Source organism: Dromiciops gliroides, chromosome 4, assembly GCF_019393635.1.
Source record: "Dromiciops gliroides isolate mDroGli1 chromosome 4, mDroGli1.pri, whole genome shotgun sequence".
Classification (NCBI taxonomy): domain Eukaryota; kingdom Metazoa; phylum Chordata; class Mammalia; order Microbiotheria; family Microbiotheriidae; genus Dromiciops; species Dromiciops gliroides.
The window spans coordinates 58,448,089-58,518,764 of record NC_057864.1 but is presented as its reverse complement, the minus strand read 5'-3'; the positions used below and the strand labels follow the sequence as shown (position 1 = coordinate 58,518,764).

Sequence of the window (70,676 nt, the reverse complement as noted above, 5' to 3'; positions counted from 1 at the left end):
TGGCACAGTAGATAGAGCACCAGCCCTGGATTCAAGAGTACCTGAGTTCAAATCCAGCCTCAGACACTTAACACTTACTAGCTGTGTGACCCTGGGCAAGTCACTTAACCTCAATTGCCTCACCAAAAAAAAGAAGAGAGAGAGAGAGGCAGGAGTCCCATTCAGTACTCTTGACAATGGCTAGGATGACTGTGAGTTGGTGCTAAAAGAGGCATTTTGATGATGATTACCAGTGACAGTGGGGCATATCTCTACATGCATAGGAACAATTTTGAGATTTACATTTTAAAAAAAGAAATAAACTTTGTTAAACCTCTTGCTTTTTACAAAATTCTTTAAGAAACAATAAAGTTGATATTCTATTCTATGTGAGTTTTGTTTATTTTTTTTTAATTGACAATGTTCCCTGAATGATAAATAGGTCTTTTCAAAGTGGTAATCTTGGGGTCTTGGAATATTCTCCCTTCTCATTTTCAGCGTCTGGATTTTATCCTCTAAGTAGGAGTTTATTTGTGCAAAGTTGTTTGCATGCGATCTCCTTCACTATACTGTGAACTCCTTAAGAGCAGACTGTCTTTTGCATTTTTTAATTTCTTGGTCCTTAGCACAAAGCCTGGCACATAGTAGGTATTTGACAATTAAAAAAGGTTTGAGAGACATCTTTCATTTTATTAATAAGGCCAGCAGGGGTGGTCATTTGGCTTTCCCTCTCAAACAAAAAACAATGACTGAGGTGGGCTCACAGTTTATATACCTTAGGTGTTCAATGTGGTATAAAGAGTGACATCATATGAAAAATATATCTATATTTAGACCACTTTTAGCCTTGTGCTATAAGGACAAAAGGATCTGTCTCCACCCGAGCTTGAGTAGAACACTATGGGTTTCCCCACCTTAGATTAAATTTCTTGTAAGGTTTGTGGGGTCTGACTAAGATCTAGTAGAGCCAATGCAATCTCATTATTAGTAATGTCCTTCAGACAACTTATAAAGGATTTTAGAAGAAGGGGAGAGCTCTGAATCTCCCCCCAAATTATTGGTTATTAATAATCACTTCTTACAGCACTTAATAAATATTTATTAACTGGCTCACTTGAGAAGAAATCCATTCTTAGGTCAAGGTCACATTGAACTTTGTTAAAACTGAATAAACATTTGGCTAATATTTCTCAACTATTAGACATCAGATCCAAAGGTTCTTTTATGTAGGAGGCGGGGATGGAGAATAAGCATTTACTAAGCACCTACTATGTGCCAAGCACCTTACAAGTATTCATTAGGACATTCAGGTTGAAGATATCACAAAGCTAGTGTACTCTTATCAAAGTATTAGGGTTTCAGCAAAGTATCTTCTAAACATGGAAACAACACCAAAAATTGGTTACAATATGCAGGGAGACATAAAACAAGAATTCTGAAATCCCTTGTTATAACTGAGAAAGCACTTAAGACATAGGATTCTGTTGTGAGAAGCAGCATGGAAGAGTGGGAAGCTTGCCGACCCAAGAGTCAAAATGCCTGATTTCTAATCCATGCTTGGCCACTAGCTGGCTGGAGGATCATGGGTAAGAGACACTACTACGCTCATCCCACTTTTCTAACCACTCATTCCTGCTTTGTTTTACATCCTCATTTGGACTCCTTACTCTGCGTGTTTCACTAGTGTATGTCCTTCCATCTCTTCTTGTTTCTCCCTAGACTCTCTCCCTAGGCGAAGATCATTCACCTCAATGATTTGGATGAGCACCTCTTTGCAAACCTCTCTATCCAATCTTGACCTCTTGTCTAAGCTCCAGACCAGGTCTTTAGCTGTCTACCAGGCATATTCCCTTGGGTGGCCCAACTGACACCTCAAATTTAAACGTTCTCAAAGTGGACTCATTATTTCTTCATCTTAAACATTTCTCCCTTTTGATTTCACTATTTCTCTGTGGTTTGACCACCCATCCAGCCTCCCACGTTTGTTACCTTGGAGTAAAAAAAAAAAAAAAAAGGGGTATTTTTAAACCTCTTTTTCATCCATTATATCCAATCAACAGGTTCATAACATCTGCCCCTCTCTCTCTATTCACTGTCACCCTCTTTATTGAGACCCTAAACACCACCTGCCTACACTGCTATAGCAGCCTCCTCACAGCCATTCTCTTCCCTCTCCACTGTGTTCTTCATCCTTCATGTCATTGTGAGAATTATTTTTACACAGAGCTCTAGTCATCATTCCCCTACTCAAAGCTCCCTACTGCCTCCCAAACCAAGTTTATACTCTTGTTGACAGTTACTTTCCCGGGATGGCTCCCAGAGACTGAACTTTACTCATAACGCTCCCTGTTAGCTCTGTGCTCCAGCCCAACCCCACAATCCTCTGTTCCCCTAAACAGGTGGCTGTGTCCTCTTGCATCTTTACTTTTGCTCACACTGCTCCCAGAACGCCCTCCTTTCTTACCTCTGACTGTTGAACCCCTACCCGTCCTTTAAAAACCAACTCAAGTAATACTTTCCCATAGCCTTCCCTCATCCCAACAACTTTCCCACTTGGACTTTGTACAGTACTTTATTTTGTAAGACTTTAATGTAACATGCAACGCTGGATATTATAGCAATCTATGCAAGTGTTTTCTTTTCCCTCAAAAATGGCAGACTCCTTCAGGTAGAGACTGGATCTTAGCTAGACTTTGAATCTTTCCTAGAGCCTGCCAGAACGCTCTGGCCCCTGTGAAGGAACTTAATAAGTTTCATTTGAGTTATTGATCAGGCCCCCCCCCATTATTGTCATTATCACTCTTATTTAATAGTGACTTAAGATTTCCAAAGTCTTTTTTCTCCTGTCAGACCTGTGAGGTAAATAGAGAATAAGCATGATTACCACTATCTTATAGCTGAGGAAACTGGGTTTCAGAGAGACTGTCACTTGCTTATGGTGACAAAAATTATCCAAGGCAGGATTCGAACCCAGTTCCCCTGACTCCAGGCTCAGGACTCTCCCGTATACCTCTTTGCCTTTCAGTTGTTCCCTTTATGTCTTTGAAAGTTTTTTTAAATAGCTGAATGTGTATGTCAATCATGCCAGTGCTTCAATTAATGAGCACTAAGTACTATGTATCAGGTACTGTGCTAAGTGCTAGAGTATCCAGCTACACCGCCAGGCTGTAAGTACATATTCCTTTATTTATTACAGACCAGAAAATAGATGAAATGCCGACTTGCAGGCTCTCTCACAGCCAAAGCAACCTAGCAATCCCATTCCCTTTGGTTAACAGGCAGGCAGACCCTATTTGAGTAGTTATTTCTGGATGGCAGTTTTCAGCTTTGGGATTTGAAGTTTTAAGCACTTATCTTAAAAATGAGGCAAGGATGGAAATGTGCGGAAGGATTGCGTGTGAAAATTGTTGTTTTTTTAAGTTAATTTTTCATGAGAGTTTTGCTTCTGGTGATTTACTGCCATTTATCAATAATAAAACTTCTTTGATAGTCTTGCTCAGCAAATCCCAGAGTCCTCTAAATGGAACAGATCATGAGATACTGCTCAGTCACTGGGAGAGCTGGACCTCACTCTAAGGTGTACATTACCCACCAGATGTATTCACTGGACTGGACTCTGCCATGATTGTGTTCCCAGGAAATCTCTTTAACCAGAAAACATCCTCAGCTTTGGTGCTCACACTTTTTCAGCACCCGGATCTACTCTACCCCCTCTGATTGGAGGACTGTAGGGTAGAGCAAAGCACTTCCCAATCTTTCATTTAAATGAGGGCTCACAGACCAGTTGACTCATCATTTCCCACCAAGCTGCATTTCTTGGACTAGACTCTAGCAAACCTTCCATGTGTTCCCCAGGGTACCTTCCCCCTCCTTTTTTTCAGCTTTGTGTATTGTCTTCCCCTATTATATTGTAAGCTCCTTGAAGACAGGGACTATCTTTGTCTTATTTCTATTCTCAGTCCTTAGCACAGTGTGCTATGTAGGCGCTGCCTGACTGCATGACAAAGCACTTTCCTAGAAACAAATCTGTGAGGTGGGTAGCATGAGTGTGATTATCCCCATTCTGTGGATAAGAAACTGAGGTGCAGATAGATTAAGTTATCAAATGTCATATCAGGCTTTCCCATCTTCTCCCTCCACTGGTCTTGACCCTCTGGCATTCATCACGCTGTTCTGGGCCAGCATGGGTTTTGTTTGCCAGCTTTTGAATAGACTTGGTTTGAAGGATAAGGATTTTCCCAAACTCCCTGGGAGATGGTGTGTCCTTCCCCCTGAACCAGCTAGCCCTAGGATACCATTTTTGTCAGGCAAAAATCTTCCACTAAAGGCATCCTTCATGCTTAGATGATTCCTGGTGGCATGGAGGTGACCTTGGGTGTCTTGTGTTGGGGGACTTGGTCCGCAGACTCATCAAACTGGAAAAGCTCCAGCCTCTGAGGTGGCCAAAGCACCGGACTCAGAATCAAGACTGGGTTTGAATCCAGCTACACACACTAATTAGCTTCCTAATCCTGGGCAAGTCATCCCTTTCCATTTCAATTAACTCATCTGTAAAATGGGGTTAAAAATACTACCTACCTCACAGGGTTGTGGAGGATCAAACAAGAAACCTTAAAGCACCATGTGAATGATGGTTGTTAGGCTATCAGCTTCACTAAGTGTATTGAGGGGACTTCATCAGGAAGGATGCAAGGAGATGACATCTTTCTCCTGCTATATCGGAGAAGAGCAGAAATCTGCATCAGTGGCTGATACAGATAATTTCCCACTGATGAAATCACAAGCCATTGTTTTACCACATTAAGCACACCCTTTCCTTTTTAAGCTGCATCCCCATGAATCAAATTAGAGGACTCTCCCCTAGAGATGCAGGCATCCTGCTGTAACCACGCCAGTACCCATGCTGGTCTCTTGCCTCTGCCGCTTGTTAGAAGTGGGGCTGGAAGCATGCCAATTAACTTGTGTGTGCCCATGAAATGGAAATGACAATGATTCTTGTACTTCCCTCAGAGGGCTGTAATTCTTAGAGCACTATGTATAGATGGGGGTTATTCATGGGTATGCTGGAGCCAGCTCATACAGGCTCAAGAGACAACTGTTCAATTTTTGTTATCAGAATTGATACCTCCAGGGGCAGCTAAGTGGCGCAGCGGATAGAGCACTGGCCCTGGAGTCAGGAGTACCTGAGTTCAAATCTGGCCTCAGACACTTAACACTTACTAGCTGTGTGACCCTGGGCAAGTCACTTGACCCCAATTGCCTCACTAAAAATAAAGTGAAATAAGATTATAATAGGTCCTATTTCCCAGAGTTGTAAAAAATAAAAATAATATATTACAAAAAAAGAATTGATACCTCCAAAGTCAGAAAATGCTACAAAACAGGGCTTGATTTTGTTGTTCTTAATTGTTTAGACTTAAGAAAGCAATGGAGAAAATGTTGAGAATACAGAATTTAAAATGTGTGCACCCTCTACCTCCCCAGGTGATTGTTAAACATTTACTAGCATTGTGAGTGCTTACCTGCTCAAATTTTACACACACACACACACACACACACACACACACACACACACACACACACACACAGAGTTTGTTTTATTTTGAATTTAACAAACACCAAATAAAATAAACTTTTCCATGTGTATGGTGGAACAGGAGAGGATTATACATGAAACAGTGAATCTTTATTAGGTAGCACATGCTTTTCTTCTAATGAATACAGTAACTTTAGCACATAATTTTCAAAGCTGTCCTACTTGTCTGTGATTCCTTCTATACTTTTCTTCTCATTTTCATTTTATTTTATTTTTTAGTGGAACCCTTTTCCCCTTCCACTTCTTCCTCTAACTGAAGAAAAACCAAAACCAAAACCCTTCTGACAAATATGCCCAGTCAAGCGAAACAAATTCTGGCATTGGCCATCTCCAAAAATTTGTGTCTTATTCTGTAACTTGAATCCATCACCTCTCTGCCAAGAGGTGGATTACATGTTTCATCATTGGTCTGCTGGAATTGAGACTAGTACTTGAATCGATCAGTTCTTAAGTGTTTCAAAGTTGCTATTGTATAAATGATTATCTTAATTCTGTTCACTTCACTCTGTATCAGTTCAGACAAGTCTTCTTAGGTTTTCTCATAACTGCCTGTTCAGCAATTTGTGAGAGCACAACAGTATTCCATTGTATTCACATAACATGATTTGTTTAGTCATTGCCCAATACCTCTGTAGTCTCCAATTCCTTCACGGCACAAAAAAAAAAGCTGCTATAAGCATTTTTGTAATATAGGTCATTTCCCACTTTCTTTGATCTCTTCAAGAGTATTACAAGGTCAAAGGGTATTCACAGTTCAATAACATTTTGGGCAGAGTACCAAGTTGCTTTCCAGAATGGTTGAACCAATTTATAGCTGCAATAGTACATTAATATGTCTATTTTCCCACAACCCTTCCAATATTTATTTTCCCTTTTTGTCATCTTTGCCAATCTGATGAATATGAGATATAAACTCAGAGCTACTTTGACATTTCTTTAGTTATTAGTGATTTAAAGCATATGGTTTTTAAGAATTTAGGTTTTTTCTTTGAAAATGACCTTTTCATATCTTTTGACTATTTATCAACTGGGGAATGACTCCTGTTTTTATAAATCTGAATCAGTCCCTTATATGTTTTGCAAATAAGACTTTTAACAGAGAAACTTGGGGCAAAAAATGAACCGCTTCCTTTATAATTTTGGCTGCATTGGTTTTGTTTGTGTAACAATTTTTGAAATTTTTATATAATTAAAATTACTTTCTATAATCCTCTCTGTTTCTTGTTTGGTTACAGCCTCTTTTTTTTTTGAGGCATTTGGGGTTAAGTGACTTGCCCAAGGTCACACAGCTCGTTAAGTGTCAAGTGTCTGAGGCTGGATTTGAACTCAGGTCCTCGTGAATCCAGGGCTGGTGCTTTATCCACTACACCACCTAGTTGCCCCAAGGTCACAGCCTCTTTCACTACACATAGTTCTGACAGATTATTCTTTCCTTATTCCTCTAATTTTGTTTATGGTGCTACATTTGATCTCTACATCATGTGTCTATTTGGAGCTTAACCTGGTATGTGGCATGAAACATTGGTCAATACCTACTTTCTGCCAGACTATTTTTGTGTTTTCCCAGCTGTTTTTGTTGAATAGTGAATTATTACCCCAGTGGCTGTGCTCCTAGGCTTATGTGGTTCTGTATGCTTAATCCATTATTATTATTATTATTTCCACTCTTATTTTTTTAATTAGTAAATAGTTTTGAACATTACTGTTCTGTACTATTTAATTTAAGATCTAGTAGTGCCCCCCCTTCCTTTCCACTTTTATTATTTCCCTTGAGATTCTTTACTTTTTGTTCCTCAAGATAAATTTATTGTTTTTCTAGTTCTAAAAAGTAATTCTTTGGTAGTTTACTTGGCATGATACAGAATAAATTAATTAATTTAAGTAGTATTGTTAATTTTATTATATTGCCTTGGCCTATCCATGAGCAATGAGCATTTCTCCAGTGATTTACATCTATCTTTGTTTTATGTAAATGCTGAACTGGTTACATGTTGTATTCCCTCACCCCCACCCACCCATCACCCCACGGAGTATAAGCTTCTTGAGGGAAGGGACTTCATTTTGTCATTTCATCCTTAATGGGTAGCACAGGGCCTTGCATATAATAGGATCTTTTAAAATATTCCTTGGCTTTGAATAAATATCCTTTGATATATTTTGCCTTGTGGGTTGCTCTCTTTCTTTCTCTGTTTCTTTCTTACTCCTCTCTCTCTCTCTCTCTCTCTCTCTCTCTCTTTTGGTGAGGCAATTGGGGTTAAGTGACTTGCCCAGGGTCACACAGCTAGTAAGTGTCAAGGGTCTGAGGTCAGATTTGAACTCAGGTCCTCCTGAATCCAGGGCCGGTGCTCTATCCACTGTGCCACCTAGCTGCCCCCCGCTCTTTTTTGATGGATGATGCCATCATCGGTGTTATGTGGCCTTAATTATTATTTTTTTTTTTAGTGAGGCAATTGGGGTTAAGTGACTTGCCCAGGGTCACATAGCTAGTAAGTGTTAAGTGTCTGAGGCCGGATTTGAACTCAAGTACTCCTGACTCCAAGGCCAGTGCTCTATCCACTGCCCCCGCCTTAATTATTTTGGGAGAGCAAATACTCCCTTTGTTCTCAGGTAAGAACAAAGCATTGGAGAAAAAATCCCAGAGTTAATCCAGAGGAAAGCACTTACCTTCCCCTCTCTCCCATCACCCCCTTGAACAAAGAAGACAATTCTACTGAGAAAGTACTTCAGGCATCTCTTTGCTATCTGTTTGCTTAGGACCTACTCTTAACATCTTCCTGGTATAAAGAAATCATCTGGCTAAGGTAGCTAAGGCAGCTTCCCAAGGGAAGCTAGACCTGCAAAGATAAACTCCCAGAAAACAGGGGTGGGAGGAAGAGGAAAGGAGAGGTAGAAGAAGATAATATTGGGTTAGTCTAATTAGCATTCAAGGCAAATGGCACAGGTTTCAGTGCCAGCTTGGCGCATCTAAATGTTGGTCCATGTGACAGCCTGGAAGTATTCCTAATGCAAAGGATCTCAGTGCACAGATACAGTCTTTTCTGGTGAGGGGGTCTCTGCTATAGTGGAAATATCAACTTCAGTTTTGGTTCAGCTTGTCCACAGGAAGGTTTGTATGTAGGGGAGAGAGGGAGTGTTCAGATCCTAATCATTTTTTCTTATGGATTTATAAACAGATAACTAGTCTTCGGCATGGATAAGTCCCACCAAAATGCTACCAAAAACACAAAAACAAACTCAGGAAAAATGAACCAATGAGAACACACAACAAACACTAGCTGCAGAGGATGAGGGAAGAATGGAATCTGTGCTTATAATAGTAAAATAAGATAACATATATAAGACAACTCTGCAAACTTTAAGGCTCTCTATAAATGTCAGTAATTACAATAATAATGTCGGGAATTATAATCATTATTATCAGTCCCGAGAAACTTTGAACCCCCTGATTGCAACATTCCTTAATCTTGGGACTTTTTCCTCCCCTGCAGCTCACGTTGGAAGGTTGGAACAGCGAAGGTGGGTGGGAAGGAGGGGAGGACAAGCTGATCAATCCATTCAACATCTGGCCTGGATGATTACAGAAGCCTTCTCACTTCCTCATCTCCAGACGCTTGCTCTTCTAATCCCAGCATAAAGCTGAACTCACCTGCTTCCAACAATTATTTCATCCTATTACTTCAATTTTTCAAAAGAGCTGTGACTTCACCAGTGGGGATACTCCTTCCATCAGCACAAACCACCAACTCCCTCCAGCCGTAGTTGACTGTGTTCCTAAGTCACCAGAGCCAGAAATATTCAACCTTTGAGGGATGCACCTTTCCTGAATTGAGCTCCATGGGTTACTCAAGGCCTTTCTGGCTTGCCCTCTGGTGGCATAACCTTTAAGGACCTGCAGTCACTTCTGTGGCTCAGTGGGTCTTTGGAGGAACAATGTGGTGGAAGTCTCCTCTGGCTGACTGTATCTCTTTATTTATCTGGTGCCTCGTACTCAGGGAGCACTTAGCTTGCTGAAAGGGATAAATGCATGTCACTTCCCTACTCAAGAACCTTCACTGGTTCCCCAGCACCAAGAGAATAAAGGCCCAAATCTTTAGCCTAACATTTCAGCATCCTTCCACAACCTGGTCTTTAGCTACCTCCCTAAACAAACTTCCCACTACTTTCCTGCATAAATAGCTCCTGAGAGATGCCTCTATTTTATATATACTTTTAAAAATCATATATTTAGGGGCAGCTAGGTGGTGCAGTGGATAGAGCACCGGCCCTGGAGTCAGGAGTACGGGGTTCAAATTCGGCCTCAGACACTTAACACTTACTAGCTGTGTGACCCTGGGCAAGTCACTTAACCCCAATTGCCTCACCAAAAAAAAAACAAAAATCATATATTTAGGGGGCAGCTAGGTGGCATGGTGGATAAAGTACCGGCTCTGGATTTAGGAGGACCTGAATTCAAATCTAGTTTCAGACACTTGACACTTACTAGCTGAATGACCCTGAGCAAGTCACTTAACCCTCATTCCCGCAGCCCCTCCCCTCCCCCACAAATCATATATTTAGAGCTGGAAGAGACCTTAGGCATCATCTAATCCAGCCTTGTCATTTTACATATGGGGAAACTGAGGTTTAGTGACTTGCCTTTAGTGGCCAAACCAGGCTTTGAACTCAGATCCTGTAAAATCAAAGCTCAGCTCTCGATGTTGCCTCCCTAATCCCTGTTCGCTCCGAATTCGTGGGAATTCTCAACTCTGTCCATAACTCTAGGCTCCCTCCATTTGTATAGGTCCTACCCTTCTTTAAGACCCAGCTCTCACACCTCCTCTGTGAAACCTTTCCAGCCACTCCTGATCTCATTGATCATACATCACCCTTCCATACTCCCTCCTCCGAAGTCTTGAGTTTATTAGCAGTACCAGCGATGTCACAATTCACTCATGCCACTTTATAAATGCATGTACATAAATGTATAAGATATTAATATATGTACATGAATATATTTCTGTATATTTATGCATAATATTTCTACATATCAATACATACATGCACCTATATATTTATATACAAATACTAATGTATATACATACATATATTTATATACATAATTATACTTAGGTAAACCCCTCAAGGAAAGAGACCAAGGATCGGGTGTACCTTGTCACAACGTGAACAGAGCATCCATTGGTGTTCTGCATTTGTTTACAGTTCTGTATGGCTGGAAACCATTTCAATCAGGAGAATTATAGCAGTCCCAGGGCAGGCTGCCACTATGCCTGTCTCTCAGTTTCCTTGCAGTCACTCTGTAATGGGAGGTTGGCCCTTTAAATTAACTTGCCCCTCCTCTAATTCACAGGCTGTCCTAGAGCCCATCTGGAGATGGCAGCCAGTGGGACTCAATTGCCCTTTTTCTTTTTTTTTTTAATTGTGTTTTTTGCAGGACAATGAGGGTTAAGTGACTTGCCCAGGGTCACACAGCTAGTAAGTGTCAAGTGTCTGAGTCCAGATTTGAACTCAGATCCTCCTGAATCCAGGGCCTGTGCTTTATCCACTGTGCCACCTAGCTGCCCCTCAATTGCCCTTTTTCATGCACACCCAATCCTTCTGTCCTGCCCATTTCCCTAGACAGGGCACTGAACCCCCATCTCTCACTTCTGCTGGAGGAAATCCAGCATCCCCTCTGACCTGCAGGCCACTCCGGACCACTTCCCAATGGCCACAGGCTGCTCCTATGGGGACCCTACCTCATGTATCCTCATGAATCTTCAATTTCCCACTTGTCTTACAGCTGAACTCTCCTACATGAGTTCAGTTCCTGAGTGTAAGCTCTTTGAGAACAGGGGCTGCTTTCATCTTCTGTTTGTACCCCAGAACTTCACACGGTGCTTGGCCCATAGTAAGCATTTAACAAATGATTTCCATTCATTTCTTTTCATTCAAATGTCAATCAATTAAGCCCTAGCCTGGCTATCTTGAAAATAAGTTCTCTTCCATGTACCATAGCTACAAAAATGAATAAAGTACACCAGTGCCTGAGAAACAGAACAAACGCTTCCCTCCCCATGCCCGGCCTCCACCCTTTCCCACTGGTCAAAAAACAGTCTGAGATGCCAGACAGCTCTGGGGCCACGGACCTGTGACTCTGTGTCTCTCTTCTAGGTCAAAGGAGGCTGAGTTTGAATGCAGCCCCCAGAGGGATGGAGCTGAGAAGGGTGGGGAAGGGTTAGTGGCCACAGCAGGAATTCCGGCCCCAGGCACCGTAAACACAGTTATTCTGGGCCCTCTGACAGTCTGTCATTATTTTATTGTTCAAGGCATTTCCTTTGGCTCCTTGGAATAAAGCAATCAAGATGAGAATTGGGGAAGGAAAAAAAGACAGGCCCCCAGAATGTCTGTGTTCCCAGACCTCCAAGGCCTCCCTTCTCAACCTACCGTGGTTTTTCTCACCTCTGGTTCCGAATCACAGTCCTGCCTCCCTGCCATCTTTTCTGCACTTAGGAGAACCCTCGAGATCTCTCAGGGCTTCCCCTGCTCCTTTAAACCTCCCTCCAGGCACAGGTTGTTTGCTGGGGTGAGAAAAGATGCAAAGCAAAACGAGAAACAAGAAGAAGAAGAAGAAGAAGAAGAAGAAGAAGAAGAAGAAGAAGAAGAAGAAGAAGAAGAAGAAGAAGAAGAAGAAGAAGAAGAAGAAGAAGAAGAAGAAGAAGAAGAAGAAGAAGAAGAAGAAGAAGAAGAAGAAGAAGAAGAAGAAGAAGAAGAAGAAGAAGAAGAAGAAGAAGAAGAAGAAGAAGAAGAAGAAGAAGAAGAAGAAGAAGAAGAAGAAGAAGAAGAAGAAGAAGAAGAAGAAGAAGAAGAAGAAGAAGAAGAAGAAGAAGAAGAAGAAGAAGAAGAAGAAGAAGAAGAAGAAGAAGAAGAAGAAGAAGAAGAAGAAGAAGAAGAAGAAAGTGTTCAGTTGGTCCAACCCTTTGTGACCCTGTGGACCATATTGTCCATGATGTTTTCTTGGCAAAGACACTGGAGTGGTTTCCCATTTCCCCTTCCAGTGGATTAAGGCAAAAAGAGGTTAAGTGACTTTCCCAGGGTCACACAGCTAGCAAGTGTCTGAGAACAGATTTGAACTCAGGTCTTCTTGACCATCCATTGTACCACCTAGCTGCCCTAGAGAAGAAAGTGAGATGAGATCAATGGTATTTGAAACTTGTCACCTTCACCTCCCCATGACAACTTTCATCCAGAAGATGGCGAATCATATTCACAGGAGAATGAGGTGAGAAGGGAACAACCACTGATTAAGCACCTACTGTATACCAGGCACTGAGCTAAGCACTTTACAAATACTACCTCATTCACTCCTTCAATGGCAGCCATTTTAAGACCACTTTCCCAACAGCTATCCCTGCCCCCTCTTACCCACAGACAATTGCACAGACTTGACCATCAACCTCTCTGGCTATAAAACTCTCTTCAGGGAGTCTCTGTTGATCTTCTAACTGCCTTCCCCAGTCTGCAGAGAGATGACTTTAGTTAAGCTCTGTCCACAAAGAAGACCAGGACTCATAGAACTGGTAACCACAGATGCACCTCTGCTTTTTAGCAAAGCCCCTTCCGGGTCAGGGATAAGTCCACCGGGAAAAAAGCTTGAGCCCAGTGCGTTCCTGCTCATTTGACAGACGCAGCTGGAAGAATCCAAGGCATTAAAAAAAATCTTGACTATGCACTGAACTAACTCAAAGCCAGCCCGAGCCCAGCATTCTGCAGGCGGGCTCCACCGAGGTGATGTAAACATCTCCCTGCTCGCTTCCACCACCAGCCTAGGGCTGCACAGGGAGACACCTGGACCGCATTATTTAGGCTACTTTCGCTTCCTCCCTCGCATGGCAATCAAGACCGGAGATGCTTTTTAGATTTCTTTTGTGTTCCCCAAAGATGAGATAGGCACGCACTGTGCCAATGGGTGGTTATTTCATATTGCTTTAGAAATCATGATGGCTGCAGCTGTTTGGGAGAGGGAGCTCTGTGAGGTAGATTCAGAAGCTGTCTCATCTCCCCCTGGCTTCAGGAAGTTAGCCCACAGCTGCTGCTGAAATGCGTCTCTGGTTACTGTCCCCCCCCAAAAACCCCAAAGCTTTTGTGAGTCCCCACTAAAATCCTTTTGGCAGGCACTGACAACCCGCACCCCTAGGTACACATCTCTCACATACCTGCTGCTCACAGTATGGAATCATTTCCCTTTAATCTAGATTTTAACCACATGTTCAGAATAGCATCATTTTGAAGGTGTCTCTATCTCCCCCCAACTCCCCATGCCCTCTGCTGTAGACTATTTAGGGACAATCCATCCAGTTTATCATCCCAGCACAAGCCTTCCTTCTCCCTGGGCATGTTGCTTCTTTCTTCCCACCCCATTCTTCTCTTAACCCGGCCTTCATTGTGTCCATGGCAAAAATTAAAAATACTACTCGGTGCTTAGCCAAACATCCTGCAATCGCTTTGAACTCTTTCCATGGCCCAGCAGGATCCTGCTGCTCAAACACATAGGCATTTGGCCAGGGACTAGTCGCATCAGAAGGCACAAATTGTACCACCACCCATTTCCTCCCCCGGCACTCCCAGGTCAAGTGTATCCCTCCCCCACCCCTCCCAAGCCTGTTCTAATCAAGTAAAGTGTCTGTGTGTTGAGGGGGAAGGAAGAAGACAAGGGGTGCATATGTGCCTTGATGTTGATCCTTTGAGAAATATATAATTCAGTGGAAATGTTTAACACGATCAAAACATACAACCTATATCAGATTGCTTGCTGGATTCGGGGGTGGGGAGGGAGGAAAATTTCGAACTCAAAAATCTTACAAAAATGAATGTTGAAAACTACCTTGACTTGTAATTGGGAAAAAAAATATAATAAAATACTATGAAAAGTCAAATAAAACTAAATAAAAGGAGAAAAATATATCATTTAGAAACTAAGTCATTCCAAGCTGTGAGGTTGATTTATCTGTTGTCTAGTCAGGGTCATTACAGTAAAAATAATCTGACATTTCTATGGTGCTACAATTCTGTAAAAATACAAGCTTTATTTGATCTTTGCCTTGACACAGAGTTCATAAATTTCCATCTTTATGAATTCTGAAATTCCTCTATCTAATCACAATCTCTCATTACCCTGCCTAACAACCCCAAACCCTGTTGTTTGTCCTCACCATGAACTCCGAGCCTTTGGCCCCCTCAGTTCCTTCCCATTACTCCTACACTATGTTCTCTTCCCTTCTCTATCGTGACCCTTTAGTGAACCGGTTCAACTCTACACTGTCCTAGCCTTTTGAATCCCCATCCCTTATCTTATCCCAATCCTGCCCTGCCAAACATCAGCCCTGATTACTCCCACCATCAGCTCCCCTGTTTTATATGCTGCCAAATACTAGAGAAAAATCACAGAACTGTGCTGACTGGATCCACTGGGCCCTCAAAACAGCAAGGCAATTCTTTCCCTAATTAATTAGCTACATCTCTCACCACAGAGGCTTTTCCAAAATTTTCCTCCTCAAACCTCCACCATCTTCTACCCATCTTCTCAGCTGGGAACTTTCCCTTGTATTTCACTGAAAAGAACTGAGGCCATTCACAGAGATTTCTTTCTTCTCCCCTCCTCAACTCACATCTCTCGGATACCTTCTGCCACTATCTCTACCATGACCCTTGCCTCATACAATGAGCTGGTCTTTCTCCCTGAGTCATCCCATCCTCTCAAGCCCCCTCTATTATCCCGACACTTTCAATTTTCAGTCTCTTCTCTATTGCCTACAATCATACCAAGGTCTCCCCTTTCCTCAAAAAGTCCTCACTCAATCTATCCATCCTTCCCTGATAGCCATTTGTCTCCTATCTTTCCTCCCTTTTGTCACTAAATTCCCTGAGACCATCTATGAAAGATGCCCTACCTTCTCTCACTCTCTCCTTAACTCTCTAATATATGGCCTTCCAACCTTATCATTCAACTCTAACTGCTCTTCCCAAAGTTACCAATGATCTCTTAATTGCCAAATTTAATGATCTTTTTCCAATCTTCTTTCTTCTTGACCTCCCCATAGTCTTTGGCCATGTCGATCACACTCTTTGTTCTAGGTTTTCATGAGGCTACTCTCCCCAGGTTTTCCCATTTATCTGACGACGCCTCAGTCTTCATTTGCTGTATTTCATGCAGGATATACTAGTGAATCATGGGTAAAGGGCTCTTTCCTGGGCCTTCTTCTCCCTCTATGCTACTTCACTTGGTGATCTCATTGGCTCCTGTGGATTTAATTACTATCTCTATGCTGATGATTCTCACATCGACTTATCCAGCCTTAACTGAGACTCTGTTGAACTCTAATCCTGTTTCTCCAGCTGCCTTATAGACATCTCAGACTAGATAGCATGTAGATTTCTTAAAACTCAGCATGTCCAAAATGAACTCACTATCTTCCCCCCACCCCCACCCCAATCCTCCCTTCTTCCTAATATCCCTATTACTGTTGAAGGCACCACCATCTTCCCAGTCCCCCAAGCTTGCAACCTAGGTGTCATCCTTGACTCCTCACTCTCTCAACCCTCCCCCTCCATCCATCCCACCTGATGCTAATGCATGTTAAGTTTACCTTTGCAACTTCTCTCAAATATGCTCATTTCTGGCCTATTGTTTGTCTCCCTGCCTCAGGTATCTCATCATCCCAGTCCATGTCAATCTTTCATCCAGTGCCAAAGGGATCTTTGTGAAAAGCAGACCTGACCATATTACTTTCCCAACTTCCCCCTGCTCCAGTGGCTTCTTTATAACTTTCAAGATCAAATATAAACTCCTCTGTCATTCAAAGCCACTATACCTTGGTCCATGTCAGGCACTTTATCAATGTGTATTGACTGGCACTGAGGCAGGTGGTATATATATATTATCCCAATTTTACCAGTGAGGAACACCTCCGGCACAGGGGAAATTAAGTGACTTGTCCATGGCCACCTAGCCAGTGACAGATGCCCGATTCAGAGCCAGGCCTTCCTGACTCCAAGTCTAGCATTTTATTCTCTAATCAACAAAACTGATTTGATGTCATGGCAAAAAAAAACATAAATAAGAAACGTTCTTCAATTCCTTATCTAGGAAAGAAGCATGCTCAAAGTTCTAAACAATCACAAAGAGTTTATAAAGTGCCTACTCCCCTGTCTGGGAAAGTCTGTCATTTATACAGATTGGCAAATGCTAACTAGTAGGGTGGATGCTTTTAAGCCAATCTTCCAGTCATGATGGTTTTATACTGGCCTGCCTGCCCTAGTCACTGATTCTGTGGTTAACAGTGAGCAGAAGCCAACCAGAAGCTGATTCAGGTCCCCTTCAGTACCTCCCCTTTTCACAGCACACTGTCCTCTTGGCTGGGTAAAAAAGTCCCATGTGATACAACATGCTCAGGTCTGGCCTCTCCATCTTTCTGAGACCCCTCCCAACTTATCCTGTTTATCTACATTGTGTTTTCTATAGCTGTTCTTCCATGCTGTCCTGCCCATTAGACTGTGAACTCCTTGAGAACAGGGACTGTCTTTTGCCTTTCTGTGGATCGCCAGTGCCTAGCATAGTACCTGGCACAGAGAAGGTACCTAATAAATGCTAGTAGATTGACTGACTAACCAAAGTCAAGGAATAGGAAACCGGGCGATACAAGGATCTTTTGAAGGAACTAGGGATGTGTATTCTGGAGATGACCTGGGAAAGAGGATTTCATATAGCTTCATCTATCTAAAGATTTGGTTCAACAATTTCCTGACAATTAGTGTCCCTAAATAAAGGGAACACGACTTTTCTGTCCTTAGAAGTATTCAGAAAGTGGATAACCCCCATTGGGAGAAGATTATTGGAGAAATTCCTATGTCAGGAAAGGGTTTTTACCATATCCCTCAGGCCCCTAACTTGTCACAAAATTTAGATTGTGGAAGCTTGGAATTACAATAAATTTGAACAACAAAGTTACTTTATGTCTGGAAATCCCCAAATGACAATTTAAAAAAATATTTTTGCCCATGTATTCACTGTCTGCTAAAACAGGCCCTGCTCTATGGGTTGAAGATATTTCCCTTCTGACCTTCCTGTAATTTATTCAGCTTTATCAAGTTCTTCCCAATTAGATCAAGCAATCAATAAAAATTTATTAAGCACCTGCTTTGTCCCAGGGCACTGTACTAACTGCTAGGGATAAAAAAAAAAAGGCAAAAGATAGTCCAGGCCCTCAAGACGCTCACAATCTAATGGGGAAGACAACATGGAAAGAAATGTATACAAAGCCACCTATACACAGGACAAATTGGAAACATTTAACATAAGGAAAGTACTGGAATTAAGAAGGGTTGGGAGAGGTTTCCTGTAAAAGGTGGAATTTTAGTGGGTCCTTTAAGGAAGTCGGGGAAGTTAGTAGTCAGAGTGGAGAGAGAGTTCTGGGCATGGGGGATGGCCAGACACAATGCCCCAAGCCAAAAGCTGGAGCGACTTGTTCATTGAGCAGCCAGGAGGCCAAGTTCACTGGGTCAAACTGTTGGGGAGTAATGTGTAAGAAGACTGGAAAGATAGGGAGCCACTGGAGTTTACTGATTAGGAAGGGGACATGATCAGACCTCTGTTTTAGGAAAATCACTTTAGTGGCTGAATGCAGAATTCCAATGGAGATTGGAGTGAGGAGAGACTCGAGGCAGGCTGACCCACTAGCAGCTATTGCAATAATCCAGGCAGGAGATGATGAGGGCCTGTGGTGGAATGATGGGTGGGTCAGAGGAGGGAAGGAAGTGTATTGGAGAGGTTGTTGCAAAGGTGAAAAAGACAGGACTCGGCCACAGTTTGGATGTGGAAGGTGGAAGACAGTGAGGAATCCAGGATGACTCCTAGGTTGTGAGCCCGAGGGATGGGAAGAAGGCGTTGTCTTTTAGAGAAATAGGGAAGGTAACAGAAAGACTAAGAGTCTTAAGCTATAACAGAAATATCTTAGCTCTAAGGGAATTCAGAGGACTTCAGGACTTCTAATCCAACCAATACCTGAAGAAGACTCTTTTACAACATACTGGAGAAGTGGTCCTTCATCCTTTGCTGGAAGACTGCTTTTGTTGTTCAGTCATTTCAGTCGTATCTTACTCTTCATGACCCCATTTGGGGTTTTCTCATCAGAGATACTGGACTGGTTTGCTATTTCCTTCTCCAGCTCATTTTATAGATGGGGAACTGAGGCAAACAGGATTAAATGACTCGCCCAGGGTAGTATCTGAGATCACATTTGAACTCAGGTCCTCCTGACTCCAGAGCATCACTGCTAGTGAGGGGTGAACGCACAACCTTCTATGGTGGATCATTTTATTTGTGGACAGTTCCACTTGTTAAGAATGTTTCACCAATCACTCCAAGCCTACATCTAATTCTTTTTCAATAGCCATTTCCTCCTTGCTCTGTCTTCTGAGGCCAAACGGGCTGAGCTGAAGCTCCTTCCCAAATGACAGTTTTTCAAATACTTGAAGATAGCTACCAGGTGCCCTGTCTTCTCCAATCAATCAGCAAGCACTTGTTAAACACCTATGTGACAGGCACTGGGCCTATAAGCACTGGGGGGATACAAAAGCAGAGCAAAACTGACTCAGACGTAAATGACCTCACATTCAAACAGATCAGACACACACACACATATATACATACACACACAGACTATGATTTTGTACATACACATATACACACAATGTACTAGAGATTTAGAGCTGCAAGGAACCTTAAGAGTCCAGAACCTCCTCATGCATAAATAGAGGGGAAGATCCTAGTAGTTGGGACCCTTCCTCAGAATAATGCTTTAAATGCATCATCAAATACAATATGTAAAGGAAACCAATTGTACTGAAGCTATATTTTTTAAATAGTTGACAGAACTTGGGTTAAGAACCTCTGAACTGGGGCAGGGTAGTTAAAGAAGGAAGGCCTTCTACAGAAGATGGGGATGGAGCTGAATCTTGAAGTCAGAGAATACTAAAGATGGAGGTGAGGGTGGAATAGAGAAGTCCTGTCATGGGAGACAGCTGGTGCAAAGGAACCAAGAAGGGAGATGGACTGCTGTGGTTGGACCTTAGAGCGTATGGAAGGGAGTAATGTGTTAAAAGACTGGAAAGAGATCAATCCCTCAAGGTTGGGACATGCCAAAATCCATTATAATAAAAATGACAATACTTCCGTAAATTAATTTGCCTTTTCAGTGTCATGACAAACTATGAAAAGGATCATTTTCAAGAACTAGAAGAAAGAAGAACAAAATTTATCTGGAAGGAAAAAGGGATAAGATTTTTCAAGAGAAATGTTGAAAAAATGGGAAGGGGGCCTAATAGTACTAGAAGTCAAAGTATATCACAAAGCAGTCATCATCAAAACTATTTGGTACTGGCTAAAAAAAGAAAAGAAAAGAAAAAATCAGTCAGTAGAACAGATTGGATACACAACACAAAGAAGCAAACAAACATAGTAATTGTGTTGAATAAACCCTAAGGCGCCAACTTGTAGTGTAAGGAATCACTAGCTGACAAAAAGGAGCTAAGAAACTTGGAAAGCAGTCTGGTAGCAACTACTTTTAGACCAAAGTCTCTTGCCATATACCACCATGAGCTCTAAGATTCATGACCTACATATAAAAGGTCACATTACAAACAAATTAGAGGAACAAAAAAGACAATACCTTTTACAACTATAAATAGGGGAAAGAGTTCCCGACCAGATGAGGGATGAAGGGCTCCCAGGAGCTAAAATGGGCAATTCTGATCACATTATCATTTAAAAGCTTTATGCAACAACAACAATAGCTAGAATTTATACAGCACTTTGAGGTTTTGCAAAATGTTTCTTTTACATGTTGCCTCACAAAATCAATGATGCAGTTATGATTGTTAGGAAAATAGTTAACTGGGGTTTGGGGGAAACTTTGTAGCAAGTTCTTCTCATAAAGGGCTGAGATCCAAGATACATAAGGAACTGATCCAAATAGATAAGAATGTCAGGCCCTAATCAGTAAATGGTCAAGAAATATGAAAAAGCATTACTCAAACTATTACTTCAAACTATTGACAACCATAGGAAAATGCATCAAAACATTGAAAACTAGAGACATGAAAACAATTCAGAGGTTTCACCTTATACCCATCAGATTAGCAAAGATGACAAAAAATGAGATGGACAATTGTATGGGCCGTGGGAAGACAGGTGAACTATTGGTGGAGCTGTGAATTGGTCCAGTCTTTCTAGAAAGCAATTTGGAACTATACCCCTAAAATCACTATATTGTGTATATCCTTTGACCTACTGTTACAACTACTAGACTTAAACATAAAGATAGAAGAAAATCAAAGATAGAAGATAGATCATGGAGAGAAAAAAATCAAAGATAAAAGAAAAAGTACCCATATATACCAAAATATTCATAACACCTCTTTTTGTTGTAGAAAAGAACGGGAAACAAAATAGATGCCCACTGACTGGGGATTGACTAAACAAATCACAGTACATGAATATAATGGAATATTACTGTGCTATAAGAAATGACAAGCATGACGAATACAGAGAAGTATGGAAAGACTTACATGAACTGATAAAAAGTGAAATCAGTAGAGTCAGGAAAACAATATACACTACAACAATGTAAATGGAAGGAACCAACACTGAAAAGCAATTAAAACTCAATGCTGCAAAATTATATCAAGAACAAGGCTGTCCAAAGAACTCATGATAAGAAATAATCTCCACATTCAGAAAAAAAGAACTATGGATTCTGAATGCAGATTGAACCATACTGTTTCTACTTTTTGGCTGTTTTTTTTTCTTTTTTGAGGTTTTTCCCTTGTGTTCTGATTCTTCTTTCACAATATGACTAATGCAGAAATATGTTTAATATATTTACATATATAACCTCTATCAGATTGTTTTCTGTCTTGGGGAAGAGGGAGGGAGGGAGAAAAATTTGGAACTAAAAATCTTATGAAAACAACTATCTTTACATGGAAAATAATAACTGGAACTGGAAAATAATAACTGGAAAATAATAAAATACTTTTATGATTAAAAAAAGAACAAGGCTAGCCCCTAAGAAGATATCTGAGAAGATAGCTTCCCATCTTTTTCAGAGGTTGGGGTCCATGGGTATAAAAAATTAGATATTCAGATTACTTGCTGTCTTGGGGAGGGGGGAGAGGGAGAGGAGGGAGGGAGAAAATTTTCAAACTAGAAATCTTATAGAAACAAATGTTGAAAACTATCTCTACATGTAACTGGAAAATAATAAAATACTTTTATAATTTAAAAAAGGAAATAATACTTCAGAAGTTCAGAAAAAAATTAGATATTAACATCAGAATTTTTGAATGCATTGACTGATTTCAACGTATTTACTGACTATTCTTCCTTTTAAAAAGGGACGGATCTGGGGGAGGGATACGGGGGAAATCTAAACAACGTAAGAACAAAGGATATCAATAACATCTATTTTTTTGTGTGTGTGAGGCAATTGGGGTTAAGTGACTTGCCCAGGGTCACACAGCTAGTGTTAAGTGTCTGAGGCCGGATTTGAACTCAGGTACTCCTGACTCCAAGGCCAGTGCTCTATCCACTGTGCCATCTAGCTGCCCCTACATCTATTTTTAAAAATCATTTTGAGGGTTAAGTGAAGATGGATGGGAATGGAGAGTGACTTAAGGCAGAGGGATCAATTAGCCTGATTGGCTCCCACGACTTCCATTAAGCACCAAACTGTCATATTCCCATTCTCTCTCTCCCCTTCTGACTCTCCAGCCCTTCTCTACATGCCTCTCATTAGCATTCCTCTCCTCCATGCCCTCATCCCCCACTTTTCAACTCCATTTATGTGTCACTTTCCCTTGTTAGAATGAAAGTCCCAGGGGCAGCTAGGTGGCGCAGTGGATAGAGCAGCGGCCCTGGAGTCAGGAGGACCTGAGTTCAAATCCGGCCTCAGACACTTAACACTTACTAGCTTTGTGACCCTGGGCAAGTCACTTAACCTCAATTGCCTCACTAAAAAAAAAAAAAAAAAAAGTAAGTCCCTTGAAGGCAGGAAGTGTCGTTCTTAATCTCCGTATACTTATATACCAAGTGCTTAGCACAACGCCTGGCACATATGAAGTATTTTTTAAGTGTTGACTTAATGCAGCTTCCTGACAAGGTTTAGCAGCTGAATAGATAGGTGGGCATTATGTTCGGCATTCAAAGCTCTTTATAACCCAGTCCTCTTCTAGCTTTTCAGCCTTCTTACACCTTACTCCTTGATATACTCTTTCCCACTGATGTTGGCCTCCTTCCTATTCTTTGCATCAATCACTCCATCCATCTAGGCACTCAGAGCAGTTTCACTGGTCATCCCCCGTGCCTACAATTGTGTGTATCCTCACCCTGACCTCGTGGCCACCTCCATGGCTTCCTTCAAGGCTGAGATACCTTCTACAAGAAGCTTTTCCTAACGTCCCTCAATGCTCCTTGACTTGTTCCTTATCTCCATTTCATCTTGTATATCTTGTTTGTATGTTGTGTTCAACAGACTGTGAGATCCTTGAGAGCGGGAATTGTGTGTTTTCTTTTCTTTTCTTTTCTTTTTTGGTCTTTCTTTTTATTCCCAGTTCTTAGCAATGTGCCCAGTACACAAGAGGCACTTAATAATTACTCATTAATTGACTTGAGCCAAGGATGACACCAAGGTTGTGAACCTTGGATGACTGGAAGAATGGTGGTGGTGCCTTTGAGAGATATAGGGAAATTGACCACAGAAGTGAGTTTAGCTTTGAATCTGATGAATTTGAGATGCCTGTGGGATACCCATTTTAAAATATCTAATTGGTAGGTGGTGATATGGGATTAAGAGAACAGGGCTAAGGGCAGCTAGGTGGCACAGTGGATAGAGCACTGGCCCTGGAGTCAGGAGGACCTGAGTTCAAATCTGGCCTCAGACACTTGACACTTACTAGCTGTGTGACCTTGGGCAAGTCACTTAACCCCAATTGCCTCACCAAAAAAAAAAAAAGAGAGAGAATAGGGATAGATATAAACTAGAGATTCCTCTGAGAATTGATGGGGTTATCAAGTGACAGCACAGAAAGAACCAGGACACAGTTTTAAGGCATACCCACAATGGATGGGGGTGACTCATATGAAAATACAGCAAAGGAAACTGGGAAGGGGATCAGATGAGGAAAACAGAGAGAGGAGCATCACAAAAACCCAGAAGCGGGGGCAGCTAGATGGCGCAGTGGTAAAGCACCGGCCCTGGATTCAGGAGTACCTGAGTTCAAATCCGGCCTCAGACACTTGACACTTACTAGCTGTGTGACCCTGGGCAAGTCACTTAACCCTCACTGCCCTGCAAAACAAAACAAAACAAACCAAACAAAAAACCCAGAAGAGAGAGAACATCTAGGAGAAGAGGGTGTTCAACAACACTAACTGTTGCAAAGAGGTTGAAGACTGAGAAAAGACCTTTAGATTTGGCACTTAGAAAGATGAGTGCTAACTTTGCTGCAGAGAGGTTTCAGTTGAGGATTGAGGTTAGAAGAGAGACTGTAGAGGATTTAGAAGACAGGGAGAAGAGAAGTGGAGGCACCCCATGTAGACAGATGGCTATTTCCAGAAGTTTAGCTGAGGAAAGAATATAAGATGATAGCTTGTGGAGATGACAGGTTTCCCTGGATTCCTTTGAGTTCCAGCTAAAATCTCACCTTCTGAAGGAAGCCTTTTTCAATCCCCTCAAAAGCTACTGACTTCCTTCTGTTAGCTCCAATTTATTTTATACACACACACACACACACATATACACACACACATGTAAGTATATATAGACACACATACATATATATGCAGAGATGCATATGCATATATACATATATACACACACATGTATATATTTAAAATAGTAGTTTGCATATTGTCTCTCTAGACTGTGAGCCTCTCTCAGAGAGAGAGAGAGAGAGAGAGAGAGAGAGAGAGAGAGAGAGAGAGAGAGAGAGAGAGAGAGAGAGAGAGAGAGAGAGAGAGAAGGAAGGGAGTGTTGAGAACAGCCAGGTGGTACAGTGGTTGGGGCACTACATCTCAAGTCAGGAAGACCTGAGTTCAAATTTAGTGCCAAGCACTTAGCACAGTTCCTGGCACATAGCGGGTTTGTGATGAATGCTTGGTGACTTGTGAGGGCTTTTTAAACTATGGGGAAATATTTGTAGGTAAGCTAAGCACCCCTAGTTTCTTCAGCTTATCCTCACAGGAGAGCCCTTTTTACCATTTGGATTATGTTTCTCCAGATGCTCTCCAGTTTGTCAATGTCCTTCCTAAAATGTGGCCCCAAGAACTGTAATCATTCTAAGCTGCAAATCACCCCAGTATTTTGACTTGGAAGGAAGGCCTTGTTACCTAATTAAATGAACTGGGCACGTATACATTAATGGGTGTGCTAAGAACATGTCCTTCTTAATGGATCCAGGAAACTTGGCAATAAAAATGGCAATTTTGAAGCCTTCTCCAAAGCACTGGTATATCCTGATAAAGAAAATTACATCAGGGAGAAGAAGGGTGACGATCAACTCTAAACGACTGAATTATGGTTAAAAGCCTTTTAAAACCTTTATTGTCTTTATTTATATCATGTTCTAATGGTAAAGTAGCTATACTTATCACCATTTGGTGTCAGTGGGAGACAAGAATTTGTGAAGCATTTTTAGGGTAAGCTGGTGTGATTGGTAAATGCTTTGTCGGTGTTGGCAAGTTCTCACTGCCCCCTGGGAAGTCAAAAGCTATTCCAATTCCCTTATCATCAAAAAGGGGGACACAGGAATTTTTAGAACTCCTCAACTGTGAGGATTTGACAAGGGGATAAATCCTCAAGATGGCCTTCCACCAGAGCCACACTATGAGCCTTTATCATCAAGTCATCTCAGAGGATCATTCAGATCTTCATCATTTTACCTACTCTTCATTAACAGAGAAAATTTTCCATCCTGAGGCAGGGGATATAACGTAGGTGGTTAGCCTCAGGAGATCACAAATTAAAACTACCCCCAATTAATGGGGGGGGGGGGAAGGAAATGGGTCCTTTTACAACAGCTAGTCCAGCTGACAGCCCGGAAAACACAAGACAAAGTTATGATGAAAAGAATTAGGTGCTTTGATGCTGCATTTTTGGGGCTGAGTGTATCTCTGTGGCATGATTTCAGACCCTGCTCTCAGGTGTGACCCACAGTGCCCAGAAAATAGGTCAGCTACTCTAATTGAGATCCCTTTCGCCCAGTCCTTTTGCTACATACAGATACCTAGCTAACTCTGCCAATCATGAACTAAACATTAAATACATTCTGTCCTCATCTCTGGTAAATCAAATAAAAATGGTACTGTAAAAACTACTTTGCAAATGCATTTGCTGATAGGAAAAACAAACAAACCTCAAGTATTATCCCATTACCACAGACTTTAAAAGGGAAGATGGCTTAAGACAGATGGGTGGTTCAACTTAAGGAGCAAAGAGGGAGGCATGTAGAGATGTGTCACCGCACAGGGGCCTCTTCAACAAGTTTTGTTTTTTGTTTTTTTTTTGTTTTTGGCAGGGCAATGGGGGTTAAGTGACTTGCCCAGGGTCACACAGCTAGTAAGTGTCAAGTGTCTGAGGCTGGATTTGAACTCAGGTATTCCTGAATCCAGGGCCAGCACTTTAACCACTGCGCCATCTAGATGCCCCAACAAGTTTTAATTTTAAAAAGATGTATAAAACCTAAAGGCCAAAAACATACAAGAGAAATACGAGAGTGAATTGAAGCTATCAGAGCAGTCAGAAAGGCTAAAAACACAGGATGACTTATGATAAGGGAGACAAAAGGGTGTTTAAAGTTCTGTTTGGGAGCAAGGAGAGGTACAAGAAATGAAGGGTTGTCCCTGACCATGGAAGGGTTGGGTCAACGCTGATCTAGATGGGGAAAAAATGAAATCTATTCATCCTTGTTCATTTTCTCTATTGAGGAATTAGCTTCTAACTGGAAAGCACAACCAAGATTAACAGACAATCAGGGCTCTACAGGAGAGCTGGTTAAGTGCACCCAGCAAATTATCTGCCAATTTAAGCCCCTAAACCATGGAAGATCATATTTCAGAGTGCTATGGCTGGGAATCTGGGATTTGTTAGTGGAAATTCAATGAGCGGCTGCCCCACAGTCATTACCATTAAAAACATAGTATCTAAATTCTCTTCACCTACCTGCCCCATGTTCCAAACTGAACTAGTTGCTATACCCTGAACACATCTTTGACCCCAGAACAAAGCATCCTCCTCCACTTCCATTTCTGCCTACTGAAATGATACTTACCCTGTAAGGCTCACTTCAAATTGCCTCCTCTTCCCTAACAGGCTCAACTAGAAATGACTTCTCCAAAATGTGGTCTCATAGTATTTTGTGCCTCTCCTCTATTTATGTTGTACCCTATGCCCTGAGAATTCAGTTGCATCCTATCTCTTCTAGATTGTAAAGTTGTTAAGGGCAGGGAGTCCCTTATTTATCATCATAGAACAAATTACAAAATGATTATCTTAATTTTGGCCTTTCTTTTTAAAACTTGAGTTCACTGTTCAAAAAGATTATTATTGGGGCAGCTAGGTGGCGCAGTGGATAGAGCACTGGCCCTGGATTCAGGAGGACCTGAGTTCAAATCTGGCCTCAGACACTTGACACTTACTAGCTGTGTGACCCTGGGCAAGTCACTTAACCCCAAGTGCCTCACTTAAAAAAAAAGATTATTATTATTTTTTTGGGTCAAAAAGATTATGTTGAAGGGATATGTTATGTGGGGGACGTGGGAGACATGGGGGGAGAATGTGGAAAGGATGCATCTCTTTCCCAATGGAAATGCTCAATAAGAGAGTATCTTTAGGAATAGTGTGATACCTTGGAGTTAGGACAGCTGTAGTCGCATCCTAGAATATGCAGGTATTGGCTGGGTGACCCCATGCAAGTTGTTATCACTTTCTGAGCCTTTACTATTCAAGAACTTGGTTACATATGAACATGTTGTAGGCACCAAATCATAGAGTAACCCTTACATTTCTCAATTTTCTTCCAGATAGTTCTTTACAAATTGGCTTTGACAGGTTCACATATAACCTAGTTACCAAGTAATAACTTTTGTCAAGTGCTCAATTCTTTTGGAATCACCTTGTCCTTGATTTGTCTTCTAGACTGTGGTGAAGAAAACTCTTTTTTCCAATTGCCCATCCTGGGAATTACTCATCTGACAAATACTTGAATGTCTACTATTGTCTCTCAGCCCATTTTAGGATTGTAGAATTCAGTTACAGTTCTTGCCTTCACAAAGATGATCCCCTTAGTAGCAGCAAGACTGTATGTGGCACTCAAACAGAGGAACAAATAAAAGTGTTTCAGATGATCAGGAGAAATCACACTGTGTAAGATACAAGCCTTAACGTGAGATCCCAAATTTAGGGGTAGAAAAGACTTCTGAGGCAGTCTTTTACAACCAATTCATTTTCTGAGGAAGAGACCAAAGCCCAAAGGGGTAGATCACACAGTCTTGAGGGGGCAGAGCCCACTATCAAACTTAGTTTTTGACTTCTTATTTAGCACTTTCCAATGAGCCATGAAGCTTCCTGCCTGGATTTCAGTTTCCTTATCTTTAAAATGAGAATAATACTTCAAAACTCTTATCACTGTGATTCTACACCATTTATCTGGTACAATTAGGAAATTCTGCTTACACAAATCAGGTCAGAGGAAGAGGGGAAGTCCATTGCCTCGGCTTCACAGCCAACATCCAAAAGAAGGCAAAGATCCTTAGGGACCTGGCTCGAACTTCTCCAATAGGGAAGGGAAGGGGACTTGCAGGAATCCTGTCATCTTTGAAAGAGCAACTCCTTTTAGGCTCTCAAATAAATGGCTGGAAGCTACTGCATTATGTGCCAGTGGACTTTATAGAGAGTACAGTGACAAAGACATAGCAAGTCTCTGAGGTAAAGAAAAACAATCGATGTGATTATCGTAACAACAAATTCAGACAAGATCACTCACAGATCAAAGAAAGAGCATACCTTACCCTTACAAAGACCCAGGCTTCACTGCACAAGAAAACTATTTTCTTCTAATTCCTAAAGGAGCAACAGTAGCACTGAGGATTATGGTTTTGTCATCATTTTTCAAGAGGAAAACATAAAACAGTGTACAAAACTACAGAGGATATAAAATTATTTCCTTTTCAAAGAACTATTAAGGGTTGAGTAAAAAGGGGAAATCACTTGACTATTAAAGAAGAAAATTAGCTTATTTGTAGCTACACCCATTCCCAGTCACTGGGCTAGGATCTGATGTCAACTTTTGCATAAAGTGGGACTTAAAGAAGGGACTTGAAAGAAGCCAGAAGATACAAGTGAGGAGGAAGAGAGACTTCCAGATAAAAGGCTCCATCAGTGAAAATGGAAAGAGCTGGGAGGTGTTTTAGATGAGAACAGCCAGGAGGCTGGTGTGCCACTGGATTACAGTCTACGTGAGGGGGCAAGGTGTAAGAAGCGTGGAAAGATAAGAAGGGGTGAGGTTATGAAGGGATCTGCATACCAAACAAGAGCAGTTTGTGTTTCATTCTGGAGGCCATAAGGAGACCCTGCAGTATCAATATGGAGAGGGGGGTGGTGACATGGCATCTTATTCAATTAATTTTTATTGGCTCAGATCCTAGACAAAAATAAGAGTAGACCTTTAATTGAGAAGGGGCTCATGCCAGCAACATGGTAGTGGAAGCTGGACTTGAGGGAAGATTAGAAGTCATTCTGAACTCTAATTTTGAGTTGTCTGACTTTAGTTAAAATTTAAAAATCACCTTTGCCATCTATCTTTCTCCTAAAGGTAGGTTTTAATATTTATTGGCTCTCCCCAGTTGGACCACAATCTTACCCTAACTATATACTGTGGTTCAATACTTCAGGAGTCATAACTCCATGTGATGGATTCTTTCTACTGATATAAATTACAGCCCTTTTACACTTTCATAAACTATCTTTGTGAGTTGTTGGAGCCCAAAGTAATTGTAAACTGGTGGCGAGAAATCTTTCCATCACAGAAAAGTCTACCAGAGAGCTCGTATTACTTTTGTATAAGCCTTGAGAATCCAAGCTCCCATCCAAGCTCCCAGCCTGATAACAGAATAGAACATGACTTATCAATATACTAGGGCTTCTTAAGTGGCTGCAATGTGTATACTGGGAGCTGGGGATACAAGAATAAAAGGTCCCTACTCCAAATGGGGCAGATAAGCACAAATACAGAAATCCATACAAAGGAGATCTGTAGTAAGTTCAAACACATAAAAAGTAGATAAATACAAGGTAGTTTGGGAGGAAGGACGCTAGCAGTAAGGGGGTGTCAAAGAAGGTTTCATACAGAAAATGGAGCTTGGGCTGCATCTTAAAGGAAGAGAAGACCTCTATAAGACCAAGGTGAGGAAGGGAAGCACCCCAAACACGGGCGACGGATGGGACAGATCAGGCAACAGCACAGAGAAAGGCAATGGAGCAGCATGTGTGTGATGGACAGAGCAAAGTCCAATGAGGCTGCAATTTTAGGATGGCAGAAGGTTGTGTGGGGCTTTGAACACCAAAAAAGGAGCTCACATTTGTGTCACTGGCAATAGGAAGCCACCGCAATTTGTGAAGGAGAATCAATGTGGTGAGAACTATATTAATTACTTTTGCAGCAATGTGCAGGATCGACTGGAGGAAGACTTTGAGTCATGGAGACCCAGTAGGAGGGAAATGATAGAGCACCTACTATGAGACAGGCACTGTGCCAAGCCCTTTACAATATTATCTTATTTGATCCTCAAAATAATCCTATAATACAGGTGCTGTCACTTCCATTTTACAGTGGAAGAAACTGAGGTAAAAAGGTTAAGTGACTTGCCTAAGGTCACACAGCTAGTGTCTGAGGCTAGAGTTGAAGTCGGGTTTTCCTGGCTCTAAGCCCCAATCTCTGCGCACTATACCATCTATCTGCCCAATCAATCGGCTATTGCAATAATCTAAGCCAGAGGGGATAAATGTCTGAATTTAGATGGTAGTTAGATGAGTGGTGAGAAGGGGTCAGTTACTAGAGATGGTAAAAATGTCAAGATGTGAAAACTAACTAAATATGTGGGGTGAAAGAGAGTAAAAAGTCCTCGATTATGCCAATGTCATGATTTGTGGGACTAGAAAAATGGGGGTGTCTTTGACAGAAGCAGGGAAATTGGGAAGTGGGAAAATTTAGGGGGAAATATGAGTTCATCAACAAAAGGGAAAGAACATATCTACAAATCAGGCATGCAACTTAAAAAAAAACTAGAAAACCAACAGATTTTAAATTTCTAATTAAAGTCCAAAATAGATGTTTTTAAAATTGAGGCCATGAACAAAAGTGAAAGAAAAAACCTTCTAAATTAATAAATAAAACTAGGAGTTAGGCTTTTTTAAGGGGAAAAACACAATAAAATAAACCATTGCCAAATAACCAGAATAAAAAGGGTGAATTTATAACAAAGAATAAATGATTAGAAATTACCCAATTAAATACCAATAAAACTGACAACCTACATTAAGTGGATGAATATTTACAAAAATAGAGAATGCCCAGACTAAACAAAACAAGAAAAAGAGGACTTAAACTAACTCAAACTCATGAAAAGAAAACTGAGTTCCCAAAGACAAAAAAAGAGCCGAGACTAGATGGGCTTACAAATGAATGCCATCAAATATTTTTTTGAAAAGCCACAATTCCAGTATCACATAAGAAGCTTGAAAAAACATAGGAAAATAAGGGGTCCTACCAAATTACTTCTGTGATACAAATACGATCTCGGTATCTAAACCAGGAAGAGTAAAGTAAGATAAAGAAAACTAGAGACCAAAATCCCTAATGAACAATGATGCAGACATTTAAAATAAAAAATCAGCAAGGAGACTACAAAAGTTTACCTCAAAGTTTACCAGGCTGAACGTTTCACAGTAGAGGTAAGATATTTCTTCTCTGCTCCTTATATAGACCATCCGGCACTGTATAACCACTGAAGACACTTCTGGCCCATTCTGCATTTAAGCTGTTACGCTGTCTGCGAACAAGTCTTAACAAAAAACCCTCTTCTAACATGCCTCTATCAAAGTCACTCCTCCTAAAATCAAGGAATATCTGCCAGGGAGAGAGCTCGAGGTGTTCTGGGTTCCAGACTCATGGCAAGTCTATATCTAAACCCATAGTACCACTGACTGACCAATGAGGTCAGTCAGTGGTAGCCTCCCAATCCCCACTGTAAGAAAACCTCCCATCCCCTCTCCTGAGCCCTTTTGATGGCCTGATCCAATGACCACTCACGTACTTCTTCGCTGGAAGACCCCACGAGCTTTTATATTAGATACATACGATCTGACCTGGTGTTCTCAGTCTCCCTTGTTGGCTTATTACCCCTATCAAGCACACTAAACTAGCTGTTCCCCAGCATTCTTTCCTGTATCTCATCTTCTGCCTCTGATGTCACAAGTTGTTCTAGAGCAGATCCGATCTGTGAAACCAGGTCTTTCATTTACAAACATGGGGCTTTTCTTGCTCAGACACGTCTCACAATAGTCACCTATGTATAAAGCAAGCTGTGGTCTAGTGGAAGGAGCCAGATGGCGACCTGATTTTGTGTTTTAGACTCGCCCTTTATAAGATATGTGACCTAAGTAACAGTTTCCCCATCTTTAAAATGACGATACCAGGATTACCTACCTCATAAGGGTCAAATGAGAAGGTATGTACTTTGTTTTATGAAACGCTCATCAGATTGATAGCTGGTTTTGGAGTAAGAAGAACAAGGGTTTGAATCCAGTGATCAGAAATCCCTCACTTTGTGACTGCCACAAGTCATTTTACCTGTTATCCTCAGTTCCCTCATTTGTAAAATGGAAAGAACAATAATAGCACCTACCTCACAAGCGTGAGAGGCTCCAATAACCTAACACATGTAAAGCCTTAGAGGGCAATATAAATGCAAGCTGTTCGTACCCTGCACATCATAAATTTACAAAATATCAATAATTTTATTTAAAAAAAAGTTGAATTTGAAATTGGGGTGATGCCCTCAATTGGGGAAAGGCTGAACAAATTGTGGGATGAGATTAGGATGGAACACTATTGTACTGTAAGAAAAGATGAACAGGAGGCTCTCAGAAGGACTGATGAAAAATGCAGTCCACCTACAGAGGAAGAACTGATGGGAGCTGAATACAGACTGAAGTATAATTTCTTTTGTTAGTTCCTCTTTCTAAAGTTTTTTGTCTGTTTCCTTTCACAACATGACTGATGTGGAAATGTTTTGCATGACTGCACGTGTATAACATTGAATTGTTTGAGCTCTGAAGGGGGGAGGGAGGGAGGGAGGAAGAGAATTTGGAACACAAAGTTTTAAAAATCGATGTGGGGGCAGCTAGGTGGCGCAGTGGATAAAGCACCGGCCCTGGATTCAGGAGTACCTGAGTTCAAATTCGGCCTCAGACATTTGACACTTACTAGCTGTGTGACCCTGGGCAAGTCACTTAACCCTCATTGCCCCACCAAAAAAAAAAAAAAAAAAAACCCAGAAAGAGAAAAAATTGATGTGAAAATTTCTTTATACGTGTAACTTGGGGAAAATTCTAAATAAATAATTTTTTAAAAATAAGACAGTAAAGAACAGCTTTGACATTCATGGATTTTTTTTTTTTTTGGTGAGGCAATTGGGGTTAAGTGACTTGCCCAGGGTCACACAGCTAGTAAGTGTTAAGTATCTGATGCCAGATTTGAACTCAGGTCCTCTTGACTCCAGGGCCGGTGTTTTATCCACTGCGGCACCTAGCTGCCCCCAGCTTTGACATTCAAAACAAGAGGTCTATAATTTTGTTGCTATGAGAACTTTCTTCCCAATGCAGATGAGCACCATATAAATGTCAGTTACCCCAATCACTGGGATCAACCTGGGTAGTACAGAGATAAATTCTGGGGAGTTTCCTGAGGCATCCAAATGGGAAGTGACTTGCTTAGGGTCATATAGCTACTAAATGTCAAAAGTAAGATTAGAACCTGGATGTTCTTGAGTCCAAGCTCAGCATTTTACCTACAGCACAATGCTGCATCTACATATACTACAAAATCACAGGTAAACCAGAAATTTGTGTGTATACACACACACATATATACATATATAATATATACTAGAATATCACTTTTATTCTATACAATGGTCCAGCTTAATAAAATTTTCTAAATAATGAGCTATTTAGACACCACAATGTAATACCAACCTTAATCACAGAATGTTAACTGATTAAAAAAAAAAATACACCAAATGAACAAAGACCACAATGCTCACTTTCATTTTGGCATACGGTCTTTCATGTTTTACTTAAACAATAAACTTATTTATCCAGAACCAAGAGGGAAATAAGGTATTACACATAAAATTATTTTAAGTGCCAAAACTAGTTTTATTTTGATGGAAATTATATGCCACCCTGCCCTTTTTAAGCAGGGTGAGACAACATAATTTGACCTATTAAGATGCATCTGGCTCATTATAACCAATTATTGTACTGTGCTGCATGTAATATAATTCCCCCAGAGGCTGTGGAAAGGATTATCCCTCATTGATGGTGTCAGTGTGCCTATCACTTAGAGGGACATTGGAGAAAGGTGTAAAAAAGGTCAAGATGGGGGTTCACTGCTTGCTTATTGGCAAAGAAACTAGAGACCCAAGCTGGTTAGAATTATACATGAAGGGGGCAGCTAGGTGGCGCAGTGGATAGAGCACTGGCCCTGGATTCAGGAGGACCTGAGTTCAAATCCAGCCTCAGACACTTTACACACTTACTAGCTGTGTGACCCTGGGCAAGTCACTTAACCCCAATTGCCTCACCAAAAAAAAAAAAAGAAGAATTATACATGAAGGGGCAGCTAGGTGGCGCAGTGGATAGAGCACTGGCCCTGGATTCAGGAAGACCTGAGTTCAAATCAGCCTCAGACATTTGACACTTACTAGCTGTGTGACCCTGGGCAAGTCACTTAACCCCCATTGCCGAGAGAGAGAGAGAGAGAGAGAGAGAGAGAGAGAGAGAGAGAGAGAGAGAGAGAGAGAGAGAGAGAGAGAGAGAGAGAGAGAGGAAAGAATTGTACATGAAGAATAAAATAGCTCTGAGATAGTACTCACTGAGTAGAACACATGTGCTTGGGCACACGATCTTTTTTGCCATTAATTTTAATTACCCAGAGGCTTTTGTTCCTTAATATTAATTGTTAGCACTACACAGAGATGCTGGTGATTTCTGTGGCTCAACCATCTTGCTATTTTATAGAAGCATATTCATGGTTTCTAAGTAGACCCTCCTGTCACTCACAACTAAGAATACTCTTGTCTCCTCTATGCCAACATCTGTATCCTTAATTTTGTTGTAGTGACTTCTAAAACTATATTGATTAAGAGGAAGGTTATGTGGGAATTACTGTTTTATACCCTTGTTTGTACTGGGAACGCCATCTCAAATAATGCCAATGTTAACTTCTAGATAAAGTTTACTTTAGAATATTTTGACCTACATTTTTAAAGATGCATTTTCTTGATACTTTAAGAATAGTATCTCCCCACAGAAATTCTATACTTCACTATGTGGAAATGCTAAGGATTTGTTGAGAGAAAACATGCTTTCACTGAACTTCACATGTTAAAAGACTTAAGTGGTTTTGCATCAGAAATAGATGCAGTTTTGTCAATGGGAGCAACACTAGGGATGACTGGTGGTCCTCTTTGCTGCTGCGCTCTGAGGACCACTCCACCTTTTCATCCGACTTGCAGCTCAAACTGCCTAGGGTTAATTTTCCTCTTTGGGACGTCAACTTCTTAAAAGCAAGGCCTGTCTTTTTCAATTTGTATGCCTATCATGTAACAGAACTTTGCATTCAATAAGCATTTAATAAATGTTTTTTCAATCACTCATCCATCATACTTGGCTCAGGAGCCATCAAATATCCAGATCACCTAACTTCTCAGTCTCCTGTAACCTGAAGATTGCAAAGCAACAGGTGTCTATTTTTAGAAAATGCCTGCAAGAAGCACCATTTGTAACCCTTTTCACAAGTCAGACTGTAGAAATGGGAGGAAGAGGATTTCCTCCATTATCATGACCGTCTGATACTCAGGAGAGAATTCAAATCGTGGGGTCCTTCAGAATTGTGTCCAGTATTCCTCTCTGATCTACGGCCCACACCACGAAGTATGAAATGTGACTTGAGTTAACAGGGCAGAAATGCAAGGTGCACTCAGCTCTCATCTGCACTAACTGTGCTTGTTACTAGCACCACCAGCTGAGGTAGAGACCCCCATGCTGGGCCATGGGCTCCCGAATAAACAAGGTGTGAATATATGCAAAAAGGATGCTATTTTCAGAAGACGACTTCAAAAGGCATAAAAATCTTAGTTTGTCTATGAACAAAATGTTCCCTTCTAATAATAAACCCTCTCTGCATTGCCAAAGTTCGCATCTTAAAGATTCGAGTGCTGTGTTTTCAGAGCAGCAGCATTTCCTCTGCTAGGGACCTGTCCTGGGTATTTACAATGAGAAGGGGATGCCCAAGAGCCGACTGAGAGGTAAAGCTTCACACGTTGTAAAGGGGAAATGAGAACATTAACACTGTTTTCACTTACATGATAACAGACAGGCATCTATTTATTCTAATGGTACAGGCAAAAGTATGTTTATAAAGTCACCCCCAAATCCAACTGCTTTCTTCTTAAAACAACAGACCTGGCTTGTGTTTGTTTTTTTATAGGCCACTTCAAACTTTAATACTATTCCCACCATACATTTAGAAAATAAAAGGCTCTAATAATAAGAAGAATAAGACAAACAAAGCTGCCAATTCCTTCCCAAACTACAAACAAGTTTTAATTTATGAACAGGATTTCTTTCCAAATTAAAGTTTTTCCAGTGGGAGGAAAAATCAATGTGAAGATTTGTTTGCTCAAGTGTAGTGATTATGGAAGGGGCTTAGGGCCTGCTGCTTCTTGCAGAAACTGAAGAAGGTCCCATTTTTAGGAGGAGGAGAAAGATTTGCACTCATCCTTGGGGGGCACATAGGGAGAGAGTGGAGTCTCACAATTTGGAAGTTTCTGAAAGGCGCCAGAGGAATTGGATATGCTCTCCAGCAGACGGGTGATGCCTCTTCCCCGAACATTGCTAGTCTTGCCAGTTGTTTTCACCCCAGATGGGTAGTCACCTAGGGTGATGAAAATATAAGGAAAAGAAATTAAACAGCTCCATTCTTTTCCTAGAAAAGGACTTCTCATCTGATTAGCGACCTCCTACTCCCCTGTAACAACTAAATATGATGAGGGTGAGCCACAAAAAGGAGAACAGGAGATTCCCATATCTGCATCTCATGGCCTTCTGCAGTTCAATAGTCATGCCAATCTTGGGACAGAGAGACGCTCAAGAATTGTACTTTGTCAGGTTTTCTAATACTGCCTGGAATTCAGTGGTTGTTATGCAATGCCTTGGTGTCTCTAGGTTCTCGTAGGGAAAAGATGGAGACGGTTTCTGAAATAAGACAGGTCAAAATCGTGGCTCCTAAACGAATTAAGGGCTTTCAAAGAACTGTCTTGCCAGTGACTTGTAAAGGTCCTAGGAATAAAAGTGGATCAGGGAAAGGCTTCTAGAAGCCAGCAATTCTGAGACAGGCAAGGAGAGTTATTAATTCCTTCAAAGGAAGAGAGTGCAAAGGAACAGGAAGACAGGAGATGATCCCATGTGGCTGGATTACAGGAAAAGATAATCATTCTAGAGAGCTTGGTTGGAGCCCAACTCAATGTAAGGGAGAAGGCCCAGTGCTTTAGTAATAATATTATTTCAACAGGTGTAGAGAGAATGGTTTGTGGAGAGGAAAGGCAGGGAGACCAAGGTAATAAACTGGATGGTGGCCATGTATGGGGAGATAAGGTAGATGGGAGATGTGTCAATTAACTGGATTTGTAGGGGGAGGGAGAGTGAAGAGTTGAGGATGATTCATGCTGTATACCTATATGAGCCTGAGAGGACAGGTGTGGCCTCCACTGAAATAAGGAAGCCAGGACCAAGGATGGAGTTTTGTGAGGAAGAGGGAGAGCAAGACAAGTACTGTTTGAGCCCTGCTGCATTTGAGATGCCTATGGGACATGCATCTGGAAATGTCCCACTGCCAATCTGTGATGCAGGACTGCAGTTCAGCAGAGTTCTGGGTATCGAGATCTTATGGCCAAACTCATGTTCTACAAAAAATACCAAATTAGGTATTTTTGAAAAGGGAGAAAACTAATATTAACATCGTTCTTTGGTTTATAAAATCCTTTCCCCAACCACAGGACATATTCCATCTCCTGGGACTGGCCAATGGAGGTGACCTTTTTGTGACGGAGATCTAACCCAACCAGAGGCAAACACAAAACTTCACCACCAACACCCTTTCCACACACCCCTCCAACATGTAGGCTACTTACAGGTGGATGTTTTGGATCTTTGTTCCTGATGAGAAGAGTTTGAAAAAGGAGGACTATCAACTCTTAGTTTCTATAAGACAGAAGAATGGGATTATTGATTTGATCTTGGTGAAGGGAGGAGGTAGGCAATCAGGCTGAATTCTTTTAATTGCTGAATGGCATTCTGTCTGCTCATGATAACATCACTGTGTGCTAGAGAAAATCTCCGAAATTCTTCAATATCCTAGGTCCATTTATCTGTATTCAACTTTTACCTACAAGCTGCTCATTAGCAAATCTAGGTTGTGCTAAATGTAAATGCCAAAACGCGGTAGATTTCAAATTACTTCCATTTACTGAGTTTCAATTTACTTCAGATTCTATTCCAGCAGAGAACCCCTCTGCTTGGGCTAATACTTTGCAGCAGTCTCAAAAGTCTCTGTAAGTAACAGGAAAGGGGCTGTAATCAGGGAAGGAAAATGGACAAGTTGGATACTTTCCACTGGAGCTCAGCCCCAATGAATTTCCAGACCATTGTGAATATCCAAATTTGGACAAAATAAAATATCCATTTGAATCCTAATCATTTGTAGATTGCCTATAACCTCTAGATCCTTTCTAGAAAAGGAAAATCTAATTGCATATTTTGATTTAAAAAACTAGACAGGGGCAGCTAGGTGGCGCAGTGGATAAAGCACCGGCCCTGGATTCAGGAGGACCTGAGTTCAAATCCGGCCTCAAACGCTTAACACTTACTAGCTGTGTGACCATGGGCAAGTCACTTAACCCCAATTGCCTCACTAAAAAAACCAAACAAACAAACAAACAAAAAACTAGATTAATGGGGCAGCTAGGTGGCACAGTGGATAGAGCACCGGCCCTGGATTCAGGAGTACCTGAGTTCAAATCCGGCCTCAAACGCTTAACACTTACTGGCTGTGTGACACCCTGGGCGAGTCACTTAACCCCAATTGCCTCACTAAAAAAAAAACTAGATTAAAAGAAGGGGTGAGGAGTGGGAGAAGAGTTAAAAAAAAAAGACATACGGACTCTAAAAGGTCAAGTTCTGTGCCTAGATCAAGAAAAACATTTAAGAGAAGGGAGAGAATTAGGTTTAATTGGCAGATTCTAGCCAGAAGCTCAGAGTAGGTAAGTGAACTCTAGAAAGTCAACTGATGTTTAGAGCCATTTTGATGCTTTTCTATTAGCTCCATAACAGACTTACCTGGAAACGCCCTGCATCCAGCACCACCATTTTGGGATTTACACTGTTACAGGCTTCATAATCCTGCAGTGGTACATGAGCTTCTGTGAGTGGAATTCCGAAAAGAGTACCTAGGGAATTACTGATGCAATATCTTTAAAAGAAAAAAGTTCAACATTAGAAAATCACCATTTATAACAATTTTCTCTCAAAATTCACTCTCTTTAAAAACATTTGAGAGATAAATAGAAGAAAACCAGGCACATAGACCCCAGAATTATGGAAGAAGAGAATTCAAGGAATTCAGAAGACAAGTGGTATTCTGTGGCCTAAAATTACAAGAGGAAAACTGCCCCAAGATGGGTGGAATACAAAAGCACCAAGTCACAATGCCATAAACACAAAAGATCCTGATGATGAAGGAAAAGAGAGTCTAAAGAGACTCATGGAGGTCAGACTTTTAGAAGACACTGTAGAGAAGACAGGAGGAGGTAACAGGCTAAATACGAAAGAAGGATGTACTGTCAGAACACTAAATCTCAGAACCAGCTGAAGCTTTGCAAATGCAGAGCTCAAGAAAGAAGAGACTCATTACTCAGGGTAGAGGACAATGAAAACCATGCCAAAAGATAGAATTCTCCCCTGCCCCTCAAACAAGGAAAATCTTCAAACTGGAAAGGCCAGCTCATGGAAATGAAACCCCAAATAAATGAGCACTTAACTGCCATCGATGAGTCTGAGTCATTAAACCTACTTAAATCCAGGATGCTGGGGGGGGAAAATACCTGGTAGATGTATTTGATAAACTTAGTGCCTATAATTTTGGAAATGTATGCAAAACAGAAGAGGTGTTAGGGAATGACCCTGATTTTTAAAAAATGGATGGATTCTCCTAAACCACAAACTAATGAGATTAACTCCAATTCCTGGAAATCTCAGAGAGAACATATACTAAAATGGGGTATTTGAAAGAGCATGAACTTTGATGTCCAATCTAGTTGTATGTTAGCTGTGGCCTTGGACAAGCCCTTTAGCCTCCATGGACCTCTTTCCTCAGCCCTAAGAAGAGGTTGGGCTAGCTTGCCTTGGTCTCTAAATCCTTTTCTCGCCTCTCTAAAGGTCTCTTCTAACTCTAAATCCATGACCCTATGATCTCTTTCATAACCACCATTTTCCTAAGGAAGAAAAGTGGTTCTCTGAGAACTGGTCGTGCCAGACCAACCTGGTTTCATTCCTTGAGGTTACCAGACTGGCACAGCAGAGGAGTGCAATAGACGCAGTAGCAAGATCTCTCATAACATTCCTTAGGAAAGAGCAACAAGTTGGACTATGTCTAAAGAAGAGCAGGAGAACATGACTAAGGACTCGCTGAAAGAAGGAGGGAGCTAAGCCTACCAAAAAAAGGCTCAGGAAAGATATAGCAGACAATGAACAAGCACTTATTATGAAGCTTATTATGTTCTTGACCCCAAGGAGCTCAGTCTAATGTGGAAATCAACATATAAGTAAGTATTTACACATAAGCTACACAGAGAGCTAATGGAATGTAATTTTGGAATATGCCAGGGATAAGGGTCAGTCAATAAAATGCCACATGTGTAAGGATCAGCATGTAGGCCAGTCTAGACTGACTGCAGAATACAGGTTATAGAATATAAAAGCACTGGAAAGGTAAATATGGCAGGGAGAGAACATTTTCTATTTTATCTTGGAGGCGAAGGGGAGCCAAAGGAGCTTACTGAGCGGGAGCAGGATGTGGTCAGACATATGCTTTAGGAAATCACTTTAGCGGCTGAATAGAGACACTAAGCAGAAGGCTCCTGCAGTGGTCCAGGGGATGAGGGTCCACACAGCTACTGATTAGAGAAGAGGGCATAGGGAGGAGAGAGTATGAAGACGACACGTGGATTAGACGCGTGGGATGTGAGCAAGGACGTGAGGATGACGCTGAGGCTTAAATCTAGCTAGGTGCCTGGGAGATGGTAGCACCCTCAAAAATCATAGTAAAGTTCTGATGAAGGGAGGACTTGGGGAGAATCACACCAATTCTGCTTCAGAGATACTGCATCTGGGACGCTTCCAGATCATCTAATTCCAAGTGTCCAGAAGGTAGTCAGCCATGTGACACAGGCCAAGAGAGCTTAGAGCAGGCTCTGTCAATCTGGGAATCTCCTGTGTACTGATGCCAAGTGAGATGGTATAGAAGAGGAGGGCCCAGGACAGGGCCTTGGCGGACATCCAACATTAGCGTCTGTGACCTGCAAGATCCCACACAGGAGACTGAAAAGGAGGAATCCCCCAGGTAGAACAGAAACACAGGAGAGACGGGTGTCATAAAAACCTAGAGAGGGGAAAGTGATTAAGAGTGTCAGAGGTTGAGGAGAGATGAGAAATGGCTATGAGAGCTGGTCATTAAGAGAGGCCTGCTAGCTTGGGAGAGGAGAATTTCAGCTGAATGAGGTTACAAGTTAGACTTCAGAAAGAGGAAAAAGAAGCAGCGCACTTGAGAACCTTAACCAAGAATGAGAGCCAGCAGGGAGGGCCAATGAAGTGAGGGTTCCTTTTCTTTCCAAGGATGAAGAAGATATGGATGCTGTAGGCAGCAGGAAAGGAGCCAACAGACTGGCAGAGACTGGGCACGAGAGCAAGGCTAAGAAGACCAAGGCTGCACACAGAAGGATTTGCCTGACAAAGAGAAGGGTCACTTCTTAATGAGAGACAGAAGAAAAAGCAGGAAAGTTGTGTGCATAAAGTGAGGTGAGGCAGGGAGAAGAGGCCTCAATTGTGTCAGCAAAGGTACGAGTAGAGGTCTTTAGTGCACAGTGATACAAGGAGAAATGATGGAAGACTGAGGAGGGACAGGACAGCAGCCTTCATATATGGAAAGGATCGTTATGCTGAAAAGGAATTAGGTGGAAACAAAAAGCAGGAACAAGAGGTTAAAATCAGAGAGAAAGATTTCAGCTCAATATTTAGATAAGTTAAGTTCCTGATAGATCAAGGCTGCCTTCAGAGGCCCATCACTGAAATCTTCCAAGAAAAGTTGGGACACACACTTGTTTTGGGACAACAGAGGGGAGATTAGGTCACTCTGAAGTGATTTTCCAATGAAGACGGTATAATTATCTTCTTACTTCCATCATAAAGAAATGTCTGCTTTATGCTGGACTCAAAGGAAGAGAATGTGACCAGGTGCCTGTTTTGGGGGAATGATGGGTCTCCCAGTCTCGCTTGGGCTAGAAGCACAGAGACCCTTCAGGGGCCCAACCCACCACTGATCAACACAAAAGCTTTTCCTTCATTTGTTTTCTCCCTGGGCTCTTTTGGTCCTCTTTAGTAAGCCCATTTTCCCTGGTCCGTGTCTGGCGGCTCATCATTCTGGTACCAGACTTGTGTGTGGACAGTAACTGGCTTTCACTGACTATGGCTCACAAGTCCAGAGCTGGAAAGATGCAGCACTCCCAACCTTCCTGTCAGCAGAGATGGCAGGCACGGACGGACCATCACCCCCACCTGCATGTTCTTACGAAGGGTCAACATCCGTTAACTTTCCAGTAGAAAATAGTAACAAAGAACAACTTCAGGGAGCAAGAATCTAGCTTATTAGGAAATCTGAATATGAAAAGGCTGCAGTATTCCTAGACTTGTATGAAGTGTTTACTGTGAAAATACACCACGTGAACAATTGACACCTGATACATGTAAGCGTGTGTTACATACAGTAAGCTCAAAGGAGATGTCTCCAGTTTTCTGTAATGCAGGTGTTTTATTGTATATGCCAATGTGCACATGACGCCCGTGGGCCCAACACAAATCTGCACTGGGGGCAGTGGGATCGCCTCTACCCTGAGTGACCTTCTACACAAACAGGTTCTGAAACGTTGTTTCAAAGTGTAATGCCTAAGACCTGGCTTCAAAGTGACTGTAAGGTAACTTTAAAAAATGGTATTTTCCAGGAATGAAAAGTTAGTCTATATAGCACTGTAACATTAAAGAAACCTCTTCCTTAGGATTCGAAGCAAAATTCACGAAGCCTTGTTGACTCAACGGCTCAGTAACAGTGCAGGATAAAGCAGAGAGGGGGGATGCTGCCCATAGCCAGAGACGCCATCAACTGCCCAGCCAAAAGAAAGGGGACATGCTCGTGAGAGCCGCCACACCTGCTGATCCCCATGACCTCCTGACAGGAGGTCTTCAAGTTCCCTCACAAAGCAAAAAGGTGCTTTCCCTTCTCCAAAATGACCCTTCAAGCAAAAACACCACATCTGCTAAGGGATTTGTGCGTGTCAAATCAGCAAAGAATCTGAGGACAAATATATGAAATAAATAACCTCCAGAGGAAAGGACATTCTTTCTTGAAAATCCCCACATCCCCAAAACAGATTTCAAAGAGAATCCTCCAGAATGCAAGATCTTGGCCACTCCTCTGCCCCCCCATACCCATGAACACACTTTAGCACACTGAGGCCTGCATCTGGGGCAGGCAAGGGAAAGACAAGAAGAAAAGCAGGTGGGAGTAGTGAATGAGGAGCAGGACCAAAGGCGGTCCTAGCAGCTAACAAAAGGTGAAGAGAAGGTGGGAAGAATTCACCAAGAAACAACCCTAAACCCAGTACACAAGAGGCACTTGGGCAGCCCCTCCCAGCCCTGCACTTACGCAATCTTCTTGCAGACAGCCAAAGCACAAAACAGAATGTCATTTTTCTCATGCCACTTGCACCTGTATGAGAAAACAAACCGAAACTAGTTTTCAGCACACTATGACAGTGGCATTTCTTTCACACAAGCCTATGAGCAATGCTTCTTAGTAATCTATCTGGAAAAAAACCCACAACGTTTTTAATGTTCCCTACATAAAATGTTGAGGCTTTGTTTTTAACAAAACATGGCATTTCTTGGGGCATCCAGGTGGCGCAGTGGCTAAAGCACCGGCCCTGGATTCAGGAGTACCTGAGTTCAAATCCAGCCTCAGACACTTGACACTTACTAGCTGTGTGACCCTGGGCAAGTCACTTAACCCCCACTGCCTCACCAAAAAAGACAAAAACCAAAACCCAAACCAAAACCCAAACCAAAACAACATGGCATTTCTTAACTCAAACTGTCTTCCCTTCTGCACATGCGCAAGTCTGTGTCCCTTTGAGAACACTATAGACACCATAATAAAGCGTCAGGGGGGCAGCTAGGTGGTGCAGTGGATAGAGCACCGGCCCTGGATTCAGGAGTACCTGAGTTCAAATCCGGCCTCAGACACTTGACACTTAGTAGCTGTGTGACCCTGGGCAAGTCGCTTAATCCCCATTGCCCCACCAAAAAAAAAAAAGAAAGAAAAAATAATAAAGCGTCAGGATAACTTAACTATATCATATTAAAGACAAGCCTTAGAATCCATCTACCCAATCCCTCCATTTTATAGGTTGGCAAACTGAGACCTGTAGAGGAAAAGTGACTTCTGCAGGACCAGTCAGTCAATAAACATTTATTCAGCAGTTACTTATGCCACACAAAGAAGGAAAAAAACAGTTCTGGCTCTCAAGTTACTCACAGCCAGTGAGAGACATAACTAACATGCAAACAACCATATACAAATAAGCTGTCTACACTGTCAATAACCTGCAAAGAGAAGGCATTCAAAGTAAGCTGCTTTGTAGTAGGAAGTCAGAGCAGGAGTCAGAGACAAGAAGGGAGAACACTCCAGGTGTGGGGGAAAGGCAGTGAAAACGGAGAAGGCAGAGATAGAGTGTCTTGGGTGAGGAACAGTAGGGGACAGTTTGTGTGTCTGTGTGTGAGGTAGAAGACTAGAAAAGTGGGGAGAGGAAGGCCAGGTTATGAATGACTTTAAACACAGAGAGGTTATGCTTGGTCCTGGAGTAACAGGGAGCCACAGCAGTTTATAGGGCAGGGGAGGGACATGGCCAGTCTGCCTCCTGGCTCTTCTGGCTTCCTTTAAGTTCAGGCTAAAATCCTACTTCTACAGGAAGCCTTTGTAGCTGTTTAATTTTAGTGCCTTCTCTTTGCTGGTTATTTCCAACGTAGCCAATATGTAGCTTGTCTGGACACAGTTGTCTACGTGTTGTGTCCCCCACTGACTGTGAGCTCCTTGAGAACCAGAACTGTCTTCTGCCTTTCTTGGTATCCTCTGTGCTTTAGGAAACGTTGAGAGGACAGTGGACTGGAGTGGAGGGAGCCTAGTGGCAGGCAGACCCGCCTGTGGGAGGTAGCGCTATCATTGGAAAGAAGGGAGCATATGTGAGAGATGGCAACACTGGAGAGTGAAAGAGACTGAGGAGTCAAGGACGACACCTAGGTTGCAAGCCTGGAGGACCAGGAAGACACTGGTACTCTCACAGTAAGTCAGGAAAATTAGGAAGAGGGGAGAGTTTGGAGGAAAATTTTGGACATGTTGAGTTTACAATGTCTGTGGGATATCCAGTCTGAGGTGTCTACAGGCAGTTGGAGATAAGACTGGAGGTCAGCAGAGGCTTGGTAAGGGCTGGATAAGTTGGTGTGACTCATGAGCGTGGGGATAATTAAATCCATGGGAGCTGATGAGATCACCCAAGTGAATTAGTATCCAGGCAGAAGAGGGCCAGGGACAGGCTGGCAGGACACGCCTGGTTAGCAGCAGTGACTCAGATGATGGTCTGATGAATTAAAAGAGAGGTCACACAGGTAGGAGAGAACCAGGAAAGAGAAACGTTAGCAAGTACAAGTGGTCGAGAAGGATGAGGATTAAGGAATGCTTCGCTATGTCAATAAATACACCATCACTAATCTGCAGTTACCAACTAGTTGGCAAACCATGGCCTAGCTCAGCGGTCACTTCCACTACATAATGCTGCTTCTTCAATATCATTTTATACAAAGATACATCAACAGGGGCAGCTGGCTGGTGCCGTGGCGCATAGAGGGCTGGGCCTGAGTCTGAAAGACTCGTCCTCCTGAGTTCAAATCTGGCCTCAGACACTTACTAGCTGTGTGACCCCAGGGCAAGTCACTCAGCCCTATTTGTGACAGTTTCATCCTGTGTAAAATAAACTGGAGAAGGAAAAGGCAAACTATACTAGTATCTTTGCCAAGAAAACCCCAAATGGGGTCACAAAGAATTGGATACAACTGACAAAAAGACTCAACAAAAATACATCCAGGGCAGCTAGGCGGCGCAGTGGATAGAGCACCAGCCCTGGAGTCAGGAGTTCAAATCCGGCCTCAGACACTTAATACTTACTAGCTGTGTGACCCTGGGCAAGTCACTTAACCCCAATTGCCTCACTTAAAAAAAAAAAAAGAATAATAAAGTTAAAAAAAAATACATCCACAAGTACACATGCACCTCGGTAAGAAATGTCCCACGTTCAGGAGTCAAACAAATGCAGATTTGTAAACCTTTCCGTAGATCTGGAGCTGCTCTGGCATAAAGCCCATCTCTTCTGCATACTCAGCAAGGTGCTATCCCAAAGGAGACTTACTAAAGAAGTTCACAAACGAATCCTGCTGGGCTGAGAGAATGTCGAGCAACACGAATTTTACAAATGCAGATCCTAAAGTCTCTCCAGCCTGCCAGTCACCTTCTTATCCATTCTGATTTCGTCCAACCTCCTCAACTCCAGGCAAACCAGACTCCAAGCTCTTCTTTGATTTTTCCTGCCTCCCCAGCCTCTCTGCCCTCCCTGAGCACTGTAGGAAGGGAACAGGGTGCCCTGCCCAACAACTCTTCTCAAAGATGCTCCTCCTCAAGAGCTGTCCTGAGTGCCCATCTCTCCAAGGAATTTTCCCATGACCTCTCCATTCTTCTCAGACACTGATTAACTTCTTATGGACTCTGCATTTTCTACCTTGTGTTCGTTATTTATGCAAGGCCATACTGCCACCATTAGACTCTAAGCTCTCTGAAAGCAACACTGCCATCTTTGCCTTAAATGTTTGTTGTACAGAATCCTAAATAAAGGCAGACTTATGCAAATGAGGGTAAGTATGTAAGAAAGCATCCCAAACAGTTTTTCCCCGTTACTGTTTTATCCTGAAATGATTCCTTAGGTTAAAATCAATTCTTAGTTTCAACAACTCTCCTCAAAGTGTTAAGCCCTTTTAAGATGTGGGGGAGGAGCCAAAGAGTCAGTCACAGTCTCCCTGATGTCTACATCTCTAGTTCTCATTTCTTACTATAAACATGAAATTCCACAATATAAGGCGATTAAAAACACTCTTAGAGATAGTTCCTTAATCTGAAGTTTTGTTTTTGTCTGTTTTCTTTCACAACCTGGCTAATGTGGAGATGTTTTGCATGACTACTCTGTATAATTTATATTGAATTGCTTGAGTTCTTGGGGGGGATGATTGCAGAGGGAGGGAAGAGAAGTTGGAACACAAAGTTTTAAAAAATTGATGTCAAAATTTGTTCTTACATGTAATTTGGAAAATAAAATTCTAAACAAAACAAAAAACACTCTTAGAAAACAGACTTATAATGAATCAGTTTATAACATCAACCAGAAATTCCAAAATTTAAAATTGGCTTGATTTTAAACTGAATATCTTTTCACTGCCACTGTGTGCAGGGCACTATGCTAGGAGAAGGCAAAGATGAAAAAGACACCATGCCCTCCCCCCCCATAGATGGATCTTTCCCTAATGAAGCACCTGATTCAAGATGGCAGATGAAGACCTTACACTTCCTATGAGCTTGCTTTAATAGATCTGTGTCGTCACAAATGTGGGTTCAGGTCAGGTTGTGTGTCTTCTTATGCTATGTAACTGTTATGAAGGTCACCTTGTAAATCCTCACAGAGGTCCACAGGTGCTGGGGGACTTCAAGACAGAGAAGAGCAATGGAGTCTACAGGGATTACATTGTTCATCCAGAGTTCTCAGTGGGTGACCAGTTAACTTCTTTTCATTGCTGCTCTTGCTGATGACATCTTTTAAGCCAGTTCTCCTGTACAACTCCTTACTGATGACATGCTGAGACCGACACACATCTACCATGCACATTTCCACTACCTTCTGTGTGACCTGACATTCTGCTTCTTCAGAGATTGTGGGGTTCTAGAATTCACACCTATACAGTCTGACAAGGACACTGATGTATGGCCCATCATGTCAGGGAGAACCTTGGGCTCATTGAAAGCACAATGAAATTGTCTAAACACACACACAAGCCTTGCTTCCCTCTGGTTGACTCCTGGGCCCCGACTGCTGTCCAGTAGCACACTCATGGACACTCTGGGCCGACCACTTAACTAAACACCACTAAATATTTGGCATTTTTCATCCACTGGTGATCTTTGTACCACCTTCAAACTCCAAATCTACTAACACTTGGCTCTTACAAACCTAAAAGTTCTCTCTTTAATCCTTCAAGTCTTATCTCTTTATTCCCCCCCCCCACCCACCCCCCCCCGCCATCTTTAAAAACTATTTTGTAACTTTCTGAAAAAACTTATGTCCAGTCACTGCTTCTCTCAACTTCTTCCATTGTGCTTCCACTACCACCATTCTCAGGTCACCAAGATGGCCTTTAATTGGGTAAATCCAAAAGTTCTTCCTTGGAGTTCATCTGTTTAACCTCTCTGCCTCTCTCAACACTGTTCACCACCTCCTGCTACTAGATATTTGCTCCTAATTTGGCTTTAGAACACCAAAGTCTCCTGGTATTCTTTTTTTAAAAAATTTATTTGTTTATTTTTTGCAGGGTAATGAGGGTGAAGTGACTTGCCCAGGGTCACACAGCTAGTAAGTGTCAAGGGTCTGAGGCCAGATTTGAACTCAGGTCCTCCTGAATCCAGGGCCCGTGCTTTATCTACTGTGCCACCTAGCTGCCCTCCTGGTATTCTTTTAATGACCCATCTGCTCCTTCTCTCAACCCTTTAACATGAGGGTGTTTCCTAAGGATCTGTCCTTGGTCCTCTTCTTTCTCTCTAACCTCTCCCTCTTTACCCTTATCAATCTCAATTGTTCCGACAATTTTGTCTACCACTGTGCAGATGACCCCTAATTATCTCCAGTCTGCCCCTCTGAGTTCTAGACTCTTGTGTCCAATTGCCTCACTTACTTGTCCTACTCAATCTTAACAGTTGATGATTTTGCCTAAATCTGCTCCTTCTGATTTCACAATTTCTCCCTTACCTAGGTCTCCTGTTCATAACCTCAGGGTTATCTTTGCTTCTCTATCACTTCTTATTCCCATTTATCGCTTCCCATGAATTACAGCCCTGCAGTATCTTTTGTATCCAACCTCCTCTGACTTACTAAGACCCACTTGCCATGACCTGCCCAGATTATTTCAAAATAGACCAAAAGATTTTCCTATCTATTCACTTCCCCTTCCAATACTGTCTTGATTCTCCTGTCAGAAAATTCTCTTCCTCTTCTTCTAGTCACAGCACTGCTCCAGGATGGAGTGATCTTTCAAGTGGCTTTATACTGCTTCTCACTTTGTAGAGTTTAAATTCCTTTGCTTAAAGAATTCAAAGATTTCTACAATCTAGTGGTAGCATCTTTCTAGTCTTACCTCACGTTACTGTCCTTTATAGTCTGGTCAAACTGGTCAACACTGACCAAAACAGTGTGACTCTCCTGCCTCCATCTCTTGGCTCAAGCTGTATACTATACACTCTCTCTCCATCTAGTGTCAGATGCCTATCCACCCCTCACAGTTCAACTCAAATGCTGCCAGAAAGCTGCCTCTGAACTCTTAGAATTACTTTCTGCCTCATATCTCAAATTAATACTGGTTTAAAAAAACATTTCTTCAGTGCAGGCTGGTATCCCAATACCCTGACTCTAAATCCTTTGAAGCCAAGGACTGCATCTTATCCAAAATGTGTATCTTGCCCAGAGTCCACAACAAACACGTAATAAATGTTCCTTGTTGAATAAATGAAAGTCTACAACCAATTATCATGTTGCTGCACAACTTTTGTACACATTAGAATCTAGCTACACAGTTAATACCATAACTATATTAACATTAAATAATTCCCTCTCTAGTATGGTTTTGCAGAAGCCATTTCAGGTTCCCACAGCACCTTCAAGTTACACAATGAGGACATGGGCAGATTATCTCTTCTTGTAAAGAAGCTACTAAGCTCAATGATTTATTGATTACATTTTACCTTTCATCTGAAGTCATTGTCAAATACCAGAAAGAGAGTCAATGTGGGTGGGTGGAGGGGGATCTTAGGAGACAGGCAGGTTAAAATGCAGGGTCAGGTTTACATATTAAGGTGTAAAGTTTTACTCTATACCTGAGTATTAAAGATTGAAAAACTCAGATGATAAGAGAGGTCTTCTTGAGCCTTTAAAAGTCTGTCACATGAAATAAATCAGCCTTTTTATGCTTGTTAAAATAGAAGCTTCTTGAGAATAGGGATTTTCACACATTCTTTCTGTCTGTATCCCCATCATTTAGCACAGTGATTGGGCATGTGGAAAGTGCTTAATACTCAATTAACTGATTCCCAAAAGCAGAATTAGAAGCAACAGATAGAAATTACAGAAAGACAAATATAAAGAAACCCTCCCTAAAGGTATACCTATCCCCAAGTAGAACCTCACTGAAAGGTCTCAGGCAAAGGCTGGATCTTGCTAGGCATGTTGTAGAGATGATTCTTGTTCAGGTACAGATTGTGTTCTGAGATTTTCTCTCAGATTCTGTGAGCATAAAAGTGAGAAGTTAAGCTCTGTACCTGCTTCCCTACCCCTAAATTGTCTGACATTGTCTTTAGTTTATTCTCTCACACCATTACTAGCTATTCTGATAGACAAACATAGGGAGCCTCTACTGAGAAATGTATATGGAACCAAAGTTTGGACTTATTTAGAGACTCCAGGCTCTCAATCAAAAGCTAAACCTACAATAAAGAGACCTAGCTCAAGGGCAACCTTGGCAGAAGGCAGCAAGAAGAATGACAGTAAAAAAAATTAATATTTTGTTTTTAAAATATCTTGATTGCTATTTGCTGCGAGGTCACTTAAAGAGACAAGACAGCATTTCTAGCCTCATCTAACAACTTCAGTGAATAACTGGCTACTTTCCCTAGACACGAAAAGCATCAAACATTTGAACAAACAGAGCTAATATTGGTTCGCCTGCTCAGAATCTACCAATTCTAAGAGCACTGTCTAAAATCTATTGATATTTTAAGTCCTACACAGTTGTACTTTCTAAATGAGCTGCATCTTCTCTGAGAGCCAGAAGACTCCCTGTATTATAAACTACTTTGCATTCCACACTCAAGTCTCTACCACAGTGTTTAAAGTCTTCCATGTCCAAGCTCATCACCAAAATGCCTGGATGCCACAGCTTCCCTTCTAAGAAGGGACTGAAGCATTATTCCTTTGCTCCCTAAGGAAGGCTCCAGCACAAAGCCAATTCCATCACTCCATTTCTGAGCCAAGAACAGGCAAAGGCAAAGGCACTGGAGGGGACACAGCCATGGAAGACAGTGCCCCAAACTGAACACTTTAAAATATTCAGCTTAGGCATATCTTTATTTTGAAGTGTTTGTTCTCAGTGGCATACAGCTATGACACATCAAATAGTCCGTTTTACAGTAAAGACTCAAAACCTCTGGTAGGCAGTAAGACTGGAGATGGGAGGGGAGGCTGGGGTAATTTAAAATGCAGAGAGTTTACTTTTCAGACGTCACAAAGAAAGGGTAAATTCATCACACATGCCTTCTTTATCCTGGTTCTGCTCATTTCTGTGACAGCTGGGATAATTGGAATGCAAGAAGGTGTTGACACCTCTTTCTAAAACACTAGGTACGATAGTATGAATAGCTACAGCCATTGGTTTCAACTGGTCAAGCAGCAGACCGTACTGGCAATACCTTGTGTTGCTAGAGTAATCCCACATGGACACATCCAGGAGGCTCCGTACCCAGGTCTTTGATGGCTCCTTATGAAGTTTTTGTTGGTAGATTCCCACCACAAGGTCCTCTACAGTGAGGAGTTCTAGCTCTTGCTTTGTTTCTTTCATCAGAAAAAGCAAGAAGAGAGTCATCTTTTAAGTATTTCAAAAATTTAAATGAGAGAATAGAAACATAAAAGTGTGCTGATAAGAACTTTATTTTTCCTCACCCAATTTCTTTGCCATATGCTTCAAGCACCAGTTAACTCTGTACCTATCATCAGACTGAAGAAAAAAAAGTTACTTTTTATCCCACCTGTCCCCCAATTAAGGTTTTTAAATAAACCCATTCCCCTCAAATGCAAAGCAATTTTGAAGGGTTCTTTCCAACCCAGATAACTATCTGGACAGAGAAGCAGCTTATGTTAAGCAGAAGAAATTTACCTTAGATGAAAGACAACTACATAAAAAAACTAGAGTAAAGCAAAGTACAAATATGTGGGAATGGCTCTAAAAACAATGGCATAATATCTTTTTCTTCTGAGATTTGTGCAATGGAAATATAATCTTACTTAGAGGCTTGGATCTAGACTATAAAATGCCTTCTCAAACATGCTATGAAGTATGACAATATACTCAAGGACTCTAAAAGATACCCAAATCAATTATATCACAAAAATCAAGCAGAATTGAGTGACTTCTTGAAAACTACTGAAGCAACAACTTTAAGAAGGTAAAGAAAACAGCTCTAAGACTTTCCCACAAGATTACAGAAATTTAAAAAAAAAAAGACTTTATGCCTAGCTCTACTGGAAACAATTTGGAATGAACACAATTTAACAAACACCAATAGTACACAGTCAAATTGTCTTATAAGTGCTAGTACACCTGCTCCTAACAGTTACCTTGCAGTACACAGGTGGCCAGCTGCTTTGGTTTGGAGAAATAAATCGATAAAGGTTTTGCAACACAGCTGCATAGTCATCTCCTGAGTGAAAGTTAGAAATGGGAATCTTGTGACTGGCATCACCTGGCAGAAAAAAAGAGAGAAGAGGTAAAGAAGGAAGGAAATGTGTCAGAATTATATGACAAAAGTGTCATCAGTAAGGCTGGGGATGCTAATATTCACCAGGGCTTCTTGTAAAGGGTCATACAGACAAGGAAGGTTCTCCAGAATCTGAAGTGGAAACAAGTTCTCTCCCATGATCTCTGTTTGCCAATTTATAAAACCATCACTGCTAACGCTGGAGACCTACCCAATTATGGCATCCCCTCCCCATGTGTGCTAACACTGGATTAATGACCTCCAGCCCACTTACAGATTTCCTTTCTCTAAACTCTCACTCAACACAATTATATTAAGGACCAGAGTTCAGCATTTAATTTTTCTTTGTCTCTGGTGTGCCAGGACTCTTCCCCTAGACTGTACTACCATTGGAAGCAGAAACCATACCACACTTCTTTTGTGATTCCCAAACAATCTAGGTAGGACTGGATAAATAATAATCACTGAATAAGTACTTGATTTAGTGATAAAGGATCTACTACAGGTAGCAGGCTATAAAAACCAAATGCACAGCAAAGAAATGAAGTGCTTCTAAAAGAAAATTGCCACACCTGGTAAGATCCATAATCCATGTGGACTAATGTTCTCCCTCCAACACTGGTACCAAGATTCACCATGGGAAGAATTTGTTATTTTCCATATCATCAACCTCAAAGAGTTTGAGATGTCTGGCCCTGTTTTTCCTTCATTAAGACTCAATCAATCATCCACAAATTTAAATACTCCTTTAACCTATCTGTATCTTTAGTTTACAGAACCACCTAGAGGCAACAAGTCAATGTGATATCCATTTTGCCAACTGGTTCTCATTCAGATTTGTTTCAGTCTTCAAGGTGGATTCCCTAGGTCTACTGCTATAGGAGTTGATGAATTGATTAAAGAGCTTCATAAGGGCTGTGTGATACCGTTGCTCTCTTAGCATTCCTCTTCTCATAGTACACTCCTATATCCTTGGTTATTTTATCTACATTATTATACTATTTATTCCTATTCAACATTTTACAAAATTTCACAACTTTTTTTATTTATTTAGAATTTCCCCCAAGTTACATGTAAAAAAACCCAAATTTTTCACATTGATTTTTTAAAACTTTGTGTTCCAAATTTTCTTCCTCCCCCTTCCCAAGATATAAAGCAATTCGATATACGTTATACATGTATAATTTCACAACTTTTAAGCGTCAATACTTAGTCAGCAGAGAGGAATTTAAAATGTCAATTACTAGAAACATCTTTATAGTTTTCCAAACCTAGTATCAAGATCAGAAACTGAAAGCACCAAAGGCAATTAAATATACTCCCATTTTATTATTCCATACTTTACAATGTCCAGTCCCAAGCTATCTTGTAGTACATAAAATAACAGAATCTCCAAGGAGACCTTCCTTGAAATAAGATTTCTGGAAGTTTTAAGCCATAGGTAACACTCTTCACACACAAAAGATAGGGTGGGAGGAAAGTGAGGGAGCTCTAGGTTCCCCCCAGCAAAACCTCCCAGATTAAAATATAATTTTGTTTAACATGAATAATAAATAAAATACATAAACACAAAAAACATAAAATAAATTAAAAAACAACATAATGTTAATTTGTGGTTTTCTACTTCAGTAAAAGGCCCCTTCTGATTCCAGTGTCTATTTGAGTCTGACACTACTGTTGTAGAAAACTAAAGTCATTTAGTTTAGTCACATACGTACTTTACTTAAAACCGTTTTCCTCTAGGTGGTGCAGTGTATAAAGCGCCAGCCCTGGATTCAGGAGGACCCGAGTTCAAATCCAGCCTCAGATACTTGACACTTACTAGCTGTGTGACCCTGGGCAAGTCACTTAATCCTCATTGCCCCACAAAACAACAACAAAAAAAAAACCCCAAACAAAACCTGTTTTCCTCACTAAGTGTTCAAGACAGCAAAAAAGACTTGTCTCAACCAGGGGCAAGAGTACTTCTTGAGTTTAGTTTGAGATGTTCTTTAATAAGCTACAGCTGCAAGGTACTAAATTTTAAACAACATTTTAGTTTTTTCCTCAGACTCTCAGATACTAAACAAAATGAAAATAAATCAATTAGATACAATATTTATTAAGGATGTGTTATCAGAAAAACAGAAAGTTCCTGCCCTCAAGGAACTTTACCATAGGAGGAATGTAACACAGAGATCCAAAAAATGGTATCATTGGAGGCAGGAAAGGACACTAACAACTGAGCGGATCAGAGGTGGTGAAGAGGAGACAGTTTATTCTGGTCAGAGGATGATGCCTGGTGAAAATTCAGAGGCAGGGGACTGAATGACAAGTTAGGAAACAGTTAAGAATTCGTACACAAAGGAGAAAAATGTGAGATAAGGCAGGAAAGGTAGATTGAAGCTTGATTGTGAAGGCCTTAAATGCCAAAATAAGGACTTTGTAGTGTATTCTAAAAACAAAAGGAAGCCAGTAAAGGCTTCTGAGCAGAGTATTTAAATGACTAGGCAACTAGGTGGCACAGTGGGTAGAGTCCCTGAGTTCAAATCCAACCTTATACACTTCCTAGCTGTGGGATTCTAGGCAAGTTGCTTAACCCTGTTTGCCTCAGTTTCCTTATTTATAAAATGAGGTCGAGAAGGAAATGGCAAGACACTCCAGTATCACTGCCAAGAAACCCCCAAATGGGGCCATGAAGAGCTGGACACGACTGAAAAATGACTGAACAAACAATTTAAATGGCTGGTCTCATGGCTTAGGAAGATGATTTTGGCTGATAGGCCTGCAGAGCTGTAAAAGGTTTTGTAAGTGGATAACTTTACATTTATGCTATTAAATTTCATCTTATTAGATTGGTCCTGATATTATAGCTGGCTGAAATATTTTTTGGATCCTCATCTGTTATCCAATGTGTTAATTACTTGTTATCTATCACTTTAAGTATGCCATCTACGTGCCTTTATCCTTGTGGCAAAAACCACTGATCAGCACAGGGCCAAGCACAGATTCCTGGGGCCCTCTACTTGAGACCATCCAAGGAGACACTGAACCATTAAAACTCTTGGGGATGGAAAGCAGGGGGTCTGCTCATTTGAGGTAAGAGTAGTAAGAAGCAATTTGGCAAGTGCTTTGTTAACATCTGGGTAAATTCTGCCTTTACCATTTGATCGACCAGCACATTATCCTTGGTTAAATAGGGAGAGAAAAGGTTAGTCTGGCATGACTTTTTCTTGACAGCCACAAAAACCTTTTGTCATGTTTATCTTTCTAGAGGTTCACTAGTTATCCCTTAAATAATATACTAGACTTCTAAGAAACAAAAAACACATCGAGTTTGAAGATTCTGATCACTTACTTTTCAAGGAAAGGGGGGTACGTGCCCCTCTCTAGACATCCTCTTCCCCATATGTGTGAGGCACCACAATCCCACCATGGGGTATACTTCATCTGGGGTTAGGTACTTGAACTCAAGGACGACTACTGTATGCTTAAGTCTCCCCACGTGTCTTGGGTTTTAACTAGTTTTTTTCCCCCAATTCTTTTTTGTTCTATCCTCCACAGTCTAATGATTAATCTATCTGACAGGGAAAACAAAAAGCAAATTGAGAGCCAACTCCTCTGGCTCCCATACACTCTGGGCAGTTCTGGTCCTTTTCTGAGCCTTTTCTTTGCACAGAAGAATCAAAACCACCTGCACAGTGCCCAGGTTTCCTTGCCAACCACAGTTCATCCTGAGCATTAACATTTCTTCTGACGTTCTTACGGGACCACACCATGCTTTTACATTCACCGTCATTTACTTGCCCCCATTATCTGAATAAGTTTCCAAAAATACAAGTTGGTTAGTGAGATTCTGATGCATCCACAATTAGACAACTTTGGACAACTCCCTTAGTGTCTTCTGGATTTCATTCTTAAGAATTTCCCAGACCACCTGGACTACCTTTCCATATGTGATTTCTGAACCCTCTGAGATACATTCTCCAAAAACCTACAGATGTTTATCAAACTATGTCCAGTCTACTCTCCTTTAATAGGAGCTATGAGATGGAATGTCCACTTCTCCCCCAAATTTCTCATCATTCCTACTCAACCAATGAGTTCCTCCTTGTCTTGCCTCTTCATGGCCGTTTCCCATGTCTTGAAGGCTCTCCCTTCTCACCTCCAACTCTTACCTTACCTAGACAGGAGCCCTTTCCCAACCCACTCCCATCTTTCCTCTAGCCCCATTGCTAATGCCTTCCCTCTGGGATTCCCTGACATCTACTCTGTATGCATCTTGTAAGTACCTATTCATTCATGCCGTTTCTCCTCCGTAGACTGGGGGATCCTTGGGGGCAGGAACAGTATTTCTGCCATTCTTTGCATTCCAAGTATTTGGCACAACGGCTGGGATATAGTAAATAATGAACATTTTAAGTGAGAAATTTGGATTTTTTATTTTTGCTCAGTTTCTGAGAATCTGCGAAAAACTAAGGTGGTCAGAGTAATATCAGTTGCTCCACCTTTGGGAAGATGAAATTAAAGCAAACAGGTAAAGTCTTAGCTGCTCCATTTTTTGGGGGGGGGGGGGTTGGTTGAAGAGAGAGAGGAAGAGAAGAACTCCAGCAGCTCTATGGGCAGCTGAAGCTCTCTCTCCATTCTCATTACCCAGCCAAGCTCATGAAGAGTTCACTCTGTGGAAATTTATTTTGATTTGGGGACCCTACCTTTGGGCTGAGATTAGAAAGCCTTAGGCCCTCAGGGTTTCTTCTGTGTGGGAGGTGCTGGTGCCCCGCCCCCTCGGCTTCAGGTGAGCCAAAAAGCCCCGTGGGCTGTATGAGCCACCAGGTCAGACAGCTGGGGGGGAAAGCCCCCAGCTCCCTCCACCCTGAGCTGATCTATCCAAAAGATCCCGGACTTGTCCAGGCCGGGGCTCTGGCATAGCCTGTGCTGAGGCACATGATGCTCGAGCGTCCCCCCAACCCCAGCCGCAGCCCTGGCTGGCGGATTAGCTTGGGGTCTGTGGGGGTGCAAAAAGCCCCAAGATTTGAGTGGGGAAAAGAAAAATATATACAGACCTGGGAGTTAGACTCAGAGGGGCCAGCAGACAAGAACAGAGAGGAGTCTGACAAGATTAGAACAGGAAGGAGCTGGGGGCTTCCCCCCCCCCCCAGCTGTCTGACCTGGTGGCTCATACAGCCCACGGGGCTTTTTGGCTCACCTGAAGCCGAGGGGGAGGGGCACCAGCACCTCCCACACAGAAGAGACCCTGAGGGCCTAAGGCTTTCTAATCTCAGCCCAAAGGTAGGGTCCCCAAATCAAAATAAATTTCCACAACTCAATGCCTTCTCCATTTCCTCCTTCTGTGCAGGTGGCCTGCTGTCACTGTACTGCTATTACTGCTTCTATCTCAATTCATCTTCACCAACCTTCCCCAGTCCTGTCTCGACTTCCTCACCTGAGTGCACTACCCAATTAACTCTCCTTTACTCAGCCTGTTTCTCCCAAACTTCGTGCCTTCTTTCTCCTGGAGCCATATTCCATTCACAAGTTCTTCCCCACATTACACAAATGGAGTACATCTACCTCCTCTGTGTGAGGATCTTTAGTTCATTCTGCTTGTTACATACACACACAAATGCAAAAAGTGTGTGTAAAGTTGAGCCCCTTGCTTTTCTCACCAATTCCTTTTCTAGGATTTTGTCTCCTGTCTCTGGTCATTTTTGCTGTCACTTCCTAATTACAGCTACTGTCTAAGGTTCTAGCTTTGTAGATACCTACACATAAACAGTTTTCTCCCCTTGCCTTTCTCAGTCAAGTCCGATCATCGTTCCTTTTGGAGGACAAGCAATTATTTCTATCTCACAATCTCTAGTTCTGTCTTTGGCAAGAACCTCCTATCCAACTGCAATGACTGACAATAGAAATTCAAGCAAAAATAAGAGAGGTGATAAGTTATTTGATCAAAGAGGAAAAAATCTTCACTGGAAAAAAATGAAAAGAAGTCTAGTTCATAATTTTTAACTTATTAAGAAATGCAAGGGGGCAGCTAGGTGGCATGATGGATAGAGCACCAGTCCTGGAGTCAGGAGAACCTGAGCTCAAATCCAGCCTCAGACATTTGACACTTACAAGCTGTGTGACCCTGGGCAAGTCACTTAACCCCAACTGCCTCACCCCCCCCCCAAAAAAAATATTTTTTAAAAAAGAAATCTCAAAATGCAAGACAAGCTCAAAGTGACTGTGACAGAAATTAAGTTAGAACTAAACTGCCAAATATCTCCTACATTAAGGTTAGGGTGAAAAAAAAACAAAATAAATTATTTAAATTCATTTATAGATTTAATGCAGGATCAAAATAATGATGGACTACTTCATATTATTTGATGAAGCTATCCTTACTAACATTCAAATGGAAGAAGTGGGAAGAGAGAGAATACTGAATTATAAAAAGAACTGATGAAGGAAGTGTATTATAAGTCAGTAGTTAAGATTTCTTATCAGATAAAATAGGAACAGAATAATGAAAAAAGACAACCCATTTCAGGGGTTAACATATTCTATTCATTACTAGTTTACTGAGACAATAGGGGGCTGTGTCATAAGTTCCCCTTTCCATCCTATTCTATGTCTCATAATCCATCTTTACCAACTTCTACTCTTCTTCCTTACTCAAGGAAGAGGCTAAGACACAAACCTATAACTATATTCCCTCCCTAACACTTGGAATGCTAACAGCCAAATCCCTTTCCCCTGAATCTAGGCAGGGAAGGAAGACTAGGGTTGGGTAGGTCAGGGGACACAAAACCCCTTATCGGACCCCCATAAAAACTACCCGAGGGTTTCAGCTGACCTCAAAGCCCAATGGGCCAAATGTTGTCTAGCAGGCATATCATATGACAAATGATGGAAACAAATCAATGTTTAGCCTATTAAAAAATAAGATTCAGGAAAGGACACGATAGCTGAACTTTGTGTTTAGAAGGCCCCTGAGCCGGGGTTTCAACACTAGAAGGCAGTCAAATATTTATTAAGTTGGACTGAGGCAGGGTTTGGAATCAGAAGGGACCTTGGAAGCCAGTAAAAGCCTTTCATTTTACAGAGAGGTGAAGCAACTCGCCCCAGGTCTCAGAACCAAGAAGCAGAGCCAGGGTCCAATGTCCGGTACTTGCTTGTTAGATCAGACCTTTGTTGACATATAATGTCAAGCTGAGCCTGTGCTTAAGTTCAGTCTTCTACTACAGAACATAGTGTATGGGGCCTTGTGACTAAGCTGACTTACAAGCAGAACCTATGTTCCAGATGAACGTGAATACTAGGGCATTATTATATACAAGCCTGCCAATTTTAAAATACATCAGTGGAAAAATCTCCTATTTGTATATGGACAGCTTTATAATTAAATGACTAAGTCAAATTAATTGGTTTGAAGGACCAAAATTTTGGTAAGTTAGCCAATATTTGGTTGTAATTAGTGCTAAGTGAGACTGTCAATTAGTTCCATAAGCTATCTAGATTTCACAAGACACTCTATTTTTTAAAAAGCCAAGTGATTAAATTAAACATTTTCATACTCAAGAATATACTTTGAAGTGTGTTATAGCAGTTTTCATTATCCAATTAACAATTTAAATTTCATGAGAATTCAAGTTTAAAAATCTATTAAGTGGATCTCTGGACAGACTTATATTGCTAAAATTACTAAGTTAAATTAAAACATTAAATCGACTCCTTATCTATGTCTATTTGTGCCCCAAAATTCCTTACTTAATTCAGAGGCAAAAGAAAGCGACAAGTACAAACTATATTAAATGTTATAGCTTAGAAATAGCACTTTAGGGTTGGCCCTTAAACACAGAAAATGTGCATGCATTTAAACCCATCCACTACTACATGCAGTCTACAGGCAATATGAAATTGTGGTTTTCTGTTTAAGGATATAAATGTGTAGTTACTTATTTAGCTTGGAAACTAAACATAAGGCTTGCATAAAAGCAAATAAAATCAATTTTAGGAAGAGATAGGAAGCTATTCCAATAGACAACTTTACAGATACTGTTTGGATACATTATATAGAAATTTCCACAAAAGCATGCAGACACCACAAAGTGAATACATGTGAATTTTAAGTGTACAGAGAGGCCAGCTGGGACTTTGGCATGGGGCAGGTCTACATACAAGTTAGTTATTAAAAGAAACCCATCAAGATGGTAAATTTACCAATGTAAATTTGGGATAACTGCTGAACCAGTTCTCAGAGGTGAGCCAGATACTTAAGTAACAAGGCTGTCCATCCAACATAGTCTAAACTGCTGACAATTTAGCAGCACATCCTCAAAATGCCAGATGCCAAATATTATCTCCAGAATATCAGATATTGCTCCTCCAGAATAAGATATTTAATGGTAGTGTAGTTGTAGATTTTAGCTTTTCAAAAATAGAATGTCTTTTCTCCTCTTTTAAGACAATTTTAAACTCTGAATAAAAAACCTAGTTAATCTGCAAAAAGATTATAAAAGAAAGAAATTAAAGGAGTTTAATGTAACTGATTTTAAAACAACTTAACAGTAGGGTAAGAAAATGTCTAAATTCTACTAGCATTCTTTTTCTCAAACAAAAAAAGAATCTAACCAAATCTGATAAACCACTTAATTTCTTATGCTCCCAGGCACTATTTCCATCCTTCATTTTATTTTACTCTTTTAAAAAATAATTACATACTAATTTCACTTCCAACAACTTTTCCCCCTTCCTGGCAAAGATTCTTTAAATACTATATGCTTTTTAAACTATTAATGTGGATTTTAAAACACCAGCATCTTCCTTCACTTAAGCAATAGTCTTGATTTTTTCCTTACTTTTCACAGGAAGCCCTGCTCACAGCCCTGTGTGAAACCCTAAGACTCCTTGAACATATCACTTAAATGCTGGCTACAAAGAGAAGAGCTGATCTTACTAGGACTAAAGGATGAATTCAGAGATAATGCTGCCCTCTGTTAATCACACAGCATATTTTACTTCAACATCCTCCCTGAAGCAAAGTACATCATGTCTACCTTGTCTACGCATTACAACCCTACAACAATAAATCCCAGTTCTCCTTCAACTTGCAGTGCCAGTGTAGTTCCCAATGATGAAAAACCAGATTCCCTCAAACTCAAGTCTTGCAGAACTAACATGTTCTTCACCAGAAGAATCCCAAGAATCAGTACCCACATTCCACCCCAGTCCCTTATACTCACTTGCAGCCTGACAATGAAACCGGAAGCCTCGTGGTACCTCACCTACAATAAACCAGAGAAACAGAGTATTTGATTAACAGAAGACGGCATCTTGAAAATGAAACGGACACACTATGGGGATGCTGTAAATAGCTAAACTATAAGGCGATATTAAAACTGAGCAATTTTCACTAGGACGTCTATAAAAAACTCTACTTTGAGTCCAACAAGACATGGTTATATAAGATGTAAAAATCCTTTTACTTCAGCCTGGGCTCTAGGGTTATATTTTTAAGAACACAGCAGGGAAGCCTCCCGAGAAGGGAAAAGAGGGTAGCCCGCCAAGCTGGCTTAAGCAACGCCCCCAATCATGTCTGAGAACAGTCCTCGATTCCTCCGTGTTCTGAGACAAAGCTGACACCTCACCATCCCCATCTTTCTAACATACACTCCTCCCCTGGGCTCTAATTTCTCTTCCCACCTCCTTGCCCACTTTGGTTTCCTTTACTGAGCCATCATCACCATTGTCTTGTTCCCACCAAGATAGACAGCTTTCCTCTAGTGCTCTGTCCCAGACCCTCTACTCTCCACAATTTCTTTTGGCAATCTCAGCAGAATCCACAGATCTCTTTGAAGCCAGGTCTTAACTCTTCATCTTCCTCCTGAATTTTAATCCTATATTACTGTCTGCTAAACTTTTCTACCCAAGTGTCCCATAGATGCATCAAATTCACTTTTCCCTAAGCACTCTCTACCATGGCCATTTCTGCTCAGGGTACCCCCATTTTGGCTTACAACGTTATATATTCATTCTGACTCGACTCTTCCTCATCCCACAGCTGGTCAGCTGCTAAGTTGTGTTGATGCCACCTCTACAGTATCTCTTCCATAAGCCTCCTTCTTCCCACCCACAGGCCCTTCCCCGAGTTCAGGTCCTCATTTCTGCTCCTAAGTGGTCTCCCTACTCTGGCCTCTTCCTTCTCCTATCTACCCTTCACAGAGCTGCTAAGTGAATACTCTGAAAGCACTGGTCTGGCCATGTTGCTCACATGCTTACAAAGCTTCCATGGCTTCTTATGGCCTCTAGATAATATGTAGCATAATGATCATGTATGTTATAGTATGATATAATAATAATAACCAACTCCTATTAAAGACTAAATGGTTCCAACTTCGATGGAGTGCACATTACTCTCCCCCACTCCAACAAAAGTGGGCTACTTACTGTTTTCTCCATTAATGGCCAATTTCCCACCTCCACTCCCTCATAAATTTCCCCTCTGCCAGGAATATTCACCTCCTGACTCTGGCTTTTGAGGTCCCTCTGTTCCTTCAAGAACTGCTCCAGATCCTTCCTTTTTACCAGCACCTCCAATTTATATGTGTACTTATGTTCACCTGCTGCTTCCCTATTCCATACACTCTAAGCTCCCTGAGGGCAGGGACTTTGGGGGAGGGGGAGGGAAGGGCGTGTCACTGCAGCGCCTAAGACCGTACATGGCAAATAGTCCATACTGAAGAGACCTCTCTGAAAGCCAAGGCCAGCCTTATGCCTTCTTTGTGGCTCTCTTAGCAAGAGATCACACAGAACCACAGAGGCCACAGACTCTGACCAATACATGAACCCCAAACCCCTCTAGGAAATCCCAACAAGTGGCTGCCCAGCCTCTGCCTGCAGACCTCTAGTGAATAAGGGACTCACCATGCCGCAAGATGGCTCATTTTACACAGCTCTAACTGTTAGCAATTTGTTTCCTCACATCAAGCTGATTAAGCTTGCTTCAACACCACTTCCACCCTCTGCTCTCTGGGGCTAAGACAGACAAGTCATCCTTCACACACTGGCCCTTCAAAGACGAAGACAGTTGTCATCGAAACTCAATCACCTCTGCACGTTTCTACCTTGTGTTTTTACCCTTCAGCTTTACTTCTCTTCCGCCTCTCTCATCCTCCCAAACAACTCCATCATCCTGAGGGGTTTCTCTCCCGCTGCTCTGCCTTATTCATATGCCTCTCTACCACATCTAGCTAGGCACCTGGCAGCAGGGGAAGGAAGGCATGAAGTAGAGTGAGGACCCAGAAAAACCTCACATGCAAGGCCCCAAGGAAAGCACAGATATCAGGACAACACTGCACGGCACCTGCTGCTTTCTCTGGCTTCACTACTGTCCACTGTACAGCCCAAATTGAAGCCAAGACATCGCCTTCTAGGCTAGCCTTCCTGCAGCTGTGCTACCTACTCAGACCCCCTTGGGGTCTACTACTACAAGACCCAGGGATCACCATCCAACCTCAAACTCCTAACCATTTCCTTTTCCAACTAACAAACTTTTTAAAAAATCTCAGTTTTTAAGGCAATAAGAACGTATAGGCTTGTCAACTCTATCTTTCATTCAAGAAAGCAGGCCACCAATCATTTCCACCAGCCTTTATTAAGCATCTGGCTACTGAGGAAACAAAGAAAATGAAGAATTGGCCTGGCTCTCCTTCTGCTGGGGGCTAAATACATAAACAGGAAGACAAGAACACCGGAAGAGAGAAAGCACTAATTACTAAGGGGACTTGAAAACCCTTCCAGAGGGTTGAAAAGTTAAACATTCCAAGAGGCAGAGGGGAGAGTCCATTCAAAGTGTGGGACACAGCCAGTGCAAAAGCCTGAAAGCAAGAGAAGGAAATTTGAGAACCAAACTGTCTGGGGACAGCTAGGTGGCGCAGTGGATAAAGCGCCAGCCCCTGGATTCAGAAGGACCTGAGTTCAAATCCAGCCTCAGACATTTGACACTTACTAGCTGTGTGCCCCTGGGAAAGTCACTTAACCCTCATTGCCCCGACAACAAAACAAAACAAGAACCAAGCTGTCTGATTTGGCTGGGTTGTTGAGTACATGAAGATGAATGATGTGAAAGAAGTCTGGAAAGGATTAGGCTTTGAATGGCCTTAAATACCGAGCTGGAAAATGCTATTTCTTCTGAGAGGCTGAATCTCAGGGTTGAAAGGAATCTCCAAGGACACCTAGCTAACACATTTATTTAAACCAATACTTGAATTAGAAAGCACTCTACAAAATACTCAGGGTGACCAAGCTTTGTTTTTAAGACAATAGTGAGCCACTTAAAATTCTTGAGCGGGGCAATAACACAGTCCTACAGATCTGTGCTTTTTTTCTTTCTTTTTTTGGTGGGGCAATGAGGGCCAACTGATTTGCCCAAGGTCATACAGCTAGTAAGTGTCAAGTGTTTGAGGCCGGATTTGAACTCAGGTTCTCCTGAATCCAGGGCCGGTGCTCTATCCACTTCGCCACCTAGCTGCCCCCAGATCTGTGCTTTAGATAATTTTGGTAGTGGTGGGAAGAATGGTCTGGAGAGACAAAGTATAGAAACCAATTAGGAGACTATCACAATAGTCCAGGAAAGAAAAGATAAAAAGCTAGAATGATGGTGGCAGCCATGTAAGTGGGGAAAGAGGACAGATTAAAAAAAAAAGTCACGGGGGCAGAACTAGCAACCAAGGGAAGACCTTTGGATAACTCAATCAAGAGGTTGGGAGGTGGGACAGACTTAGGGTGAGTGTGAAGGAGATAAGGACACAGTGAGTTTGAGAAGCCCATGGGACATTCTGGAAAAGATGAACAGGTACCAGAAATGGGACTGGAGTATCAGTTTCCTGCAAGTGAAATTCTTAGAACTGAGGAGACCACGAAGGGGGCATACAGAGAGAAAATGACCCAGGACAGAAGGCAAGGGATCCACATTTAGTGGGGGAAAGACCTGGAAGATAAGCCAACAAGAAAGGTCAAATATGGAAGAGGATAAATAGGACAAAATGTCATGAACAAAGGGGATGAAAGTAACTAATATACAGAAGTAGCCTTACAAGGAGACCTTCTGACCCTTGGATTTAGTAACAAACAGAACACTGTCTGCCTGGAAGAAAACAATTTCAACTCATCAGTGCAGTTGGAAGTCAAGTCGTAAGGATTTGAGAACTGGGTGTGAGGTGAAGCAAAAGCAAAGTGCTTGGGGCAGCTAGGTGGCACAGTGGATAGAGCACTGGCCCTGGAGTCAGGAGGACCTGAGTTCAAATCCGGCCTCAGACACTTAACACTTACTAGCTGTGTGACCCTGGGCAAGTCACTTAACCCCAATTGCCTCACAAAAACAAACAAAACAAAAAAAAGCAAAGTGCTTTAGGTGGATTTTCCCTCCGTTTGGACAGGAAAGGGAAAAGCTACATAGGACAGTAATTTGAGAGGATTTCAGGGTCAAGTGAAGAATTTTCTTTTTTAAAGGAATGAAGAGGTTTGAGAATGTTTGTAGACAGCAACAAAGGACCCGTTACATAAGGTGGAACTGAAGATGAGAAGGAATAATCAAAGGTCTGGAAATAAGGGCACAAATAAATACATTGACCTTCCCAAAAAGAAAGCTCAATTTCATAATTATCACAATCAGGCTAAGCAACACACCCACACTGTCATCTGAAGCTAAACAAATACATTTAAGATGGCCTAACTTCTCTCCTACCTATTCCGTACAGTTACTCACCAGGGTCTATAAATCGATGAAATTCGGCCACAATTCCTTCCTGAAGTGAATATTTGATACAGCCAATTTCACAAGGGAGGAAGCGCTGTTCACAGTGAGGAGGTAACTCTCCGTGGCTAAATATGTTCAAAAAGTAAAAAAAACTTCCAAGCACAGCTGAAAGAATAAGATAGGAGTCAAAAAGTTTAAATTAGTAGCTTAGTCCCTTCAAGTATGCCCTTTCTCCAAAGCTATCACTTTAGGTCTTGATTCAAGTGGTGAACACACCTCACTTGTCTTCTTCCTTTACTCCTAACACCTAACTGAAAATCCCAATTCTCTGGATCCTAGCTTATCTCTGCTCCATAAATGACCAATTTATAACAGTTAAATATTTGATCAGTTTCAAAGATTACCAAGACAATTAGCCTTGCTGCTGGAGAGAACAGCAATTCAACAACTGGAAAGCCAGTTAGACACAGAATAGGGGTTCAAATATATAAAAGTTGAGCTCATAAAACGCCTGACTCTTTTTTGGGGGAGATATACCTCTATTTCTCAGCTTGTGCCAGGTTGTAATACACATTCAATGAATGAGAAGAAATTCATCACTGGAAACAAGGCCTAATCAGGCTAGAAGCAGTACTGTGTAACCAGCAAAGAGTAACTGCATTGTAAAAGCTCTTCAATTCAGCAGACAAGCTTTCAGGCTTATAAAGCACTGTGTGTATATTCTCACTTGGGCCTCATGACCACTTTATGAGGTCCAAGTACTATCTGAGGTTAAAATGATTTGTTCAGGAGAACACAGGGGGTAAGTGTTAGAAGCACGTCTCTCCTACCAGGTTGCTTCTGGCTTTACATCCATTTTTCCACTTAGTTCCCTGCCCTCTCTTCCCCATTTATCCACAAATCAGGAGGCAGCAAAGGGTAGAGAATATACCTGCAATACCCTTATTTACCACATCAGCCACACTTCTGCTTGAGTACAACAATTTCTGAAAGTCAAAGTTAGGAACCTGATTGTGCTCTGAATGAAGGTGGGCAATGACATTTGGGTGTCAACTGACCAGAGTACAAATCCTGGCTCTAAATGCTGTCTCTCTGGGCTTCATTTACATCATGAGTAAAATGAGGGAGGAGGTTGAACTAGCTCATCTCTAAGGTCTCTTCCCGCTCCCTGATCCCAAGAAAGAAAATGTAGCTATAATACTTGCTGTGCTATTTCCAGAATCCATCTCAACCTTTACAGCTTGTATATATGTATTTAATATACAAGTATAAACAGTCAGGAAGACCCAAGTTCAAATCTGGCCAGAGACACTTACTAACTATGTGATCCTGGGTAAGTCACTTAACCTCTGTCTGGTTTTGTTTTAGTGAGGCAATTGGGGTTAAGTGGCTTGCCCAGGGTCACACAGCTAGTAAGTGTTAAGTGTCTGAGGCTGGATTTGAACTCAGGTACACCTGACTCCAGAGCCGGTGCTCTATCCACTGCACCATCTAGCTGCCCCACCTCTGTCTGTTTTTAATCTGTTAGAGAAGGAAATGGTAAACCACTCCAGTATCTTTGCCAAGAAAACCCATGGGACAGTACTGGTGTGCCATGGTCCCGGGACATGGCCAAACAACAACATAAACAGTTTACGTCACCAAAGGTATCAGGAAGCCCTATTATTCTCATTCATCATCCCTTTTAGCTAGAAGGAACTGTTGAGCTCAGCCAACTCGTACTCAGTCTGTATTTGCTCAACATCCTCATTCAAAGTACTTTTTGAACCTTTTTACTAATTTATCCACCAAGGGGCAGCTAGGTGGCGCAGTGGATAGAGCTCCAGCCCTGGAGTCAGGAGTACCTGAGTTCAAATCCGGCCTCAGACACTTTTAACACTTACTAGCTGTGTGACCCTGAGCAAGTCACTTAACCCCAATTGCCTCACTAAAAAAACCAAACAAACAAAAACTTATTTATCCACCAGTCTAGTTATCTTCTTTGGAAGGAGCCAAAATATATTAGCATGACTGTACCCTGATCACTCTTCAGAGACAGGCTTGATACATCTGGAAGTGAAACATTCTGAGTCTGTACAGAGGGAAGCTGGTTCACTGAAGCAAGGAGTGTTGTGGGAACAGGTTTCTAGGTAAGAAGAGACAATTAATCAAATTAAAATATATCCACACAGCTCCACCATGCAACAAGCCCTGCTAGGTGCAGTATCAAAGGCCTAGCCAAAGCATGACTAAAACCTGCTCTATCTTCTCTATAGCTACAGCCAGGAAACAACACTGAGTGCATTAACGGAGAAATAATTTGATCTTCACTGATCTGTAAAAGCTGAAAATTAACAGTCTTTAAGAGGCACAGGTAGAAATGTTACTACTTAAGCAGGGAGGGGGGGGACACAGAAATAGAAACCCCCAAATTTCTACACTCCTTGACAGAAAGCTGGAGCACAATTTTTACTCAGTATCATAAAATGCCCCAAACTCCAGGTTCCCCCACTTACAACCATACACTGCCGTCTCCCAGGATTATTACTTTATTTGTTATCATCACGCCTGCAACCAGGTCTACTTGCATAATTAAAAAACAAACAAGTCCCAGTTTCATAAAGGAAGGGCCCACGTGTCCGAGTCCCGTTTGCCTTTAAGGACCAGGCGGACCACCCTTGGGCCGGCCGGGCTATTTCCCTTACAGAGCGGGAAGGGGCTTCTTAACTTCTTAATTAAGTCATCCTAAAGCTGACCTAATGTCAATGACCATCATAGGTCAAACACGGGCAATGGGGAGGCATGTTGATTTTTAAAACGAGAAACCTGGAGCCCGTCCATGAAACGGCCGTGCTTTCCTCGAGGCAAAGCCCCCTGCCCGGCGCCCCCTGCCACCCTCCGCCCCAACAGGGGCTGCTCCTTTACCCCAAGTTTTACCTGCTTCACAGGTGGCGAAGGGGCCTTCCCCTGAGTTGCTTTCCACTCCCGAGCCATTTCTGCATATTTCTCCTTCTCCTCCTCCCGCAGGAGCTTGGGGGGGCCGAGGGGAGAGGGCGGAGAGGGGGCGGGAAGGGAGAGGGGCAACAAAACGGACAATTACCCCAAACCGGCAAGCAAGCACGGCGAGCCTCCCCCTCCCCCGGGCCGGCCCGGGCTCGGAGCCCCCCAACCCCCGCTCCCGGGCCGCGGACGCCCCTCCCCGCCCCGGGCCGCCTCCTCACCCCCCAGTCGGAGGAGCAGAAGGGGATGGCGTCCGCCACGCGGGTGACGGGAAGGCCCCGGCGCCGCAGCTCCGGCATCTTCTCCAGCACGAAGAAGTAGTAGGCGTTCCGGCTGGCCCTGCGGTTCGGCATGGCAGGAGGGCGGGCGGGCGGTGAGGCGGGCGGCCAAGCAGGGCAGGCAGGCGGCGGACCAGCGCAGCCTCGAGCCAGCGACACCACGGGCCGCCAGGCGCCACTCCCGGGCTCCCGCCCTTAGTAACAGCAGAACGCTGAGCCCGGCCGCCCCTCTCGGCCAATGGGAAGGCGGCGGCGCGCAGCCCGCCTAGAAGGGCACCGCGTGCGCCGCGGAAGCCGTGCGCACGGGGGCCCGCGGCCCGAGGGCAGCGTTCCAATTGGCTACGAGGGGCTGGGGGGCGGGGCCTGAGGGATGAAAAAGGCCGGCCTTGCGGGCGTCACGTGGCCGAGTGTGTTCACTTAGCTGTGCGTTGCCTGGGTGCAGGCGTGTGCCCCGGCTGGTCTGGGACCTTCGTAGGGAGGT

The 70,676-nt window shown here is 42.1% G+C and overlaps 1 protein-coding gene across 1 annotated transcript; it reads right to left on the bottom strand.

Moving 5' to 3' along the window:
- Window positions 1-36,628: 36,628 nt before the first annotated feature.
- On the bottom strand, window positions 36,629-70,270 carry MAEL (maelstrom spermatogenic transposon silencer). Its single transcript, XM_044001689.1, has 12 exons — window positions 70,139-70,270; window positions 69,855-69,947; window positions 68,955-69,063; window positions 66,948-67,103; window positions 62,425-62,466; window positions 53,079-53,203; window positions 52,404-52,458; window positions 52,154-52,295; window positions 43,979-44,041; window positions 39,343-39,475; window positions 38,139-38,208; window positions 36,629-36,883 (listed from the first exon to the last, which is right to left on the bottom strand). Exons 1-12 carry the CDS (start codon window positions 70,268-70,270, stop codon window positions 36,699-36,701), a joined length of 1,305 nt encoding a protein of 434 aa, XP_043857624.1. The 3' UTR covers window positions 36,629-36,698.
- Window positions 70,271-70,676: the final 406 nt, after the last annotated feature.

Excerpts from the sequence above, each read along its gene's own strand:
- MAEL (XM_044001689.1), bottom strand. The coding sequence starts at position 70,270 with ATGCCGAACCGCAGGGCCAGCCGGAACGCCTACTACTTCTTCGTGCTG. Across the intron at positions 52,459-53,078 it reads GGCCACCTGTGTACTGCAAG|TCTGATGATAGGTACAGAGT; the intron begins GTAACTGTTAGG and ends TTTTTTCTTCAG. Across the intron at positions 38,209-39,342 it reads TGGATGCAGGGCGTTTCCAG|AAACTAAGAGTTGATAGTCC; the intron begins GTAAGTCTGTTA and ends TCTGTCTTATAG.